This window comes from Nicotiana attenuata, unplaced genomic scaffold (genome assembly GCF_001879085.1).
Source record: "Nicotiana attenuata strain UT unplaced genomic scaffold, NIATTr2, whole genome shotgun sequence".
In the NCBI taxonomy this organism is placed as follows: domain Eukaryota; kingdom Viridiplantae; phylum Streptophyta; class Magnoliopsida; order Solanales; family Solanaceae; genus Nicotiana; species Nicotiana attenuata.
In genome coordinates, this window is record NW_017671274.1 from 164190 (window position 1) to 229967 (window position 65778).

General features: G+C 38.0%; 2 protein-coding genes and 1 long non-coding RNA gene across 4 annotated transcripts; 2 read left to right on the forward strand and 1 right to left on the reverse strand.

Moving 5' to 3' along the window:
* The first annotated feature begins 13643 nt into the window (after positions 1 to 13643).
* On the forward strand, positions 13644 to 14474 carry LOC109207215. The gene has a single exon (XM_019370099.1). The coding sequence runs from the start codon at positions 13644 to 13646 to the stop codon at positions 14472 to 14474; it is 831 nt and encodes a 276-aa protein (XP_019225644.1).
* A 25489-nt stretch (positions 14475 to 39963) lies between these two features.
* LOC109207218 lies at positions 39964 to 41051 on the forward strand. The gene is made up of 2 exons (XR_002064987.1): positions 39964 to 40175; positions 40561 to 41051. It is a non-coding gene; the product is annotated as an uncharacterized LOC109207218 (long non-coding RNA).
* Positions 41052 to 42196: 1145 nt separating this feature from the next.
* On the reverse strand, positions 42197 to 50241 carry LOC109207220 (5'-nucleotidase SurE-like). Of its 2 annotated transcripts, XM_019370102.1 has the most exons (10): positions 50025 to 50237; positions 47276 to 47370; positions 46617 to 46681; positions 46207 to 46250; positions 44647 to 44724; positions 44316 to 44469; positions 43410 to 43589; positions 43061 to 43120; positions 42870 to 42984; positions 42197 to 42455 (listed from the first exon to the last, which is right to left on the reverse strand). In XM_019370102.1, the coding sequence occupies exons 1-9, from the start codon at positions 50165 to 50167 to the stop codon at positions 42874 to 42876; spliced, it is 930 nt and encodes a 309-aa protein (XP_019225647.1). In that variant the 5' UTR covers positions 50168 to 50237; the 3' UTR covers positions 42197 to 42455; positions 42870 to 42873. The 2 variants fall into 2 exon arrangements, with proteins under 2 accessions (XP_019225647.1, XP_019225648.1); XM_019370103.1 differs by lacking the exon at positions 43410 to 43589 and having other exon boundaries at positions 50025 to 50241.
* Positions 50242 to 65778: the final 15537 nt, after the last annotated feature.

Consider the following 65778-nt stretch of genomic DNA (forward strand, 5'->3'; position numbering starts at 1 on the left):
GGGACAAGCAACAACAATTGAGGCGGGCAAATTTGATCAAGTTGAGGGCGACTTGACAAAGCGGGCAGCTGTGGTAATGGGCGTGTGCGGCCAAGTCAGTGGGCGGCAAGCTATGATCATGCATTGGGGCGGAGAAATGTCAAAGGGCAAGGCTGGGCGCAATGCCAGCCTTGGGCGTGCAGGAATTGGCTAAATCAAACACATGCAGTGCACATGACAGGGCGGTTGAGGGGTTACAACTGCCCATTTCAAGCATGGCTGATCATGGGCACGTTTTTAGATCATGGCTGACTTTGTGACTTAGTGCTACACGTTTTAAGCATGTTTCCTATGTTTGCTCATCAGTTGGGGCTTGTCAACTGATTGTCTTAAAAGCTGCCAAGTGTAACTGGGCAGCCTACACTATAAATAAGTGCATAAGCTGTCCCAAATGGGCAGAACTTAGCTTGTGGCATATATGTTAGCCAAATTTCGTCTAAGTATATTCCTAAGGTTGGGAAATCATTTTGGGGCAGGGAATTAGGGAATTCTTTGTCTTGGCCATAGGGTTAGCTTATTGTGTTCTTGTATTCACATATTAATACGAGTTGGGAAGAAATTTCTGTAAATTGTGTGTGCCTTTACTTACTGTTTTTGCTGCCTAAATCATTCTAAGTCCAAACGTCCCTAAAATAAAACTAAGTGTTGGAAAGGATGAAGTCAAGCCTGGGCTTGACTGCCGCACGGAGGTGAACCTCGGGCAGAATTCGAGTGACATAAATCACCCCTGTGATAACTGGTATCAGAACGTGGCTAGATCGGGGCGAAGACACAACGTTCAGTGGCTGAATTTTGTGAAAAATGGCTGGTGGCAACGCAGAACTGAGGGAAAAGGTTGCTGCATTAGAGGCACTCGTCGGAACTGTTGATGGTGATCAATTTCTGACTATCGTGACTCGTCTCGCCTATCTTGAGGCCGAGATGAACAAGCTGAGCTAGGAGTGCACAGATCTGAAAGCGGAAAATGGGTTGCTGCATCGGGTTGTTGGCAATGATGAAGCACAGCGTGGGGCAGATCGTACCAAGGTCAGAATTCGGAGCCTAAAGAGTTTAATGGTGCAAGGAGTGCCAAGAAACTCGAAAATTTCCTGTGGGATATGGAGAAGTACTTTTAGGCTGCCCATGTGCGAGATGAAGACAAGGTCACCATTATGACTATGTACTTGGTAGACGATGCAGAGCTCTGGTAGCGGACGCGCGTGGCAGATGATGTAAGTGCTGGTAGGTCGAAGATTGACTCTTGGGAAGGGCTGAAGAAAGAGTTGAAGGATCAATTCTTTCCTAGCAATGCGGGCTGGATTGCTAGAGATTGTTTGAAGAAGTTGAAACAAACTGGAACGGGGAATATGTCAAAGATTTCAGTTCTTTGATGCTGGATATAAGCAACATGTCTGAGGAAGAAAAGCTGCACAATTTCCTTTACGGATTGCAGTCGTGGGCGAAGATGGAACTCCGAAGGCAGAATGTGAAAGATCTTCCTAGTGCCATCGCTGTTGCGGATGCGTTGGGTGATTTCCGATTGGAGCAAGATGGTTCAGATTTCTCTACTACTTTAAAGTCCAAAACCGGGAACAAGGACAAGGCAAAAGAGTGGAGGAAAAACGGAAACGACAAGGGTAATGCTGTTGAGGGCAATGGCAATGGAAAGGAAAAGCAATGTGCTGGACCTTCGACAAACAAGGGACAAAACAACAAGTTTGATGGCTGTTTTATTTGCAAAGGATCACACATGGCGAGGGACTGTTCAAAAATTGAACGGCTTTCAACTTTGTTTGCTGAAGAAAAGAGAGAAGATGAGCCGAACGAGGAAGAACATGAGCAGGCAGCAGCATAGTTTACGGGCCTAGTGGTGGTGCGTAGAAAAAGTGCGGAAATTGCTTCGTCGAGGACGACAAATTCTTCGGGTGGGGGTGGTTTGTTAGCCCCTTGACAAAGGTCCTCGGCAGGTGTGGGTTGTGACAAGGATTTTCATGATGGCCTTGGCACACAACCTGAAAATTGGGGCAACATCATGACGGGCAGCTCAGCATGACGGACTATGCGGGATTGACAAACGCACCTTGAACGGAGGCAAGGCGCATTTCACTTAGACGTGCGGGTTGGCATAACAATGGCAAGGCAAAGCCATGTCAAGCAGCGGCAAAGACATGGAAAGACAGGACAAGGCAATGCGGGACAAGCAACAACAATTGATGCGGGCAGATTTGATCAAGTTGAGAGCGACTTGACAAAGCGGGCAGCTCTGGCAATGGGCGTGTGCGGCCAAGTCAGTGGGCGGCAAGCTATGATCATTGAATTGGGGCGGAGCAATGTTAAAGGGTAAGGCTGGGCGCAATGCCAGCCTTGGGCGTGCAGGAATTGGCTAAATCAAACACATGCAGTGCACATGACAGGGCGGTTGAGGGGTTACAACTGCCCATTTCAAGCATGGCTGATCATGGGCACGTTTTTAGATCATGGCTGACTTTGTGACTTAGTGCTACACTTTTTAGCATGTTTCCTATGTTTTGTCATCAGTTGGGGCTTGTTAACTGATTGTCTTAAAAGTTGCCATGTGTAATTGGGCAGCCTACACTATAAATAAGTGCATAGGCTGACCCAAATGGGCAGAACTTAGCTTGTGGCATATGTGTTAGCCAAATTTCGTCTAAGTATATTTCTAAAGTTGGGAAATCATTTTGGGGCAGGGAATTAGGGAATTCTTTGTCTTGGCCATAGGGTTGGCTTATTGTGTTTTTGTATTCACATATTAATACGAGTTAGGAAGAAATTCCTGTAAATTGTATGTGCCGTTACTTACTGTTTTTGCTGCCTAAATCATTCTAAGTCCAAACGTCCCTAAAATAAAACTCAGTGTTGGAAAGGCTGAAGTCAAGGCTGGGTTTAACTGCTGCGCGGAGGTGAACCTCGGGCAGAATTCGAGTGACATAAATCACCTCTGTGATACCTACCACGTCAGCTTTTGTCCACCGGAAAGCTTAAGAAATCCGGCTGAGTAATAATTATTAGAGTATAATAGGGATAATTGAGTGACTTTTCCATTACAAATGATAGAAAAGTGATTTAACTCCATAATGTTATAGTTAACTGACCATATGAGTAATAGACTCTAGAATTCTGGATTCTTAGTTCTAATAGGAAATTTTGAGTTCTAATAAGACTTTGAAATGGGATCTTGTCCAAATGAAATTAGGAGTCTATCACTCAAATGGTCACTCAACTATCCGAAATTATGTCCTAAAGTTACTTTTCTTTCGTTTGTGACAATAAAGTCACTTAATTATGCCTATAGTACTCAGAAGGTCACTCAACTAGATTTTTCGGATTGCCAAATACCTATTTTACCCTTTAAATTATCAATTTTGTTTTTTTAACTTTTTAAATATTATATTTTTTTCTCTTCTTAATCTACATTGTGGACTTACCTATAGAATAAATATATTTTATTTATAAAATAAAAAATAAAAATTTAGCTTTCAGCTCAAATAATGACGGAAGAATAATTATTGAGATTAATTTTCTAGAATAAATAATGTCTATTATAAAAATACCTTTATTTGAATAATTATTTTTATATTTCATGCATAGAATATATATTTTACAATCTTTATTTTCTTTCTCAATTGTGTAGATAAATTTTTAAATTTTTGTTGTTAATACTAAAATTATTATTACGAACAAATTATTCTAATTTGATATTTTTTACTATGCTCATTATTTTGTTATTCCAACATTATATATGCTTAATTACTTTTTATTTTTTTAATTTATAAATAAAATTTATTTATTCTATAGGTAAGTACATAATATAAATTAAAAAGGAAAAAAGTCATAATATTAAAAAATTAAAAGAAAAGATAAAAAGAAGATAAATTTTTATAATTTGGAGGGTAAATAGGTATTTGGCAATCCAAAATTTCGAAAATCTAGTTGTGTGACCTTCTGAGTGCAATAGACATAGTTAAGTGAATTTGTAGTTACAAACGAAAAAAAAGTGGCTTTAGAAGATAATTTGGGATAATTAAGTGATCATCTGAGTAATGGACTCATGAAATTGGTCAATGGATCCATGAATAATTTCAAACGACTCACTTTACAAATATAGATGCAGATTGTCAGTTCTATACTGTTTTAAAACGTCGATCCACTGTTTTCTCTCCTAGTACTAGTATAAAAAGATCTCCAACAATTAAAAAATCACAATTTAAATTGCAATATTACGAGTTCGAAATCACAAGTATTATCCAATTGAATTCACTTCTTTCCCATTTAAACAATACAAATATAATCTTAGTAAATTCAGGTCTTTTTCTCTGTGGTGCATATAGCAATCTCCCCTTTTTTTTTTTTTTAAGTGTGTGTGTGTAAATTCTTATCAACAACCTGAGACTTTATATGCATTAATAATTTAATATTTTATTATATTGGTGGGTAAAGATAAATCCACTAGCATTAAATATTAGAGACAAAAAAAAAAAAAAGTTAATCACCCACCCTAACTTTGCAGTTATATAACTCCAGTACACTATCTTTTTTGTAGCAATCGCGAAATAGCGAGTAAAAATAATCCAAAATGTACGTTCTGTTAATTCGATTTGCTCCTCTCTTTTTGAAAAGCAAAAAGTAAGATTTAATCATTATATCCTAAAGCAATATTCTTGGCTGAATATATTAGCAATAAGCTAGCTCGAAGTTTCTTTTCTGGAATAGAGGAATCTACTAGTCTTAGTACATATATAAGAAGTATAAATATTTTTATTCTTCTAATAAAGTGGTCCAAAAAATTCCGTGACTTCTTCTGGAAAAGTTTTCTTCTGAATGAATAAATCTCATTACATTAGTTGAATGCTCTCAATTAGATTGTAACGATACAATAGCATTTTTGAATTGACCATTTTCTGTTCTTTATTAATAACGATAATGGTCATATCATAAAATTTGACTTGCTATATATTAATAGAATAAAATAATTCAGCAACATAACATGCATAGTTTCTGATGAAAATTTTCACAAGAAGATCATTAGAGTATTAAAATCAGGGGCGGCTCGACAAATTTTGTGGCCTAAAGCCAAACTTTACGAAGGGCCTTAACTTTTAATTTTTTTATTATTTATTTGCAGTCTATTTTTTTTAGCTTTTCTTAGATACAAAATTATTAATAATTTTCTTATAATCAATAACTCCTAATAACTATTTCTCAATTGACAATATAGCTAACACATTTAACCTTCCTTGTGACATTATTTTTCTTAGGTAAGATTTTATCAATTTTAATTTGAAAACTTTTTTCCGCTGAAGCATCGGTAACATAAGTTATGAACATTACTCCATAAGATATTTATGTATTTGGAAAAAAAATTAATTTTTTTATTTTATTAAATGTATCAATTAAACTGTTATCTTATAATTGTGCTATTTTTCCTAATACTTTTAGTTCAGAAAATAAATCTAAACCATCAATATCGAATTGATTATTATGTTTTAAGGAACATTCAAGATTAAGGAAATATTTTTTCAAATTTTCAACATCTAGTGATCTTAGTTTTTACTGCCAAATAGAAAATCAAAAATATTTTCATATGCTTCGAATTGTTCAAATCTATTTTGAAGTGAAAAAATAGCCTTATCTATTATGTATAAAAGTAATCAGCACTAAAGGACTCTTCGAATGATTTTGAGATTTTATTATCAACATTCGCATCAAATTGTTACTTCCTATATATCACACGATTCTTACGAAATTTAGGTTCGATATTCATTTCAAATGCAATTTGCTTGGTAGAAATCATAGCAGTTGCAAATCCTTCTTGTCTATATTTGTTAAAGAAAGAAATCAAACTTTTTCACTTTACAGAACTCTTTTTTAAACTTATACATAATCTATTAGGTGTAACAAAAAATGGACCTCCCACAAATATGGGGCCTAAAGCGGTTGCTTTATGGAAGGGCCGCCCTAATTAAAATGTGTTTACAAAAGTAATTCAGTTGACCTAACATTACTGTCGAAATTTTCACGTGAATCATTAAAATCTTTTGAGATATTCAAAAATAATATTTGTGAAAGCACTTTGATACACGAATTCAAAACTGCGGACATCTTAACTTGAAAAGATTTTCCATTGTATTATTCTTTGATACATTTCTAAATTCATGTATTCATCCTCAAAGTCAAATAGTCCAATAATATTCAGCAGTTTATTTGAATCTGAGTTGAGTTTAGTTAGGATTTGGTTGACTGTCAAGCATTATTATTAGGAAAAACAGAAAGAAGAAAAGGAAGGTGAAGTGACATGATCTGTTAACGTTGGATAAAGCAACATCAACGTGTCGAAGGGCCAATACTCAATTATTTTGGATTAGACTTTTTGTGACAAAACTGAGAAACACAACTTTTATATTTGAAGAAGGCAACCGTTGGAAAAAGAACAAATAAAAGAAAAAAAAAAGGAATTGAACGCATGCAAACTTTACAGCATGTTGATAGATTTGTTCCTTTTACTCCTATATTTTTTGGCCCGATTTAGAGCGAATAAATTTATGAGTTAATTCAATTAGTTGATAAACACACTAGGTTAAAGTTAAAAAATATACATAAATTGTCCGTTTTTTACCTACCTATTGAATTACTATACCTCTAAGTATACTTGTTTTTTTAATGATGCCGCATATATATATATATATATATAAATTGGCCACCGAGAGATACCAAGTTATGCTTTTCTAAGACAATCTTCCTGATTATTCCATGTCAGCATAGATATGCCTTTTTGTTTTAGATATATAATTTCCGATGAGATTATCATGTTAAAGGTTATGGTCGCATGTGTTGTTTAAATTATGATGTAACATTAATGTATTCACTTATAGTCCAAAATATATAGATGCCTTTCATATTGGATAGTATATTAACATTTTTATAGGCAAAAATATATTAAATTGTTCCCGAAAAGCTATTTAGGCACTCCAACTATGCAGGTTTTTTTTTTTTTTTTTTTTTTTGCATAAGGTAATTTCCACGTGTATGTAATGTCCCTACATCTTAGATTTTGGTAATGGGTTGACCCTATACTACACGTAGTTTCTTTTTTTTGGGCTATCATGGTTCACATGCTGTACAGGACCCAAAATCCCTGTCAACATATGGGTCCATTTCATTCAGAAGGATAAAAGTCTTTTAATTTTCTGCCACCAATATTTTGCTATGTCTTGAATCATGATTTCGTCCTTCAAATCTTTGTACTCTCTCTTACAACTCGATGAAAAGTTAGTGTTCTTTTAAAACTTTGTAGAATTCAAATCCAATTTCATATTTTTACCTATAATATTCCAATGTCCTCCATACTATATACTTGTGTCGGGAAATGTTAGTTATCATCTCTGAATTCAGTAGAAATAATGTAAATACTTCTTTGCTTGACCAAAGTAAAAAAACCTTCCTCTTGCATTAATCGAATCTAACCAATACAAACAAATCTCTGTTCATCCTAAAAGAGATTGACAAAATTCGGATTATGATGCTGGGAATATCTAATTTTCATGGCAGGACTTGAAGATTCTAGAAGAAAAAGGAATGAGAGAAAAATGCAATCTCTGTTATTAGCTAACAAAGAAGAGGAATGAATAGCTATATAGTACTATCAACTAACTACTGTATTCATACAAAAAATACCAACTAACTAACTAACTAACTATTGGTAGTTATAACTAATTTTGTATAACTAATAAATAGTTGGGACCCACTACTCAACACTCCCCCTCAAGCTGAGGGATGAAATACATCTTTCATTCCCATCTTGCCTAGCAGATATTCATGTTGTGGCTTGCATAGACTCTTAGTCAACAGAGCTGCTAGCTGCTCAGTTGTTCTAATGTGTTGAGTCTTAATCTGACCTTGAACAAGCTTTTCTCTCACAAAATGACAATCAATGTCAATGTGTTTAGTTTGTTCATGAAAAATATGGTGAGCTGCAATTTGTATAGCAACCTTACTATCACAATGCAGCTGTATAGGCTGTACCAGTTCAACTCCTAGCTTCCTAAAAAGTCATGTTATCCATACCACTTCTGCTACAGTAGAGGCCATACTTTGAAATTCAGCTTCAACAGAGCTCCTGGACGCAGTTTTCTGTTTTTTACTTCCATGATAGCAGTGCTTCACCAAATTTCACTACATAGCCTGTCACTGATCTCCTTGACTCTACACAAACCCCCTAATCAGAATCACAGTCTGCAGAATTTGCTTGCTTTTGCATGCATAGACAGTCCAAGTCTAGGAGCAGTTTTTACGTACCTCACCACTATTTGGGAAGCTTCCATGTGAGAAACCTTAGGTGCATGCATATACTGGTTGAGCACTTGAACCACAAAGGCAATGTCAGGCCTTGTCATGGTTAAGTACAGCAACCTTCCAACTAGTCTATGATGGCCTCCCTTGTCTTCAAGTTCTTTATCAACTGTAAATCTAACATTTGGTATTTGCTTGTCAAACTCAATGGATGTGATCTTGTGATTGAACTCCAAAGGTGTTGTTGCTGGCTTTGCACCTGCTAGGCCTAGTTCAGAAACTAGTTCTAGAGCATACTTCCTTTGGCACATAACAATTCCTTCCTGAGATCTAAAGAACTCAATCCCTAGAAAGTATTTAAGGTCACCAAGTTCTTTCATCTTGAACCTCTCATGCAAATCCTTTCTGACTTGTTTGATCAGTCTTAGACTACTTCCAGTTACTAGAAGATCATCTACATAGACAAGAATGACTACTAACTCTGAATTCATCTTCTGAGTAAACAAAGAATAGTCATAGTGACTTTGAACAAATCCCATATCTATGAGAGCTTCAGTTAGTTTCAGGTTTCACTGCCTAGGTGCCTGTTTTAATCCATAGAGTGACTTATGCAATCTTCACACATGCTGACACTCCCCCTGGCTTGAAAAGCCATTAGGAACATGCATATACACTTCTTCGAGAAGATCTCCTTGAAGAAAAGCATTGTGAACATCCATTTGGAACACATACCATCCTGAAGCAGCAGCTAATGCAACTACAACCCTCACAGTAACCATTTTAGCTATAGGAGAGAAAGTTTCTGTGTAGTCCAATCCTTCTTGTTGACCGTAACCCTTGGCCACCGGCCTGTACTTATATCTCTCCACTTCACCAGATAACTTGTATTTGACTTTAAACACCCACTTGCAACCTATAGGAACCTTGCCAGAAGGAAGAGGAACAATAGACCAGGTGTTGTTTTCTATAAGAGCTGTGATTTCAGCTTGCATAGCCTCAACCCACTTGGGATCCCTACTGGCTTCTAAGAAGGATTTGGGTTCCACAATATCTGAGAATGCAGCAATAGATGCTGTATAAGCATAGGACAAGTGATCATAGGCCACATAGTTTGACATATGATATGCAGACTTATCTGGTGGAACCACATAATGAGCTAGCCACACAGGTGGCTTGGTGGTCCTAGATGACTTCCGGAGTGCTATGGAAGGAGCGATGGTTCACAAGCTAAGACATGATGGGGAATTGGTGAGGATGGAGTAGACTGACCATGATCTTAAGGAACTAAGATAGAAGGAGAGGAAGTCTCAACTTCATCAGTAGAGTTCTGGCTAGATGAGGCTGCAGGAAACTCATCATTAGTAGAAGAAGAATCATCAGAGGAAACAGCTGGTTGTGTAGGTTGTTTTACAAACACCAAGACAGGAAATAAGGGAGAAGCACCAGAAGACATATGCTTGAAAGGGAACACTTATTCTTTGAACACAGTGTCCCTGCTAACAAAGAATCTTTTTAAACACAAATCATAGAGGAAATAGTCCTTCTGAGAGGAGGAATACCCCATATGAATAGCTGGAATTGCTCTGGGCAAAACTTATCCCCTTTCTTCATGGTAGTGGCATAACAAAGGTTGCCAAATACTCTCAGATGATGTAATGAAGTATTTCTTTGAAACAACTTCTCAAAGGGAGATTTGCCTTGTAGTAGTACAGTAGGCAAACGATTTAGAAGATAGACTGCTGTAGAGACACATTATCCCCAAAATTTGAAGGGTAAGAAAGCTTGAAACCTGAGTGCTCTAGCCATGTCTAGGATAGACCTGTGCTTTTTCTCAACAAGCCCATTCTGTTGAGGGGTAAATGTACAAGAACTTTGATGTACTATACCTTGAGTCTTCAACAAGGTCTGCATCTGGTCATTAAAAAACTCTGTGCCATTGTCTGTTCTTAATTTGAGTTAGTGATCAAATTGTGTTGAGGTCATTGCTACAAAGTTTTTAATCACCTAACAGTATCTAATTTAGAATGCAATAAAAATAGCCAAGTATATGGAGTAATCATCTACCAAGGTCAAAAAATATCTCTTGCTATCATGCGTTGGCATCCTATAGGGTCCCCAAACATCACCATACACAATGTCAAAGATATATTTAGAGCAAGAAGAGGTAGTAGGAAAAGGTAGTCTTGATTGCTTGGCTATAGGACACACAGTACAATGATGTTCCTTCAGATGCATATTATGCAAAGCATCTACATATCTTAAGACCTTTAGGGGAGCATGACCTAATCTTTGATTCCACAAAGAAGATACATCACAAATCTTATTGTTTGCTAGATTACTACATTTATTGGTGTCACCTGGAATGGTATGTACAATTGAATATGAATGAGTGCCTTGGTGATTGAGTATTGCTCTGTCTTCTTCCTTGAGATTACCAATCCCCAACACCTTCCCACTTGAGAGTTCCTGAAAGATACAGAATTCAGGGTAAACTGCTACTGGACGTTGCAACTCCTTTTTGAGTTTGGATACTGAGAGGAGATTATATTTAAACTCTTGAATGTGGAGAATGTTCTTAACTTTTTTATCCTTGAAGAAAAAAACAAATACCAGTATGAGTAATAGACACCTATTCTCCAGTTGGTAAATGAACTTTACTCCTAACATTTTCTAGTATTTCATCATACTTCTCCAGCAAGTGCAAACTATGAACCATATGGTTTATTGTTCTTGTGTCTATAATCCAGTTACTATGCATCAAGCTTGTCATAACTTCATGTATACTACCTGTTGTCCCTGCAGTGACAACATTGGCAACGGGTTCAGCCTCCTTATCCTTGTTCGGCAAATGCAGAATCTGCTAGTACTGTTCCTGAGTAAAGACGTGAGCTGGAGAAGTCGGTGTCTGATGTCCTTGACCCTGTGACTCTGAAGTTGGAATACCATAACTTGTCGCACTGTTAGCCCGAGCATTTTGTGCCCTTCATTTTCTCTTTCTTTTGAAGTTAGAAGGATAGCCATGAAGCTTAAAACAGTTCTCTCTAGTGTGTCCCTTATATTTACATTAATCACACCAAACTGCACCTTTACCAAATGAATTTCTAGGTCTATAGCCTCCATTGGAATTACTAATAGTTTATCCTCTACCATTGTATCCACCTGTATAACCTCCATTAGAGTTATTGTTAGTCTGTCCTCCACCATTGTAACCTATAGTATACACCTTATTACTCATCATAGCAGCTTCATTACCCTCAACATATACACATTTTCCATTAATTCTCTGACTCTCCACATTAACTATCATAATATAAGCTTGGTCCAGATTAGGAAAGGGTCGAGTCATGAGGACCCGATTCTTTGCATTCTCATAGGATTCATTTAGCCTTATGATAAACTGATACAATTTCTGTATCTGATAGTGTTCTACATGTTTCCTTGATTGAGCATAACCACAAGTAGGTGGCGGAGTTAAAGTTTCATACTTGTCCCATAACTCTATCAGTTTAGTATAATACACAGACACAGAGGATATGCCTTGAGTTAATGTGGCAATTTCTTTATGCAAATAGCAAGCCCTAGATGTATTATCTTTATCAAATCTTTCCTTAAGATCATCCCACACTGTTTATGCATCGGAAGCATAGATCACTAAACTAAATAAACTTGGTGAAACTATGTTCATTATCCAAGTAAGTACAATAGCATTGCATCTATCCCACAGTTCATGCAAACTAGTATCATATCTGTTTTTCCTACAAGTGCCTAGAACAAAGCCTAATTTGTTTTTACCATGCAACACGATTTTCATAGATCTACTCCAAATAGAATAGTTTTCTGAACCTTGAAGCTGAATAGAAATGAGAACGGAACCTTGAGTATCGGAAGGATGAACGTAGAGAGGATGATTGCGGTCGACGAGTTCTGTAGACACTGAAGCAGCAACAGGAGAACCAACTACCTCTTCATTGATCGACAGTCACAGTAGCAAATGCTTCACCACAATTTTATCAAATTCACACAAATTCAAATACAATCTGACCGCGATTCAACCAGAAAATCAAAAATTCCCAAACCGTAGGTCGAGAGAGCTTTTTGTATTGAAAAATAGCTTGATCAAATCAATGAAAGGATGCTTCGATACAGTTGAATGATTCAAGTTTCCTCATGGCTGAGCTTAAGGAGATCGAGCACCAAACTTTGATACCATGTTAAGGAGCTTCAGCCATGGCAGGACTTGAAGATTCTAGAAGAAAAAGGAATGAGAGAAATGCAATCTCTATTATTAGCTAACAAAGAAGAGGAATGAATAGCTATATAGTACTATCAACTAACTACTGTATTTATACAAAAAATACCAACTAACTAACTAACTATTGTTAGTTATAACTAATTACTCCTAACTAATAAATAATTGGGATCCATTATACTCGACAAATAGTTTCTTAAATAAATTTTACATATTCAGAAACTATACAAAGAAACAATTGTATAAATCAAACTTTTAAGGGTCGTTAGGTTTGAAGAGAAGTTATGCGTGAATTAGTAATGTAAGAATTATGATGCAGAGATTCTATTTTAGTTGAATTTATTGAGTATAGTTGTTAATACACTCATTATTGTATTGTATAATGTAAGCTTTAGTTAGTGTTAGTTAAGTAGTTAGCTTAGTCAACATGTATATATACCGGTACAATTAGTGAAATCAACTAAGAGTTCTCATGTACAGAAATTATGTCATTCTCTTCACTCTCTCTTTCTCTTTCTCTTTCTCTCTTTCTTCTCCTCTCTCAGAACATTCTAGAAAACTCCATGGGAGCTTTGTTAATCTGAGCCTACATGCATAATTGATATGGTATCAGAGCTTGGACATCAGCTCGGATTCCTTCAGCATCTCCAACTCTCATTCTAAATTCATCTGATTTTGTCAATTTCTAGGGTTTTGTCCATTGCCACCCAATTCTGAAAATCATTCCAATAATTGAAGGTCTTAGACCTAATTGAAGACTTTATGCTCCTTAATTTTATTGAATCGGAACCTGCACATGGCTATCGACCAAAATGAAGAGACGACTTCTGGAACGCGCAGAAATGACCAATTGGTCATCGATATAGGTAATCCCCTCTACATTCGTCTTTCGGACAGTCCTTGAGTGACTTTAGTACCAGCTCCGTTTGACGGAACTGGATATTATTCCTGGAGAAGAAGCGTGTTGTGAGGCCTGTCAGTTAAGAACCAATTAGGGTTTATTAATGGGGAATGTAGAAGACCCAGCCCTAATTCGCCTTAATTCCGCCAATTGGAGAGGTGTGATGACATGGTAGCCTCATGGATTCTCAATTCCCTTGCTAAGGAAATCTCTGACAGTGTGGAGTATGTGAATGACTCAGTCGAGTTATGGAGGGAATTAGAGGATCGTTATGACAAAACAAATAGGGAAAAATTGTACCAGATTCAGAAAGAGATTAATGACCTTGCACAAGGATCCTTAGACATTACTACGTATTATACACGAATGAAGAGATTGTGGGAGGAACTGAACACCTTGAGTGCCAAATCTCAGTGCAGCTGCAATTGCACATGTGGAGCAAAAAAAACTATGCATAAGGCAGAACAGGATCGACAACTTATTCAATTTCTTATAGGATTGAATGAGGTCTACACAATAGTGCGAGGAATCATTCTTATGATGAAGCCTCTGCCTTCTATGGCACAGGCTTTCTCTCTATTGATACAAGAAGAAAAACAAAAGGAATTCAAATCTGCTAGTCAACTCAGTTTAGACTTTACTTCACTCCATGTAAATGCAAGTCCACAGCGTCAAAATCCATTTGGAGCCAGGAACTTCAAGACACATTACACAGCCAAAAACAATAATAAGGGTCATCCATTCAGTGACTATTGCAAAAGACCAGGACATACAAGGGAGAAGTGCTATAAGTTACATGGATACCCTCAAGGGAGTTCATACAATAACCAAAACTTCAATCGTGCCAATGCTCAGCCCTATAATCAGGGGATCAACCAGAACCACAAGTTCAATAGAGGAAAAGGATCTGTGGCAAATGTACATGGGACCCCAGCTGATATGATTCATGAGAATGGAGATGAGCAGGACCTGCAAGATGAAATCAGAATGTCAACTTGACAAAAGAGCAATATGGGCAGATAATGAACTTGCTGCAGCACTTTCAAGTAGGATATGCAGGAGGACCTTCCAGCAATGGCAATGTCACCAGTGGTAGTGCCAATTTTGCAAGTATTTTTGTCTGTACTTCTTCCATTGAATTTGACAAACCTTCATGCAAATGTTTTGAATCAAAGGCTGATCTTTGGATCATAGACTCAGGAGCATCTAACCATATGACCTTTAACAAACATGCACTCACTAACATCACTAAATTTCCTTATCCTCTACTAATAAGCCTACCAAATGGATATAGAGTAAAAGTTCTTGAATTTGGAGATGTGATACTTTCATCAGACATTGTCTTACATAGGGTCCTTCATGTTCCATCATTCAAGTATAATTTGATTTATGTTCACTCCCTTGTAGTACACCTTAGATGTATTGTATTCTTTAGTGATACACTCTGCCTGTTGCAGGCCCCTTCGGCGAAGAGGCCTTAGGTGATTGGTAGTAGCAAAGAAGGTCTGTACTATCTTTGTTCTAGATGTTTGAAGGGTAAAAAGACTGTTTTACCATCTACTATTTTAACTTCTTACTGCAATTGTATTCCTGCTCCTAATGTAAATCGTCATGAGTCTCTTAGTCATACTCATTCATGTCACAGTCCATAATCTTTAAATATTCCCATTTAAAATAATAAGAATGAGTCTTCATGTGTGTTTGATAAACATGATATAAATTCTCTGTGGCATAATAGGCTTGATCATGTTCCTTTTGTTAAAATGAGAGGAATATCCTCAATTCTTGCAAAGTTTGCACCAGGGAAACCATTTATTTTCCCTATATGCCCCATGGCAAGATAAACCAGACTTCCATTTCCTCAAAGAACAAGCACCACCTCCCAATTATTTGACCTAGTACACATAGATATATGGGGCCCTTACCATGTATCCACCCATGATAACTACAAATACTTTCCCACACTAGTGGATGACTTTAGCAGATCCACTTAGACTCACCTGTTGAGCTGCAAAAGCAATGCTCTTTAGGCTTTAAAGGCCTTTGTGGCCATGATTGAAAACCAATTCAATACATCTATAATAACCATTAGATCTGACAATGGCTTGGAGTTTACCAGCCATGAAGCCTCCTCATTCTACCAATATAAAGGGATCATACATCAGAAAGCTTGTCCCTATACACCACATCAGAATGGTGTAGTAGAGAGAAAACATAAATATCTTCTTGAAACTGCCAGAGCACTCATGTTCCAGTCCAAACTTCTAACCAAGTATTGGGGAGAGTGCATCCTAACATCCACCTATCTAATAAATAGGTTGCCAACCACTTACTTTAATAACAAATGTCCCTTTGAATTGTTATACCAAAAGAAACCCAATTACTCTCACTTGAGAAGCTTTGGCTGTCTTTGCTACCCCACTATACCAAAGACACACAGTGACAAATTTGAACCAAGAACTACCCCTCATATCTGTGTAGGATATCCATTTGGAACAAAAGGTTACAAGGTACTAAGCCTAGCCACCAAGAGAATACATATCTCCAGAGATGTAATCTTTCATGAAAATGTTTTCCCATTCTCCATAAGTTCTAAAAATGCTTCCTTTCCTGTTGTTCTTAAGACGGTCTCACTTCCTAATTATACTGAGGAAAGTAGTTAGCTTTCCCTTATGAACATTGGACAAAGTCCTGTTAGTGTCACATCTCCAGACATAGAACACCACTCTGAGGCACTTGCTAATGATACACCCTCTCCAAATACCTCTAATTCTTCATCTCCAAGTGATAACAATTTACAGACTTCATCTACACATGTACAGTCAGAAGCACCAGTTTAAGGAAATCCAATAGAAGTCATAAGGCTCCTATCTACCTAAAAGATTATGTTTGTCAATTGCCCAGTAGCGCTACTCAACTGTCCACTACTCCTCAATGCACCCCGTCACTAAATGCCTTATTCTCTAATCACCATCATATCACTCCTGATGCTCTATCTTGTGAAACTCACACTTGGTGCTAAATGTTTGCCATGATAGTGAGCCATCTTCATATGAAGAGGCATGCCTCGATCCTGCATGGCAAGCAGCCATGACACGGGAATTTGAGGCACTCCATGCTAACCATACTTGGGATTTGGTCCCCTTACCAGCTGGAAAACAAGCAATAGGTTGTAAATGGGTATACAAGGTTAAACATAGAGCAGATGGGCGCATTGAGAGGTTCAAAGATAGGTTTGTAGTAAAGGGCTATACTCAGCAGGCTGGGATTGATTATACAGAAACCTTCTCCCTTGTTGTGAAAATGACAACTGTTAGAGTTCTAGTTACAGTGGCTGTTAAGAAGGGCTGAGACATATTCCAATTAGATGTGAACAATGCCTTCCTCCATGGAGACCTACATTAGGGGGTATACATGGAGGCTCCTCCTGGTCTTGTAGTTGGTCAATGCAGTTCAGGCAGAGTGGTATGCAGGCTGAACAAGTCACTATATGGACTGAAACAAGCCAGCAGACAATGGTATGCCAAACTAACCGAGGCATTGTCTTCAAAAGGGTACCAACACTCTGAGAATGATCACTCCCTTTTCTGCAAGAAAACTTCCTCATCCATCATCTTTGTGGCTGTATATGTTGATGATATCATAATCACTGGGACTGACTCAGAAGAGATTGCAAGTTTGAAGGCTTTCCTGGATCAAAAGTTCAGAATAAAGGAATTTGGAAGGCTTCACTATTTCTTGGGTCTAGAGGTCTTATACAAACCAGATGGTATTCTTATTTCTCAAAGGAAATTTGCTTTGGACTTATTGAAGGAATACCAGTGTTTTGACTACAGCAATGTGTCCTCACCTCTTGATCTTGTTGTGAAGTTGAAAGCACAAGAGGGGAATCTTCTACCATATCCTACATACTACAGAAAATTAGTGGGAAAGCTCAACTTTCTCACCAATACTAGGCTAGATATAACATACAATGTGCAACTCTTAAGTTAGTTTAAGCAAGCTCCAAGGGACACCCATTTGACTGCAGCATTTCACCTTCTTAGATACCTCAAAAAGGACCCTACTTTGGGTATTTTCTTCTCTAACAATCCTGACTGTTCAATCAAGGCTTATTGTGACTCAGACTGGGTAGCTTGCCTAGACTTTAGGAGATATGTTTCTGGATACATTATTTTAGTAGGAGACAACTCTATTAGCTGGAAGTCCAAGAAGCAGGAGACTATTTCCTTATCTTCAGCTGAAGCAAAATACAGATCCCTCAAGAAAGTAGTTGGGGAGTTGGTGTGGTTGAGTAGGCTGTTTGCAGAACTTACTCTTGCCCAATCAAGTCCTATCAAGGTGTTTTGCGATGCCAATCTGCCATACATATTGCCCATAATCCAGTGTTTCACAAAAGGACTAAGCACATTGAAGTCGATTGCCACTTTGTAAGGAATAAGCTGCAAGAAGGCTTAATCTCTCTTCATCATGTGAATTCTCACAATCAGTTGGCTGTATTCTTACTAAGGCCCTCACAGGGGTCAAACGTTCAGTTGTTCTAGGCAAGTTTGCTGTAAGAACCTCACTTCCAACTTGATGGGGGGGGGGGGGGGGTAAGGGGGGAGTGTCGCGCCCCCTTTTTCCTCGCGGAGTCCAGGCTTCGACATTTTAGGAAACCTCATTTTCCTTTTAGGAATTAGGTATGAGATTTGAAGAGTCGCCACCTAACGGATTAACGTGCGTTAGGGCACCTAGAACAAATAACTCGTGTACTAGTTTACGTTACTAGAGATTGGGTAAAGGCTCGAAATTATCTTAAGGGGAAGGTGTTAGGCACCCCTCAAGGTCCACAACGTGGGTCCCGGCCAAACACAAATTAAGTGAATTAGACATAAGCAATTTAAACAAATAGAGATTATTTAAACGGGAATAAAGGGGGTCCTAGGTTTATTAGCCTATAGGATCAGTTCTGTGCAATACTCGGTAAACTTTCCTCAAATAGAGGTGTTACGCGTAGCATTAGCGCACAGATCATCATATCCTTTACTACCCCATTACCCTCCCCTTAATTATTATCTAAGCGTTCTAATAGCATTGAATACGTACCCTATGCGTGCATTACCCGTCCCTTTCCTAGGGCCTTGGAGGTGCTTAGGACCTCTAGTTAAGGTGGTTCTAGACTTACATATGGTGCTTAAAAGGAGAAAACTAGGCATCAAACAAAACAGGTAGGACTGTCACATAAGGAGCAGTTAAAGGGGCTCACATTTACCTCCACAAATAAGCAAACAATTGCACGCCTCAAACAAATAGTTTTAAACGATTTAAAGTCCTAGAGCAGGATATCAGATGAGCACAAAATATGCAGCAATTTCATTAAGGCGAGGCAGTAAATACCTAATCAGTTTGCCCACTGATTTTATTACTTCCTGAACCTGGGCAGTTTATAAGCAGTCAAACAAACACAATTTTTGGCAACTTCAGGGTTTTAATTATCCTACAGGCTTGCCTAGGCGATAACCGGCAGGATCCTATAGGTCTGATATCTAAACGTATTATAAACCAGTGACTAGTTTAAACAGGCAGATTTTATCCGTTTAGACCCTGTAGGCATGCTGTCTACGTGCTGAAAATGATCACAAGCATTACAGAAATGATTTTACATGTTTATCTCTATGAGCGTGATATCTAAGTGTTGGAATTGTTTTTATACTAATTCCTTATAAGCATGACGGTTAAGCGATGAAACTGATTTTATATATATTTTCCTATAGGCATGATATCTAGGCGAATAAAGGTGTCAATTAATTGCCAAGTGAGTGCAACAAAATATCCCAGAAACATGATTTCTGATGCACACCTAGAGGTTTTGAAAACATGATTATCGCAAAATGGGTAAACGACCTAGAAGCAAAATTTCTAGGATGAGAATTCAACATATTGAGATAAACCCTATGAACATGGTTTTTAATGCAAATAAATATCATCACAATAGTCCTATAGACATGGTTTCTACCCGATCCCCCACAAAGTTATATATAAAAGTCCCTTACCGGTTTTACTAATAACCTCAATATCTGTTTTACAGGAATTATTATTACAGACCAGATATAAATGAATTACAGAATGAAATTGCTATACTATAGGGAGCCTGGATAGGCCCAAAAGTAAACCTGGAAACCAGGCCTTCAACCAAGTCTGAAATATGCCAGTATCTCATGGCCTTCTGGTGCGTCAAAGTTCCCAAGGACCTCAGGGACCCCGGGCAATGCTCACACCAGAAACCCTTTTAAAGAAATATTTTTGTGAACAAGTTTGGAAAAGCCAGCCCTAGTATGTCAGAGTTCGGAGGAGTCTCATGGACTCCTAGGCAGTGCTCACACTGGAGGGGCAGGACCCTAGATATTCTAAGAGTAAGAGTTGAAAATAGTACATAAAAATAGGAGATAGTTTTAAGAAAATAGTTTGGATATTAGGAGTAAATAAGAACAAACAGAGTCATTTCAACACTTAGAATTCAAACAAAGATTGTAGCAATCAAACAGTAGACAGAAACAGGATCACAACCACTTCAAGCAAAGTTTCACATTGCCTAGATTTGACTTAGTTCATTAATCATCACTAGGTGGTCAGATAGTATGCTGGAACAGAAAAATAAATATACAACTACACAGAGAAAGGTAGCAGGGGTTGGGAACATAGAAGTCAGGAACACATAAAACAAGACAAGTATGCTAGTTGAGAAAACAAGTAGATAAACATCCTGTATCAAATAAGAACATGCTAAAGTGTGTGAACCATATTGACATATTGAACAAGACAATTTCATGAGAGTTAAGGGCATGCTAGTTATCAGAAACATAACACAGGCAAAGACAGGTTGACATCTTATTGTCACGACCCCAGTTCGCCCTTCGTGAACATGTCGTGACGGCACCTAGTCCCTACGACTAGGTAAGCCTAACAATGCGGAAGATAAACCATAATTGCGGAAGAAAATAAATAAAACTGAACTAGTAAAATAAAACGGTGTTTAAGGTACCGCTCGGCACATACCACAACAATTCTCGAAGCTAACAACATTCCCAAAACCCGAAAACTCACAAATCACAAGCTAAGGGATACAAAAGAGGCTCTGACTCAAGAATATCTATACAAAGGAGAAATACTGAAAGAGCTATACTTATTACAGAAAGCTGGAAAGGGACTCCTCGGTCTGCGGACGTAGCAGATATACCTCGAAGTCTCTACCGGTACGCCTCCTTCCAAGGCTGACAGAACTGAGTGGGAGTACATGTATCTGCACAACAAAAATGTGCAGAAGAGTAGCATGAGCACACTACGGCGGTGCCCAGTAAGTATCAAGACTAACCTCGGTGGAGTAGTGACGAGTAACAGTCAAGGCACCTACCGGTCAATAAACAGTATAATCATAGGAATAATGGAAACGATATAAATATGTAAAGACTGCATGAATGACCAAGAATGCTACAATTCACAATAAGGGAAAAATACAACAAGTAACAATGAGAATATAATAAATGAGGATACGAAATGACGGCAGAATCACAATCCAAATCCTGAGGTCACAACACAGCAAGGGGAAAACAAGTCAATAACTCATATCCTACTATGATGTTCACAAAGGTCTTATCCAACTNGGGGTTTCAAACCCTCAGGTCATCATCTACATCTATTACTCACCTCAAGCCGGCCACAAGTCTAGCTCGCTATGCCTTTGCCTTTCGAATCAACCTCTTCGCACGCCGAATCTGATTAAGACCACAACGAATACATTACAATAGGCTAAAGAAACATAACCCAATTGAAAAGACTCGAAAAACACCAAAATTCACGAAGTTGGCAAAACCCGAGCCCCGGGCCCACTTCTCGAAAAATTACGAAATTTACATCACCGGATTCCTCGTCTCGCCACGAGTCCGTGCATATAAAATTTACCAAAATCAGAGTTCGTTTGACCCTCCAAATTCTATTTTTACATCCTAATTTCTCAAGCCCTAACTTGCCCCATTTTGACGAATTTCCACTGATTTCTATGATAGATTTACCATAAACTCGAGTAATTAAGCCAAGGAACTTACCTCCACTCGATTCTCAGTCAAAACCCTCGAAAATCCTCGCCCAAAGCTCTCCAAGTCGCTTAAAATGGTAGAAACCACCTCTTGCTCGCGGAGGAAATAAAATATTAAAACCCCTCTGCCAACAGTCCTTTTCGCTTCTGCGGTCCCGCTACCGCTTATGCGGTCAAATTTCCGCTTATGCGGTCTTTCACTTAAGAACCTGGACTTCGCTTACGCGATTCCAACTCCGCTTCTGCGGTTCCCTCAAATCCGCTTCTGCGGTACAGTGTCCGCTTATGCGGACCCGCTGGTGCGAGCCACCTTCCGCTTCTGCGGAATTTCCCTAGCCGGCCAACGATCGCTTCTGCGACCCCATACCCGCTTCTGCGGTACGCTTCTGCGGTCCATTTCCGCAGAAGCGGGAACACCAGATGACGCAAAAATCTGACCTGCAATACACCTCGAAACTCCCGTTTAACCACCCGAATTCATCCCGAGGCCCCCGGGACCTCAACCAAAGGCACCAACATATCCCAAAATATCATACGAACTTGTTCCCATCATCAAACCACATCAAACAACGCTAAAACCATCAAATCACATCGAATTCAAGCCTAAGTTTCTTAAAAACTTCCGAATTACGCATTCGATCAAAAACCCGACCAAACGACGTCCGAATGACCTGAAAATTTGCAGACATATGCAAAATCACCTAATGGAGCTACTGCAACTCCCGGAATTCCATTCCGACCCTCGGATCAAAATCTCACCTATCCACCGGAATTCGCCAAAATGTCACTTTGCCAATTCAAGCCTAATTCTACTCCGAACCTCCAAAATCACTTCCGATCGCACTCCTAATCACAAATTACCTCCCGAAGCTAACCGAATTACCGGAATTCACATCCGAGCCTTCTAACTAATAAGTCAACATTCGGTTGACTTTTCCAAACCAAACCTTCCTTAAAGAGACTAAGTGTCTCATTTCCTATCCCAATCAATTCAATTTAACTCTAACTCACCCGTTGCTGATAATAAAACATGAAAGAGCAATAAATGGGGGAAACGGGGCTATAATACACGAGACGACGGGTTGGGTCGTCACAGATGAATTTAACATTTTCAGAACCCTCATACTCCCACGAGTCTAACCATATAAAAATCTCCCAAATCGGAGGTTAAACACCCCCTCAAAACTCAAAATAATTCGGTCTATGAAGTTCTACCCATTTTTCATTAAAAATCTGAAATTAAAGGATGAAATTAAGAGGAGATTCATGGAAATTGGTCTAAATCGAGTGAGAAGTACTTACCCAAGTTGCCCAGGTGAAAATCCCTTCAAAAATCGCCAAGGATCGAGCTCTAGAAGTCAAAATGTGATAAAATGATGAAACCCTCGAATTTGGGATTAAATTGTGTCTGCACAGTTAATTGTTCATCGCGATCGCGGAGCAAGGGTCGCGATCGCGTAGAGGAAAAAAAATGGGTTGGCCCAGAAATGTGCATCACGAACGCGATGAAGGGAACGCGAACGCGGAGAAGGGACCAGCAGTGCTTCGCGATCGCGGAAGCACGAGTGCGAACGCGTTGAAGGAAAATATGAGGTTCCAGAAATTGCTCTATGCGAACGCGGGGTTGCCTATGTAAACGCAAAGTAGAATTGCACTGGGCATCGCGAACGCGGGATGTGTTATGCGAACGCGAAGAAGGAAATTCCCGGTGGCCAAGATAAGCCTTCGCGATCGCGAAGGCCTGATCGCGAACGCATAGAAGGAGTACCAGAAGCAGCAACAGCAGTGCAAAAGTGGAAGAAAAAGACTCGTAGCCCATCCGAAACACACCCGAGGCTCCCGAGACCCCGTCAAATCACACACACGAGTCATATAACCTAACACGGACTCGCTCGAAGTTTCAAATCACATAAAACAACATTGAAATGACGGATCGAACCAAAAACCAAGCTTATGAACTTCCAAATCCTCAAAATACGCTTTCGATCAAAAACCTAACCAAACCACGTCCGAATGACCTGAAATTTTGCACACACATCCCAAATGACATGATGGAGCTACTGCAACTTCCAGAATTCCATTCCGACCCTCGGATCAAAATCCCACTATCGGACCGGAACTTCAAAAATTCAAACTTCGGCATTTCTAGCCTAAACTAGCTACAGACCTCCAAAACACATTCCGAACACGCTCCCATCCCCTTAATCACCTAACGGAGCTAACGGAACCATCGGATTTTCATTCCGAGGTCGTCTTCACACTGTTCCGACTACGGACCACTTTCCAACACTTAAGCTCTCATTTAGGGGCTAAGTGTCCCAAAACTCTCCGAAACTCAAAACCGAACGTCCCGGCAAACCAAAATAGCAGAAAAGAACTTAGGGGAAGCAGTTGCTAGGGGATCGGAGCGTAAATTCCAAAAACGATCGGTCGGGTCGTTACATCCTCCCACACTTAAACATTCGTTCGTCCTCAAACGAGCATAGAGAACACACCTGAAATCTTCAAGTCACTGAGTGCGCACTTCCAACATACACCCGCGGGTGATCCCACGTCACCCCAATCCTCTTAAGACTGACGACACCATCTCAACTGAAATTTAGCCTTTCTAGCAATAGCAATAGGCCTTCAAGCCAGAATTCTCACCTTCCATCCGTTTTCAAAAGACCCGATCCTAAATCCATGCCCGGTATCAGTCTCAACCAGCTATTTCAATACAAGCCAACACACACAGGGTACAACCACACAACATGACACATCACACATAGGCCCACAATAACATTTCTGATAGCAATACTTGCCTGAGATCAATCTGTAGCGGCCATAAGCCTCATATTCAACAGGAACTCTTTTCAAACCTCCACAACACTTGCGATGATACAATAACCACGAAATCCGCATAACAAACACCCGAATAACCAAGTCTCAGCCAACACCAACGGGTACACACCCCACAAGCTAAAACTCAAGAAGCATAGAACGGAAATGACTGAATATGAGAAAGGAAACACATAAAGGGAACTAACANCCCTCGAATTTGGGATTAAATTGTGTCTGCCCAGTTAATTGTTCATCGTGATCGCGGAGCAAGGGTCGCGATCGCGTAGAGGAAAAAAAATGGGTTGGCCCAGAAATGTGCATCACGAACGCGATGAAGGGAACGCGAACGCGGAGAAGGGACCAGCAGTGCTTCGCGATCGCGGAAGCACGAGTGCGAACGCGTTGAAGGAAAATATGAGGTTCCAAAAATTGCTCTATGCGAACGCGGGGTTGCCTATGCGAACGCGAAGTAGATATGTGCACTGGGCATCACGAACGTGGGATGTGTTATGCGAACGCGAAGAAGGAATTTCCCGGTGGCCATGATAAGCCTTCGCGATCACGAAGGCCTGATCGCGAACGCATAGAAGGAGTACCAGAAGCAGCAATAGCAGTGCAAAAGTGGAAGAAAAAGACCCGTAGCCCATCCGAATCACACCCGAGGCTCTCGAGACCTCGTCAAATCACACACACGAGTCATATAACCTAACACAAACTCGCTCGAACTTTCAAATCACATAAAACAACATCGAAACGACGGATTAAAACCAAAAATCAAGCTTATGAACTTCCAAATCCTCAAAATACGCTTTCGATCAAAAACCTAACCAAACCACGTCCGAATGACCTGAAATTTTGCACACGCATCCCAAATGACATGACGGAGCTACTGCAACTTCCGTAAATCCATTCTGACCCACTATCGGACCGGAACTTCAAAAATTCGAACTTCGGCATTTCTAGCCTAAACTAGCTACGGACCTCCAAAACACATTCTGAACACGCTCCCAACCCCGAAATCACCTAACGGAGCTAACGGAACCATCGGATTTCCATTCCGAGGTTGTCTTCACACTGTTCCGACTACGGACCACTTTCCAACACTTAAGCTCTCATTAGGGACCAAGTGTCCCAAAACTCTCCTAAAACCCAACACCGAACGACCCGGCAAACCAGAATAGCAGAAATGAGCTTAGGGGAAGCAGAAAATAGGGGATCGGGGCGTGAATTCTAAAAACGATCGGTCGGGTCGTTACACTTATAATAGTTAGATTCCACAACATGCTGAATAGGACATAGCAACAGGAGTAGTCTTGCTAATTTAAAGCAATGAACAGGAAAGACATGTACGGTAGTAATCATGCTAATTGTGAGCAATAAACATGAAAGACAGGAGTGAACTACACAGAAGTGGTCATTCTGATTGAGAGCAATAAACAGGAAAGCACATAGGTTCCATAGCATTTTGAATGATAATAGGAATGGAGACATACCAGTTAAGAGATAGCAACAAGAAAGTGAAGCAAATAGGATCCAAAGGTCTAGCCTTGGCTTTCCGCCGACTGGACAGTGCAACAAACACAAGTAACAGGAAGATTTGCAATGGAGAGTGTGTATGAATAAAAGCAAGGATTTGTGTGTGTTTCTGTGTTTCTCTATATATGTGTGTTCGTTTTCAAAAACAAAGTGGGGTTTATATAGCATCGAGTAGAGTGAAGCAAATAAGGTAAAGGAAATCAAGAGTTCACAAATAAGGCAAAGAGACCAATCAATCAATCAATTAGGGCTTAACAGGACCGATTAACAAGCAGGATTCTGGGACAGACCCTTCAAATTAGGGAGAAATCAATTATCATCCAAATTAGGGTTTGAATAAGGCATGAAACAAGTCATAGGCCTTTTTATAAGTCGATTAGAGTAAATCAACACCTAGAAATCAGGCCAATAGACTAATTAAGGCAAGTAGTATCAATTAGGAGTCACAAATAAGGAAAGTAGGTAAAAATTACAGGGAGTAGCCATCTCAGCGAAACACACTAATTTCGAACCCTAAATAGTCAAATAATCATCAATAATCTATGCTAATTGACGAACAAGGAATAACGGGCAAATATTGAAGCGAACAATTAAACAAACAAAGGACTAGAACATAGGCATGAAAGAATCAGTAGAACTAGTAAAGATAACCAGATTCAAACACATAGAAACTTTAGAAAAGTTTTGCAGAAACAAAACGAAGTGAAACCCTAGTTTTAGAAAATATTGAAATCGATTAATAGTAAGAAAAACAGAAGATTTTTTTTAAAGAAAACTATCGGATAAATTCAAAGTCGTTTCAGTTCTACAAGGATCTGAACAGATTCAAGTAGAAAGAGATGAGGGTTTTGAGAAAATGGGACGAGGTGAGGAAAAATCTAGCCCAGAATCGGAGTTTCAAAACATAGACACAAAGATAACAATACTCACGAACAGCGATGAACACAAAGCACGTTCATAAATAAACGAAGAGTCTAGGTCGACTCTGGGTTGAGTCTCCTCGAGATTCCTTCAGATAACAGCAAAATCGAACAACCAGTAGAGGTATGAGGCCAGGTAAGGTCGTAAATCACCAGATGACCCCATATCGGGTCAGGTTTCGAAGGGGTTTGGGAAATTTTAGAGTGACGGCGCCCTAGGGTTTTAGAGTGTCCCAGAGAGAAGAGATGAGGAGAGTATTTGGGGGCGGCGGGGTTAGAGAAATGAGTAGGATTTTGGGGTGTTAGGTTAATTAAAAAAGGAAAGAGGGTTTTGGACAGTTGATCTTTGAGATCAATGGCCAAGATCAGTTCCGGGCTGGGGCGGGTTAGATCTAAGTGGGCTATGGTAGATGAATTGGGCTGGGGTTTTAATTTGAATTGGGCTGGGGGTCCGAATTTAAACATAATTAAAGAGGCTATTTGTTAAATACCAAATTTATTAATAAAATAATTTGTAAAAATAGCTAACTAAATGATAAAAATAATTTTTATGCATGAAGATGATTTAAAATAATTACTTAGCATTATAAAAATATAAAAGGTTATTTTCTTGTGAAATAAGGTAATAATGCACACATGGGCTATTATTGCAAAGTTATTGCAATTATAATCCTAACATGTGCATATGGCTATTTGTGAAATAACCAAAGCTCAGTATAAATATAAATGATAAAATTAAGCAAATAAAATTATCTTAAAATCGTTTGTAATGCAAGTAATTATTTATATACTAAAATGCTAGAATAAATTAATTAAAATCCTTTTAAAATTACAGGAAAATTATGGAAAATACTGGTTGATGCTCATGCACTATTTTAAAAGTATATATGCATTTTAAAATATATGAGGAAAAAATTGGGTATCAACAGGGGGTATTGAGTATATTTATTAATACATTCATTATTGTATTATATAATGTAAGCTTTAGTTAGTGTTAGACTGTTAGTTAAGTAGTTAGCTTAGTCAATAAATAGTTAACTTAGTCAATGTGTATATATACATGTACAACTAGTGAAATCAACTAAGAGTTCTCATTTACAGAAAGTATATCGGTCTTTCACTCTCTCTTTCTCTTGCTCTCTTTCTTCTCCTCTCTCAAAATATTCTAGAAGATTCCATGGGAGCTCTGTTAATCTGAGCCTACATGCATAATTGATAGAATTCTTGGTTCATTACATTATAAATTAGATATACATGAATCATGATATAACTTAAACAAGTGTTTATTTTTAAAGTTAAAAAAAATGTTTACCTTTTGATACTTCGTAACAAAAAAGCCTTTTCACTCTGCTTTCTTCTTTTGTCTATTATCATACCTCAAAAAACAAGCTGATAGTAATGGTATGGGAAGCGAAAGACACAATCCTAATTAGTTGTCTCAAATTAGTAAAGAAACAAAATTAACAAAATAGTGAGTGTTGCTCATAAGTTTTAGACAATTTAAAGAAATTAAACAGTCGAATGTCTTAATGATAATGTAATTTGAATGAAGTTCGAAATGAGACAAGGGTCTTGATAATGTTATTACTTAAAAGTTAAAAGTAAGCCTTTTAACATGGTAATTGAGAGATTTTTGGGTGCGATTGGACACCACAATTTGTAGACAATCTAAGTGATTAGACACCAATAAGTGAAACTATATTTTAACTGAGAAATTTTACAGTTGATGACTTGTGATTTTTTTCGTTGTGTCTTTTTACAATCATAGTGCAGATCTTGTGGAGATTGGTCTAACTTTCGACTGTAAATTTTCAAAAAAGGCCTTAAGTTATTGTTCTGAATCTCATGTTTAACTTCCATCAAAGTGTCACTTCTATCTTAATAATAAATCTTGCATTCGTCCTTGAAAAAAAAAATCCCTAGTAAGGAAAGCTTCCCACTTTATTGGATCATGCTCGAAATGAATCTAAATTAGTCGGGTCATTGATACAAAATATTAGATTATCGTACCAAAAAATACCTTGGCCCTAAAATTTGCCCTGTTAGGGGGGGGCAAGTTCCATGGGTTAATTATACGAAGACGAAGAAGAAGATGATCCAATAGTAGCTGTTGGACTGCAAATATGTATAGCCTCAATACTGTCATCATTATTATTGATTTATTACTAGAGAAAATTAGATTTCTGCTCCCTCATCTATGCTTCAACATGGATACTCGTGATATTAAAATAAGTACATTCAACTTTTGATTAGTTGAGTTGTGTGGTTTACTCCTTTTTAACAAGTTCAACTGATTTCAACTTAAAAGGGTATGAAAGCACTAAATTAAATTTCAATTAGCAGAATTTTTTTCCATTAGTAATTTTTATAACAAGGTAAAACTAGCACGGGCTAGCTAGTTTTCGGATTGGTAATTAAAAATCAGCCACCATTTGGAAAGTCATTGAAAAATAACTACTATTTTGCTGAAATACGAAAAGATCCAGCATAATATGGAGCTCTTGTTATAAACTTCCAGCATATTATGTTGGAACTCCAGCACATTATGAAATTCCAGCACATTATACTCGAAAAAAATTTGATATGTTGGAATTTTTCTGGATTTTTAAGGGTGTTTTTGTTTAGATTTTATCTTTAAATAAAAAGTGGCTAGATTTCGATTACTTTTGAAACTGTGGCTATTTTTCAATTACTAGTTGTAAATCTTACTGTGTGTGATTTTTTTTCACGAGAAATACGGTATGCTAGAGGTCCCGGTGATGTTGGACCTTAGCGAATATAAGAGGGAGGAATTCAAAAATAGCCAAATTTATAAGTGGTAATTGAAAAATAGCCACATTTTCAAAAGTAATCAAAATTTAGCCACTTTTTATGTAAAAGATAAATCCGAACAAAAACACTGTTCAAAATCCGAAAATATTCCAGCATAATATGCTTTAGTTCAAATGTTTTACTTGTAAATTTCCAGCATTTTATGCTGGAAGTCCAAACAGGTGCATATTATGGAAGTCCATACACAGGTGCTCCAATCTCCAGTATATTATGCTGAAACTTTTCGTGTGCTGGAGTTCCAACATAATATCCTGGAGATTGGAGCTTAATATGCTAAAAGTTCATACACAAGCGCTCCAATCTTCAGTATATTATGCTAGAACTTTTCGTGTTGCAGCAAAATAGTTGCTATTTTTCAATGACTTTCCAAATGGTGGCTATTTTTTAATTACCAGTCTGAAAACTGGCTAGCCCGTGCTATTTTAACAATATAAGAGGGTGGAAACCAATATTAGGCCTAGGGGTGGGCATTTGGTACTTCGGTTCGGTATTTAAGAATTTCGGTTCGGTATTCGATTTATCAATTGTGTATAACAAATACCGCACCAAAGTATTTCGGTACGGTTCGATATTTTTTATTTTGGTTCGGTACGATTTCGGTTTAAACTAAATCTTCACTGTCTAGAGCTCCCAGCTGAAACATAGTAGAGGATCATTCTGAACCATAATCAAAAGTAAAAGGATAAATTTTAATATTTTTCCTGATATATTTTGACATTAACAATTCACTAAGTTCACGTTGGAACTCCATTATAATCAAAGGCAAATATAGAACTATTTGCTAACAACAATATGAATAATCCTAATAATACTCTTTTTGAAATTCTTCCGATAGTTGGAACATTTCAAAATTACAAATAGTAATCATTACATGCAACAAGGACTCCATCAGTTTGGTCCTATCAAAGCATGTGTGCGACAGCATAATGGAATATTAAGACTTAAAAAGTTTCGGAATGTCAAAAAAAAAAAAATTAGCAGACCATAAAACAACGAGTCGTATTTTTAGAATTAGTCCCTTGAAAAACAACCAAATTTTGACTATAGTTCCTTCTGTTCGTGAAGAAAAATAACCACCGAAAACTTACTTAAACGTCAATCTTTTGTATATGGAAAGATTGACCATTGGGCCTTTCCAATGAGCAGACAAATAGGTGACAACTTGAGAACTACAGATTCTATTGACTTTGAAAAATTCGAAGTGTATACCTTGATTGAGCTCTGGAAATTCGTATTAGAATTTAGACTTTGGGGTGTGGGCTTAAGGTTATTGGGCTAAAAAACAAAAATAAAGTTGGTCTGGACTAAACTATTTCGGTATTTCGGTATACCGAAATACCGAAATATCAAAAACTCAAATACCGTATATCGGACCGAATTACCGAAATAGAAATCATGTACCGAAATAAACCGAAATACTGAAAAACCGAAACCGACATATCAAATTAATTCGGTTCAGTTCGGTTCAAAATCCGGTTTTTCGAATTTTATGCCCACCCCTAATTAGGCCTAGTAATTCAGCCCAACACAAGTTCACCCATAATGATTATTGGGCTTCCTCGCCCAAATGAAATTTGGGAATGCATATGTAACGACCCGGCCGGTCGTTTTTAGAATTTACGCCCTGATCCCCTATTAACTGTTTCCCCTAAGTTCCTTTCTGCTATTTTGGTTTGCCGGGACGTTCGGTGTTGGATTTCGGAGAATTTTTGGACACTTAGTCCCTAAATGAGAGCTTAAGTCTTGGAAAATGGTCCGTAGTTGGAACAGTGTGAAGACGGCCTCGGAATGGAAATCTGATTGTTCTGTTAGCTCCGTTAGGTGATTTCGGGGTTGGAAGCTTGTTCGGAATGTATTTTGGAAGTCCGTAGCTAATTTAGGCTTGAATTGGCGAAGTTAGTATTTTGGCGATTTCCGGTTGATAGGTGAGATTTTGATCTGGGAGTCAGAATGGAATTCCGAGAGTTGCTGTAGCTTCGTTAGGTGATTTGGGATGTGTGTGCAAAATTTCAGGTCATTCGGACATGGTTTGATTGGGTTTTTGATCGAATGCGTGTTTTGAAAGTTTTAGAAGAACTTAGGCTTGAATTCGATGTATTTGATGGTTTTGCTGTTGTTTGAGGTGTTTTGAGGATTGGAACAAGTTTGAATAATGTATCAAGATGCCTTGGTGCTTTTGGTTGAGGTCCTGAGGGCCTCGGGTGTGTTTCGGGTTGTATCGCGCTCTTATTTGATGTTTCAACGCCGTATATTTGGACATAAAGGGGTACCACAATGAGTAAATGAGCTCCAAATTAAGTTTTTATTGAACCATTAGATCCGTATCATAATTTCGGAGCCATAGCAAAAAGAATCGGCGAATTTGGACATCGTATGAGGGAGTTATGCTCATTTCCGTGTCGAGAAAGTGCTGGTTGCTGTCATAACCGCAAAAGCGGAAATAGTGCCGCGGAAGCGGTACCGCAGAAGCGGAAAATATCCGCGGAAGCGAAAATTTCCGCGGAAGCGGAAAATTTTCCGCAGAAGCGGAAAATAGGCCCGGGCAGAGATCTTAAGTTCCGAAAATGGGACTTTGTTCCCATTTTCTTTCATTTTTGACTTCTAGAGCTCGATTTTGGGAGAAATTTCGAGGGGTTTTCGCGAGAAATGATTGAGTAACGATTCTCTACTCTCTTATGCTTAATACTTACTAATCTAATCATGATTTCATTCGTATTTTCTGATTTTTGAATGAAAAATGGGTCAAAATCCTTAGACTAAATTGTTGAGTTTTGAGTGGGTATTTGACCTTTGATTTGAGAGATTTTTATATCGGAAGACTCGTGAGAGTATGAGGGTTCTGAAAATGTAAAAATTATCCGATTCCGAGACGTGGGCCCGAGGGGCATTTTGGTCATTTTACAAAATTTCGCGTATTAGCTTAGAATTTAATTGTTGAATCAATTACTTGAATTATTATTTACATTATGCAATTTAATTGAATAGATTTGAGCCATTTGGAGTCAAATACTCGTGGCAAGAACGTGATTTTGGATTGAATTTTGAGCCGGTTCGAGGTAAGTGGCTTGTCTAATCATGTGTGGGGGACTTTGTCCCTTAGGATGTGATATTTGGTAATTGAATGCCTTGTGCGTGAGGTGACGAGCGCGTACTTGAGCTAATTGTTGAAAACCCGAATTTTTACTTAAAATACTTGAACTGAATTTCTTTCGTATTTACTTTATTCTACTTGCTATTATAGCCTGTGCTAGTATGGAAAAGCATGTTTAATTGATCCAAATTGCCTATTTGCTTAAATTGCCTTAATTGTAATTACGTGGAGCATGTTAGGCCAGAATTATTTGTTGCCTTGTATTGTTGTACTTCAATTTCTGAATATTTCTCTGATTTTGGTTGCGCATTTACATTGGGACTACGAATGTGGGATTCCGGTAGCTCTCCCCTTGTTTGTTTACTTTGGGACTACGGGTTCGATTCCCCGGAGATCCCCCTGTACATTTATATTTGGGACTACGGGTTAGATTCCCGGGAGATCCCCCACCACATTTACTTTGGGACTACGGGTTAGATTCCCGGGAGATCCCCCTGCACATTTACTTTGGGACTACGGGTTAGATTCCCGGGAGATCCCCCTGCACATTGATAATTGGACTACGGGACGGTATCCCGGGAGATCCTTCAGATATATTCATACGGTGGACTACGGGACGGTATCCCGGGAGCTCCCCGTTCAGATTGATAAAATGGACTACAGGACGGTATCCTGGGAGATCCTCATTATTGGCATTTAAATTGAGCTGTTTACTCTGTGTTATCTTATTTTCTGTGTGCTAATTGTTGTTGTGTAATCTGATTTATCTCGTAGTTAATTCGATTTATTTCATAGTTGTATATCATTATTTCTTCTTATTTCATACTATTGACAGCCTTATTATTTTAATTAATCTCAGTAGGGCCCTGACCTTCCTCGTCACTACCCAACCGAGGTTAGGCTTGGCACTTACTGAGTACCGCTGTGGTGTACTCATACCTCTTCTGCGCATGTTTTTCATGTGCAGCTCCAGGTACCTCCACCCAGGCGCACTATCCTCACGGCGGAGAGATCTAGCAGAGACTTTGAGGTATATCTGCCACGTCCGCAGACCAGAAGTCTCTATCTTATTCCAGCTTTAGTATATGACTTCTTTTCTTTCGGTTGTGTAGACATTCTGGAGTTAGAGCAGTGTATTTCATTTCTAATAGCCTGTGTTTCCTGTGAGTTTCCGGGTTTTGGGAGTTTGTTTGGATTTCGTGATATGGGTTGTATTATGCCAAGTGGCACTTATACACAGTTTTCTTTTGACAGTAAAATTTTCAATTGTTTGCTTCCGCAATTTAGTTTGTTTTTACGCAAGTTGTATAAATTACGCATTGTTAGGCTTACCTAGTTGTAGGGACTAGGTGCCATCACGACATGTTCACGGAGGGCGAACTGGGGTCGTGACAGCATAGGACGTCTGTTTTTCTTTTTTTAAGAATAAAATAGGGAAGCTACCAGCTATGTCCATTTATAAGCAGTTCATTATAAAAATTGGTCAATTCATAAGATATTACTAATATTAGCTAATTAGCTATTTGTATAAAAAAAAGGTCAAATTTTTTGCTTTCTTTTGAGTGGGTGTTATTAGAATAGATTGAATACATCTTAAGGAGCTTGAATCTCAGTTTTGGGATGATTTGGTAAAATTTTGAGGTGGTTTGAATTGAAAATTCGAAGTAAAAATTGAACATAAAAAAAATGATATGTGTATCACACCGTGTATCATTTGTGTATCACATATGTATCATATTTGTATCAATTGTGTATCACATGTATATCCATGTATACCTAATCTATATGTGAGATACATGCGTGATACATGTGTTGTAGAAGAATTTTTTGGACTCGATTTAATTACGAATTTTGATACAAAACCAGCCCAAATCACCTCAAATCTTCCTCAAATTTTGTATATTGACTTATCTATATGTTTTCAATGAATTTCAACTTTACCTATTGAAAAAGTTCCTTTTTTGCTTAGAAATTTTTGAATATTGAATATTTTTTTTTGGTATTTCATCACCATATTTGCTACCTCATCCATAAAATTTTCTTTCCGTCTTGCATCTTATGTTGCTAATCACACTTAAAAATACGGAAGGGGATTTTTGCATGTGATTCTTTGAGAGAAAGACCTTATTTATTTACTTTTTCAATTTTTATATGTGCTTGGCTAGTTTTAGTAAGTCCAAGACCAATGGCTAGAGGTTGGTAAGTTGAGACTTATTTGGGGGCATTTGCATCTATACCCGCTTTTTGGGTCACGTTTTAACTTGTTCCCGCTTTGCAAAAAAAATTGCAAGCGTACCCACTTTTTCGCGTAACTTCAGCATACGACCCTGAAGTAGCAAAGGCAATCACGCAAACTTCAGCATTCTAGTAGACAGGCTTGAAGTAGCAAAAATTGTTGAACCAAGTGTGCTGAAGTTTTTGTTTGTAATTGCTGAACTTAAGCATTCTAGTGCTGAAGTTTTGTTCTCTGTTTGCTGAAGTTTTTATTTGTAATTGCTGAACTTAAGCATTCTAGGAGCTGAAGTTTTGTGATGCTGAAGTTATTTAGTTCATTTGTAAAAACTTCAGCACTGAATAAGCTGAAGTTTTTTTGTCCTGGACTCATTAGTTTTGTCATTAAGCTTTTTCAAAAACTTCAGCAGAAGATGCAGAAGTTATTTAGTTCATTTGTAAAAACTTCAGCACTAAATAAGCTGAATTTTTTTTGTCTTTGATTCATTAGTTTTGGTCATAAAGCTTTTTCAAAAACTTCAGCAGAAGATGCTGAAGTTATTTAGTTCATTTGTCAGCACTAAATAAGCTGAAGTTTTTTTGTCCTGGATTTAATAGTTTTGTCATAAAGCTTTTTCAAAAACTTCAGCAGAAGATGCTGAAGTTATTTAGTTCATTTGTAAAAACTTCAGCACTATATAAGCTGAAGTTTTTGAAAAAGCTTTCTAACATACTAGATAAATAATCACCTTATTCTTTCATAGTGTATTACTACTATAAAATAATCAGATTGCCAACAGTATCTAAATCATAAATTTTGGAAACAATAAACGTGAAAAGAACAGAATTATCATGAAAAGAATCACTAAGTGTGACCTTAAACTTCTCGTAAGTGAAAATATTCACAAATTATTGTCTACTAACTTACGTAATTATTTATAATTTGTTTTTAAATAATCTGATAAATATACTTATGGCAATCATCCCATGAACTGAAGTTTCATAGCAGCACCAACAACAGCAGAAGAAAGAAGAAGAAGAAAACGAAGGAGGAGAAGAAAGAGGGCTGAAGTTCTTTAAAAAGTGGGTACAAGTTAAAACTTTAAAAAAAAAATAGGTATAGATTAAATGGGGGCGACTAAATAGTGCGCCCCGTGCAATTTTTACTCTTATTTGGGACATTTGTGTAAGTTTCCCAATAAAATATAGGATGTCTACTATAAGAAAATTTCATGAAAAGAAAACTCAGGATTGATAATTGGTAGATGACTTTCGGAGGCTATAGGAACCTTTCCTTTGGATATTGTGAAGTAAGGATAGGAAGCCAGATTACCAACAAAATCAACCACCTGAACAGAACCTGGCTAATTTGCACACCCAAAAACCTTGTTAGCTATTAGACGCTTAACAGATAGGAAATCGCACGTTAGGATGCAATGCACCTAAGTAGTTAAACACTTCTACCATGTCTTTGAAGGGTTGCATGTTTCATCTCAGCCTTAACTAACCTTTTTCACTCTATACCTCTTTTCTTTCATTTCTGCCTCTCTTTAATTACTCATGATTTTTTTTTTGTCGCTCTTTTATTTTTGGCACTCTGTTTTTCTCTTTTTTTTTGTTACTCTTTTATTTTATTTTTGTCACTCTTTTCATTCTTTTCACTCAATTTTTTCTTTCTCTTTTTTTAGTTTATTTTTCACTCAATAAATTTTATGGCTATGATCGAATCCCACGAGGATTGCCTACGTATCATGACGCCACATGAATCAGATCATTACGTAGTTCAAAAAAATCAAGAATGGAGTAAATAAACTAACTCTCTCTTCTTCTTTTTTAACTTTTATATAACACTCGGACAATGAAAACGTTTAGAAAAAAAGAAAATATATATTTTTTGAATTTCTCTTTTTTTTCTTTTTTTTTGAATGAAAAGCTTCTAAGAAAGAAAATATTTTTTGATTTTTTGTTTTGATTGATTTTTTTCGAAATTTTCGAAAGAAAGACTTCGTAAGAAGAAAGAAAATATTTTGGATTTTTGGTTTTGATTTATTTTTTTTTTTAATTTTCGAAAGGAAGGCTTCTAAACAAGAAAGAAAATACTTTTTACTTTTTTCTGGATTTTGATTTTCATTTTTTGAAATGTCGAAAGAAAGACTTCTAGAGAAAATATTTTTGAATTTTTGGTTTTGATTTTGATTTTTTTTTTGAATGAAAGACTTCTAAAGAAAGAAAATATTTTTGGATTTTGGATGTTGCCTCTTAATTTTCGAAAGAGGGACTTTTAAGAAAATATTTTGGATTTCTGAGTTTTTTGTTTTTAAATTTACAAAAGTACTTCTAAAGAAAAATAAAAATATTTTTGGACTTCAATTTTTTAATTTTTTTATGACATTTACGAAAGAAAGGCTTTTAAAAAAGGAAAGGAACTTTTTTTTGGATTCTTTTTTCCTGATTTTTTTTCGAATTTTTGGGAAAAATACTTCAAAATAAAGGAAACCATATTTTGGATTTTGATTTTTGATTGATTAATATTTCTTTTTTTCTGTATGAAAGACTTCAGAAAAAAGGAAACTATTTTTTGAGTTTAAAAATCTTTTTTTTTTTGAATTTTCTAAGGAAGTGCTTCTAAAGAAGGAATTAAAGAAAAAAATTTGCCGGAACCGATGAGGTTTGCCTACATATGTCACATCCGGTGAAAATCAGACCCGCGTAGTTCGGTTAGTTTTGACGGAACAGAGGAAACATGAATTTTTTTCTTAAATGACTTCTTTTTTTTAAAAAAAAAAAATCGGTACAGTTTCGGAATATTTTAAATACCGGGGTATTCAGAAACGGATAATTTTCTCTCTCCTACCTCAATCTTGATTTTTCTTGATTTTTCTTCCCTATTCTAGAAGCCAGTCAACATGCAAGCCGAAGCAAATAAATGCACAAGTAGCACGTAAAATGCATTAGGATTGTCTTTTTATTTCGGGTACACCTGTCCTACACGGACCCAACCCGTGTGTTGAGTCCCCAAAGTCAAATGCATGTGATGCAAACAAGCGTTCCTACTAGGGATCCGGAGGAGGCTATGTTATTCTAGGTTTAAAAACCTGGGTGTATTGTTCTAGACCTGGCTTATCCGAGCGGACAACTCGAGCCGAGGGGGGCAATGTACCGATAACCGAAAGGTCATCCGGCTTTGTAACTAATCCGATCCTCGTTCTAAATTTGGGTATGACACTAACATAAAAGAAGTCACGCCAGCAAGCACTTCCCAGAAGATTTAGAAGACTCGGAGAGAAGAAGAGTTTTGTAACAATTTATATACAGTTCAAACAATATCAAAGCGATAAAAAGCGGCATTTAGCACATTAGGCTCACACGTAAAAAATCAGATTAGAAATAAAAGTGAAGTATAACAGTTATTCTAAGCTCGAATTCTTGAACCTTGAACCAGAGATTCTGGGTTCTGTCGCCCCAGTAGAGCCGCCAGAGCGGTCACACCTCCTTTTTCCCGGGGGAGTATGGAGTTTTTCCAATTAAAGTGACATTAATCGAAATGGGATTATTTATTTATTCAGAGTCACCACTTGGGATAATTTATGGTGTCCCAAGTCACCAGTTTAGTTTAAATCTCAAGTCGAGGAAATTTGACTCTGTTTAAAAGTCTGCGAAACCAAAAGACCGGGTAAGGAATTCTGTTAACCTGGAAGAAGGTGTAGGCACTCCCGAGTTCCGTGGTTTTAACACGGTCACTCAACTATTAATAATTAACCTAATTATCTGAACTTTTACAAGTTTAGAACCTATTGTACATTTTGAACTTTTTAACCACTTTTAATTATTCAATCAACTGCTTTTAGCATTTATGGAATTTATTTGAACAAGTAGTGATATCGCGCACTTGTTTATTTTCGTACATTTTGTGAATCGCGTCACATGAAACGCACCCACGATTTATAACATGTTAATTTTATTATTATTCCAAGTTATGGTCGAGCCACATGAAATACACACTTGAATTTGGATTTATGTATCATGACTATGCCACGGAAATCGTATCCATAGTCACAATAATTTATTAATCGCACCTAAAGCAAGCTACGATGTTCAAGAGTTGTTTGAGATTGTTGTAAGGCCGTAGAACTTATGGAGTTCATCTATGGATATTGTTGTAAATGATTTGGCCGCTGCTCGTTAATTGTGGCCCGAATAATTCCAGCATTCCCATGACCCATACAAGATTAAACGCAGTAGTTCAACATCTAACATCTATTTTAAGGCAATGATAGAGACACCGAACAAAATACTCACCATAACTGACTAAGCATAAAACTAAGTAAATTCGCGTCAGATTGTAGCAAATAGTGTCCAAAATTATTAAGTAATTACATATTCCATGGCATAGAACACAAACAAGATTATTTCATGTGGTAGTTTTTATTTTTTCTTATTTTTATTTTTTGTTGATATTTAAATACAAAAATAATAATTAATTATTAGCTAAATAACTAATTAATAACTAATTATGCCATGTGACTTTTTTAGCCTGCCACTTGGCTTAAGGAGAGGGCTTTGGCCTCTCCTTTTAATATATACTAGTATCCGTACCCGCACGATGCGCGGGGAAGATATAGATTCTTTCTATTTTTGGATTACCAATTGAGAATCTTTCTAAAAATATTTTGTTAAACTGTAGCCATCGAATTGTACCATGTTCTAAGAGGAGTTCGTAGTATAAATCATTTCATTAAGGGTAATATGAGTATTTTAAAATTAAAAGGTATCATTCTTTTGGGAACGGATTATAAAGGACGGAGGGAGTATTAACTACATGAGTAGCTTGAAGAATAAGGGATGTCAATGAAGGGAGAAAGCAGAGGGGTCATAGAAAGTGTAAAAACTACAAGTGATTGGTAGTGGCAATAACTTCTGCTACAAGGGGAGAGGTATGATAGAGACATAACACCAAGTTCTAAAATAGTGAAAGAAATGAAATGAATGCATGATTTGTCTGTAAGGCAAATGCAAATGTTTATAAGGACAGTGACCCAAACTTCACCCTTTGTCTAAGCAAACTAGCACCCCTCCTTTCTCCTATAGTCTCTCTTATTTCCATTTTACCTACCATGAACTTCATCTACACCTTCTTTTCCTCATGGGGTGGCTGCAATCCCTCTTCTCTCCATTGAAGAAGCTTTTGGTTCGTCTTCACTCTGCTCCCAAGAAGAGTATGTCCGATCCTCCATTACTTCTTATACTGTTTCAATTTTATGTACACTTAGATAATTAGCTCTCATTTACAAAATTTAGACGTTGTGGATTCTGAAATGTCTTTAACTCCATCCATACTTATTTCTTGCACATCCATATAGAATTAGAACCCGAAACACTGAGTTCTGCCCAATCCGTTAGCCTATTGTTGAATCAAACATTAAGAAGTTCGATTGACTTGATCTTTCTACAGCCCTATACACATGCTTATATATATTTCATCTAGAAATTGGCAACTCTGCATTTGCATATTCTTCCGTTCTCTTTTACAAAACTCTAATGTTGCTCAAGAAATATGTGTATATACTTTTGTACAAAAATTTCTCATTCTTGGTTTTTCAGGAAGAGGGATATATATCCTGTACGAGGATGTTAAGTCTTGCCCTTGTGAAGATGTTCAAGTGCTTTGGTCCATACTAGTGGAGTCGCATCCACGACCAAAATGAGGGTCTTTACATAAAAGCACAAAAAAAGAAGGGGAGATTTACAGTCACATGTACATAGATTACAACACTTTTGTCCCACATAGGTTTTTTTTCCCCTCCCTTCATTCATGTTTGCATCTTCAATCTTTTGTGAGTGAGGTTCACCTTAAAGTCTTTATATTATTGAAATTATTATGTCTTTCACTTATTGTGAGTGTGTTGTTCTTCGCAATTTGGTAAATACTTGTAAATAAGTGTGATGCGAGTGAGTTCAGGAATAGTGGAGGACAAGAAGGTAGAAGAAAAGAGGATCTTTCTGAAATTCAAACACCAGACTTCTGCAGTATAGGATGGAATCTTTAAATGTTTTGTTTGCAAATTGATGACAATTTTAAGAGGTTCTGCATAGCCGGTGCTTCGTTTCCCATTTGTTGCCTTGTCAGTTTCAACCGTCAATGAGTCATAATTGATAAGGTCTTCAAAACTTATTGTGACTAAGATAAAGTTGACTTGGGGGCAGCTTAATAGCCCGTTTGGCCAAGCTGCAAAAATTAGCTTATTTTGCAAAGTACTTTTTTTCAAAAGTACTTTTCTCAAAAGTACTTTTGGTGAGAAGCAGTTGTTTTTGGCTAATTAGCTTGAAAAGCACTTTTGAGCAGTAATTAGTGTTTGACCAAACTTTAAAAAACTGCTTCTAAGTGTATTTTTCTTAAAAGTACTTCTCAAAAAAGTACTTTTTGAGAGAAGCTACTTTTTTCTGCTTCTCCAAAACTGCTTCTGCTTCTCCTCAAAAGTACTTTTTTTCCTTCCAAAAGCTTGGCCAAACACCTCAATTTTTGGCCAAAAGTGCTTTTGACCAAAAAAAAAAATAGCTTTTGGCCAAAAAAAAGCTTGGCCAAACCGGCTATAAGGACGTTAGATTGAGCTGTGGTTTTCATTTCGACATACTTCCTGATTCTTGTGAAGTTACAATTATACATCAATCTAGATGATGAGATCTACCCTTTCTTTTTCTCCCGCTATCCCACATTGAAATTTATACTCTATTGACTAAGGACACGTCTGCAACCACCTAACTTTTTTATCACTTAAGAATAAACACATGTGAAACCACCATTTATTTTTTTTTATTATTTAAGAATAAAATAAAGAAAACGTGGTAAGATTCGAGATTAGATCTCCCTCAAAAGCAGGGCAACTTATATTTACTTCTCCCCTACGTGTTGCAATTTTGCTAAGTCTGCAGACCGTTTAAATGCGTGCGGGATGCAGTGTTTGACAATGATTCAGAAATCCTCTAAAGATAATACATGTGAAACTGCTAAAGAAAGAACATAACTCATGGAAATTTGCAACACAAACAACGAAACTAAAACTGTTAACAGTACATATATTCTGCAAATCATCAAAGATAAAATAAGACAATGGGATTTTAGTCGATCATATGCAATCACATGGAGAATATAGCAGTAAAAATTTATCCCTTTTCTGGAAATGAGAATAATCGCTTGGTTTAAGTTTAAAGCTATAACTAGGAGAACAGACAAAACGGGTTGTAGAAAAACTTTAAGCTTGAACATACACCAAATCTGTTACATCACAAATTCTATGATCTCAGTAAATGCCTAAGAAACATTAGAGAGAATATCTTGCAGAAAATGAAACAAAGATGCATCTGAATTTTAACCAGGGAGAGGATACCCACATCTGGAATGACATGTAAATGCATTAACTTTTTCCATTCTGTGTGGACTCATCAGCTTTAGCTCTTTCAACTCCACTTATCTCGTCTCATCTCTACAAACTTTTCATCTGGCAAATTGATCATTATAACCCACATTGTATCAGAGCAAACTTAGACAGAGATTAACCACAATGAAGAATATCATTATCAGAAATGAAGACATGAACAATAATCAAATCGATGAAACCAGTTTCTTTTTACTTCTGTGGAATGTAAAAGTAAACTTAGTAGTACAATGATCATAACTTTTTCACATTTAGTCAAAATTTACTGGGGAAGAGAAAATTCAAGCCCATTATATCCCCAAACAAAATTAAGCACCTTGGTAGCAAAAATGCAAAATCAATGTCAAACACAAAAACAGAAAACAGAAACATGGCATCAGTAGCCAATCAATGTCATTATCACACTAAACAAAGATGATATAACAAGTAGTGTAAGGGTCTCATCAGAATTGGGTTTGACTTGGGGGACCAACTTACAGCACTATAAAGCAGAGGAAGGGTAAAGATCAACAACACTGGGCAGCCAATTCTGAAAGAATGAAACAGCATCTAGCTCTGCCGGAGACAAGCCGCCAAGGGGTGTGACAGTTATCTGTGATAAATGACAATACCAATCATTGGTCGTTCTCATCAAATGACTGACAACCATATAAATCAATAGTACATACGTATCCTTCTCGGAGAGAACAGTAGTCTGTATCACCATCCTCCACTAGAATTCTTGTAACCTAGAAAGGAAAGAGTAAAATCAACAGAGATTACTCCATTGACACCTCTATAAATTTCTTTTCTTTTTCTTTTTACCTTAACTTTCAAAAGAATCAGGAATAAATAAATATCTGGTGTGTAATACAATAAAAGAGTAGCGTCTTTCAAAAGGCTAATTTAATTCCAATTGCCAGGTTTTCATAAAACATTAGTTCTCAATTTCTTGTAAGGTGCCCGCGTGAGGGGGAAAGATCTGGGAGACAAGGATGACAGCAATGGAGCAAGCAACAATAGAGAAAGGTATCACACTTGTTTCTTAAACAGTAGATGATCTTGTGGTGCATTTTTTAAAGCTCTAGCTTCTGTACTTTCTGATGGATTCGTCTCCATAGTCATTGTGGACAATACTTTTCCTCCTTCTCGCTCAGAATTAACTTGCCTCCATCCCATTTTGACAAAACTTTTCCCTTGTCTAGTCAGACGGTATCCCTAGAAAGACCAAGATAAATCTTTTGAAGAAATGGTTAAAGAGAAAAAACAACACTTATCCTATCAGATGTAGCTGAAACAGACGCAATGATAACAGTTCGTAAAACAAAGTATTCAAGTTTTAAGATACAGCTCCTCGGGAGAAACTCAGGTTGAAATAGACAAACATTCAAATTTACTATTGGCAAAATAGTGGTTGAACCAGCCTCATTATGATGGCTTGAGTAAAGCTTGTCTTACAACTTGTACAGGGAACAAGGAAAATCACAATCTAGGAAAAGCTTTATTCCATTTGTATATAAGTATAATCTAACAAAATTTTATAGTACAGAAAGATGAAGAGACTATTGATTCGTTCATACAGAGTAGATGACCAGTGCAGTGTGTTCATAACCACCTTGTCCATTCTTAACTATTTAATTAATAAAGAGACATGCTTCAGTTGGGCTGAAATGACTCATTTGGCCAAACTTCAGCTGTTAATAGAAATCAAAATAAAACATGAGACCAACAGTGAATAAACGAAGTAAAGCAAATCTGACTGTTGACAGGGCCAATAGGAGGCGATCACACACAAGAAAGTGCATCAAAGCGAAGAGCAACTTTTACATGATATTTTCACCAATGATGAAAGACGAGTGAATCCCAACATTTGTATCTACTTTATTTCTTCTCTAGGTGATTCTCTATCATAAACAACAAAAACAAAGCTAGCATAAAGTTTACCTTGTGATTGATGACATCTGTTGGCACATCAATATTCAGAAAGCAATTTAGAGGATAGTTGTTTCTTTTGATTTCAGCCAATATAGCGCTGATGATGGGTAAGCAAGCTTTAGCAGCCAGTATGAAGTCATTAACATTGCTTTTTCCACGAACCCTGTAGTTAGCAATCCCAAGGAAATAAAGAACAGCGACTGATGAAGAAAACAAACCACTGGGGCACGAAAAATGTAAAATATCTGGAGTGCACGAGGGCCCTCAAAACCAAAACACAAGGTAATGATGCTGCTCTCTGCATGAAACACAATAACTCGAAAAGTTCACTGATGAATACCAATTATATGATACAGACACAGCAGGAATACCATTGAAGAAAGCCTCCCTAGCGCCAGCCACTGTACCCGAGTATACTCTGACAATTTCAGCAAAAGGTACAAAATTAATTCTCACAGAAGCAACTACAAAATTACGAATGTCAATAATTTTTTTGTTTAACATTTCATTTTGCTTGAGTTTCAATCATAGTAAACCAAATTAACTTGACAAAACACTATGCTTCAATTTTATGTTCAAGGATCATTTAAAAGAAAGTACAAAGTCAAGAAGATAATGCCAGTTGACTGTATGGATTCCCTTTGACCCAGATATACAATGTGCTCATTTTTATAATTAAAATCCATCATTGGGAAATGCAAAGTTAAAATTCCTGTGGATAATTTAGGGATGAGAAGAGCCATTTGACTAAAGGTGACAAGAGCAAACTTGGAGAAGACAGGATGAGAAGAGTCATTTGAATTAAGGTTAAAGAAACCTTGGGTTTTTGGATATCATAGAGTCAAATAAATTCTATAATAGATGAACCAAAAACTGCTACATGCCCAGTATATTAGCACAAATGGTAAGCATGCTTAATCATCACTAGCTGAATCTAGAAACTGAACTGAGTACTTGTACCATTCGGCGAACCAAGAACAGTTTGCAACACAATCGCCATGAATTAAGCAAAGCATAAAGAACTTATATGAGATTTCAACACATGTGATAGGGCTGGGCATAGTTTGTGGTCTTTGGGGAAAACCGAAATCCAAATTTCTCGGATATTAGATTTAATTTTTGGATTACATTTGGTGTTTGGTTTTAATTTTTGAAAAGATTGGATTTTGGATTCGAGACGAAAAAATTTGGATGTTCGAAAATCCGACAATTCTTATACCTTATTTTTGCCCTTAGGTCGTAACCACCAAACCAAACATGCCCATTAGACATTAGCCCGATCAGTAAAGGCCAACAGCCTACTTATGAATAGGGTTTCAACATTCATGTTTAACTTTGATACTAAAAAGAAGTAAACTTATCATTCTTTTCTACTTACCACCATCATCGCTTTTTACTCTTTGCATTCGTACACACAATTACCAAATTTCCTGGTGGGAATGAGGAATAATTAAAGCAAGTTCACATGAATACTTTATTTGGAGGTTCATTTTTTATTTTTATCTGTGAGAAGAAGAAGCCCAACGTATATGTTCAAACCAAAAACCGAAATAACCAAACCGATCAATTGGAAACCAAACTCTAAAAAATTAACCCAAACTGTGATTATCTGGTTTGGATTTGGATTGTAATTTCTTAAATTCAAAAATTGAAAATCAAAACCGAATTTCGTGACACCTATCCTTACACATTACACAATGCTGAGTGAATGTTCTTTACATTTTCATTAGATAGTTGAAATTAATAGAAAGAGGTATAAATGGGTTGGTGTTGCAACGACGAATTATAACATAAATAGCCCAATGCACCCAGACAATGGAATTGAGAACAATGGTATAGCAGCAAGATACTTCACCATCACCACAAAGAAACTGAATGCTAGTGAAGAAAATCTACTAACATATGATAGCCACAGTTGTCACCCATATTAACACCACTGATCACCTGAAAGAATAGATTAAGATTATTGCAAGTGTTCTAGCCAACGAGTTTTTAATTATGCAAAGTCCCAAGGCATTGATACCTAAAGCCTGGCATGGGATAAATTAGTAATCAAGTGATAAAGGAGACAGAAAACTAAGTATTTGCAATATGGAAAATCAAACTGCATAGTGCCAATACAAAATTCTTAGATGACATGATGAGGAAGAGGGGAGCAATAATTTAAAAAGGCAACTTAAACATATAAACGAGGGGAAAGAGAGAGCTTTTGTGTGCATGTCATGCATATTAATGATGTTTTTTTTTCTTTTTCTTTTATATTCTTTTCTTTTCCAAACAGAAGTGTGAATAACAAAATACTTGTACTACCAGATCAGGTACTGAAGGGAAAAGAGCTCTGGAGATTCCCAAGGAAGTACAATCTGCTGGAGTTCCTGTTAGAAAGAAGAAATAGAAAAGGCAAAGCAAAGTCATCATTCTCATCTTCTTCTATTACTTCAAATCCGAGATCTTGAAGCATGAAAGCTTGGATAATATCAATATATCATGTTCTTGGTTGTACTTGATTGATTTCTGGACCAGTATCCCCCATGACATATGCTAGCTGCTAGTAAAATTTGAAAAGAACTTTCCAAGAAAAGATCCACAGTTCTAAATTACAACTTATCTTTAACTAGATTGCTCTTAGTTTTAAGTTAAAAGCTTATGTTCATCTGTATTCATCTATTCAAATAGAAAATCATTAGAATGCTAAATTATGTGGCACAATCTCACAAAACTCAGGTTCTCAAGAAAGGAGAGACTTCCTCCTTTATTTGTCCGTTCAATTTCCAGAATAGTTTGGTATTGAGGTGGAGTTGATTACTTGTCTGTTTAATTATGTGTCAAGAATATGATCTCGCATATTAATATAACAAAGGGCTGTGAGGCATTGATATTAGAGATAGTAATCCAATAAACTTAAAAGTCAAGTACCAAAGTTCGGTCCAGATATCTAAATTATTTATTTGTTGAAGATCGCAACAGACCTGAAACTGAAAAGGCTGTTGCTCCGCTAATGTCCACTTGCTTAACAGAAAGGGCATGACGCCATGTAATGCTATGACTAACAGCTGACTTTTCTCTGAAAGTAGTAATAAGCACATAGCCAATAGCAAATGTCTTAATCGATTACGTAACTTTGCAAGTGATAGATTTGGAAAAAATTGCAATATATAAGAGCATAAGTAATCAACCAAAACTCTAGTTAATTCCTAACTTTAACATTATTCAACAGTAAAGCTGGACATCAAGGACCCGTTTGGCCATAGATTTTGCCAAATTTTTTCCAAAATTTTGGCACATACATGTTTGTTCATAAATTTTATCCATATTTTGGCAAATTCCCAAAACCCAAATCCCAAACCAGCTCAAGAGTTGGTTTTGGACCAAAATATTACTATTACATTTTTTAAAAATTTTCCCAAACTTTATATTTTATAACAGCGCCCACCATTTATTATTTTGTAACAATGTTGCTTCGTCTTCTCGGTCATCTGATAGTGTATTATGTAGTTCATTATAAAAATGTAATTTTGTACCAAATTTGTATATGTTCAGGACTATGTTGTGATAATGATAATGAATGTTATTGATGAAGGTACTGCTGGGTATTTGTGATAGTTTTTAGAACTTGTGGGTATAAGTCATGTTTCATGTTTTTTCAAAAAAAAAAAAAGTGAAATATGTTTTGAAAACTGATGTCCAAACACATTTTCATCTTCAAACCAAACTTCACCAAATCAAATTTTTCAAAACAAATTTGGGAATCTATGGCCAAACACTAGCCAAGAATTTTTGCAAGCTTCATCTCTGAACTTAACAATATAATAACTTAAACAATAAACAATGCAATCTAACAAATATTGGGACAACTAGAAAAATGGCATACATAGGGAAAACAAATATCTTAGGTTCATGATTGCATCATTGAGCAATGATAGAGAGACTGCCTTTCGCAGAAATGGCAGGTGAAAATCAAAAGGTAAACATGTTATCAATGACCAAAACATAAACAGTCAAAAAAATCGCTCAAAGTTTCATTCTTCTCTGATTAATGGTGTAGTGCATAGCAAGTCATTCAGTAGACTTGGGTCACTTGCAGTCTGCCAATGCAGTAAAGGGCTACTTTTTCCCCCCACTCCCACCCCCATTTTTTAATTCAAAATTGGAGGAGATCCTCAAAATAGAGTGAGAAAGACAAGCAAATATTCCTTATCGCTTGTGAAGCACAGGAAGAAGCAAAGAAAATGAAAAATTTATAGTTAACGTAGTGATTATGAACAATTGACTTACCGTTTTAAAAGGGAAAAAAAGGAAGAAGATGTTCATAAACAAATCCATAAGGAGACAAATAGGTTCATGGAATGAGCCAACCATGTAAAGAACAACAAGCAGATCTTACTCCAAACTTTTAATTGCCAGAAATAATATTTATTAGCTAATTAGCAAATTTAAGTTCACCAATACTGCTGAAGTGAAACAATACATGTTCAACTCCAACCTTCCTTTGAAAAATCATAAAAGATTCACATTATGCTAGACTCCGACATGTAAGATGTACATTATATCAGTCTCAGCTATATAAAGTGTTAATATCATGCAACATGTTCAAATAAAAAGTAACAGCAACATGAAAATTTTGTCAAGCTATACAAAAAGCCAAAGCATTGAGTAAAAACTGATTTCCTAAAGAAAGACATGACTAAAGTAGTAAACGAGAGCAGTCAAACGATTCAAACTCAAATAACCGAGAGATCATCGATCATACGAATTTGTTACCTGCCTGTCTCATAAAATCCCTTTTTCATTCAGGGATGTTGCAAAACAATGTTCACTTTAATCATTAAGTAGCATAATTTCATATAGACCCCAATTTTAGACTATTAAAAACTAATACATGCTCTGCAATCGCCCCCCCGGGCTTTGATCCAATGGTAAGAGTGTTGCATGATGCATGGGTTAGGCGCATGCCACGGATTAACCCTACCGCAAACAAAAGCCTGGTATTTAAATGGAGAAGGCTAGAGGGACGGGAACATTATTCACTGAGCTCCAAACAATGCACCACTGGCCGTGGGGGATTTCTCGATTATAGATATATTTTCTTTGCATTCTTCACTACTTAACCATAAAAAAGCAAGTACCACCGCCATTTATCATTAGATCAATATTTACACACCTACTTCTAAAACCACCTTTAATCAATTATGCCATGGCATGTTTAGAGACGAATCTAGGATTTAGAGTCAGTATGTTCAAAATATGTATGATCTTATTATACTACATGTATACATTATAATTTGTTGCATATGTATGCATAATTCGAGCTGAAAGCAGGTTCAGTTGAACCTGCAAAACACGACCTAGTCCACTCCTGCGTTGAAAACACTAAATTTCGGATTATTGGAGTGGTAGAACTCCCTACACGCCAGTAAAAGTTTGTATTTCCAATAAAAGTTAAAAAGTCATTTTTTTTCTCAACACATTTAAGAACAAAATATACTTTTTCCATTTACCTAGTTTAACCACCCATTGCCCAAAATAAGGAAAGTTAACCTCAAGCATTATTCAACAAATCATTGTAATATATACAAGCAACCGAACTAAGTAAACCTAAGAAGTCGCTACATTTAAATACTTGCAGAAATTTAACTAAAAATAGTTGTAAATATTAACATAAAACGTACAAATTCACAATGAATTTTGTAAGGAGAGTGCTTGAGTGAGTGATCATACGAGTCAGGAGCACAAACAAGGACGTGAAAGCGATTGGTAGAAACAAGTACATTAACTAGAGCTCTTAATCCCGGCGCGTCGATTCCGTCGTCGTTCGTCACCATCACCGTCGCCCGATCGCCGTCGACGAAGTTATCCTCCATTTCGCTTCTCGAAGTTTTCCGTTCAGCGAAAATATTTTCTTCCCCGTTTGGCAATGGATTTTATTTCATTTTTAAACTTTAATTTGAAACACTATTTACAATTGAATATTTATTTTACAGTTTAGTCCTTTTTCTAATATTAAGTGGGCGTTTGGACATAAGAATTGTAAAATTCCAAACAAAAATAAAATAAAATAAAAATTCAAAAGAAAATTGTATTTGACAATCAGAGTTGTGTTTCGATATTAATATAATTTTGGATTGTTTTTGAATTTTTATGAGTGATCTAAGCTTGTTTGGATGGTTGTTACCTATTGTATTGTATCGTATTGTTACTTTAAATACGATGTTTGTTTTGATTGTTACTTAAGTTTTATTGTATCGTATCGTTAAATCTGTCGTTACATAACGACGAAATGTGCCACCTTATGTAGCAACCGACGTGGTATGGTCGCGTCGTTACCTTATCCTTTTCTCTCATCTCACCCTTTATTATTATTAAATTATTTTATTTTATCATTTACCCTACTTTTTATACAATAATTTATCCCGTATTATAATTTTTCTTTATAATATTGCAAGTTTATTGCTGGTGTGTGATTTTCATGAAATAACGGCAAACGATACAATCTATCCAAACATTATATTCATCAAACGATAAAGTACAGTACAATACAATACACTATGATACATTATAAAACAATATGTAACAACCATCCAAACAAGCTAAGTGAAATTTTGAAACAATGCTTTTTGGAGTTTTCAAATATTTGAAAATTTTCAAAATTCATCTTCAAGTGAAAATAAAAAATTTTATGCCCAAACAGTGATTTAAAAAAAAAGTGTAAACTTTTCGAAAAAAAAGCGAAAAAAATTTCATGGCCAAACGGGCTCTAACTTAATAGAGGATTTGAAATTTGAAAAAATAATTAAAATAGTATTACAAGTAAAATAAAAAAATTTATTAGTAAAACTTTCAACTTTTTTCAAAATAAAAATATAACCAAATTCATATATATATATATGAATTAGTTCCCTTTTTAGTCCGTTTAGGGAAAAAAAATAATTTTCAAAAGAATTTTTAGCTTTTACTTCTTATTTTAACGTTAATAACAAGTTTAGAACATGGACTATACAAAATCTCACCACGCATGGCACATGATACACTAAGAACAATCTCATTCTAACTCTCAAACCAAAGTAAGTATTCACGGAGCCAAGAAATATTATGTCACGACCCAATTTATCCTATAGGCTGTGATGGCGTCCGACGTTACTGCTAGGCAAGCCAACAGTGAACTAACCACATGATTGTTTCTTTTAACAATTTAGAAAATAGATGATTTTTAATTAGTACCTAAGTAAGAAGTGAAAATTTAACAAAATGAGAGATAAATAATTTTTTAAGAGCAAATGAGATAAATAAATAACCAAAAATCATCATGTGTCTAGTAGCTTAATTACCAAGATCTGATGTTACAAGTGTATGAGCTACTAGTAGAATATACAAAAGAATACTACACTAATATCTGAAGTGAAATAGACAGATAATAAAAGCAAAAGAAAGACTTTGGCTACTGCAGAACGGGCTCGAAAGGCAGCTCACCGCTAAGTCTCGTAGTAATCAAGGGTGCGCGGCGGACTGATATCCAGATGCACCTGCCTTAGATCCTGCACGATTAGTGCAGAAGTGTAGTGTGAGTACATAAACAACATGTACCCAGTAAGTATCTAGTCTAACCTCGAAGAAGTAGTGACGAGGGGTCAACTTCGACATTTACTATGGGCTAACAATAAAATACTGAAATTCTAAATAAGCATGGGGTATGCATATGATAATAGAACTCTATAACAAGAAATAAATAAACAATCCTTTCACCGATAGTAGGTCACAAATAAATTTCCATCACTTAACTATTTAATCATTTAACCTCTCGAGCCAACAAAACAATATCAATTACAATTGAGCTCCAAATTTTTTTTTTTCGCACGAATTATGCTGAGAACGTACGGCCCAATCCAAAATACATATACATAAACTGTATGCACTGCCGAGGGTCAAACGGCACGAACCATACATGTATCTATTAACCTGTCGAGGCGAACCGCCCGCTCCCATGAGAGTAGTGGAATTTACCTCGCTCGCGGAATATACTTGCGACGCCATGAGAGTAGTGGAATTTACCTCGCTCGTGGAATATACTTGCGATGCAAGTAATAAATTCAAACTTGAAACTTTTAAATCTTGAAATCTTCATTCTCAACTCTATTCAAGGCAAATGATAAGCATAATCAAATAACAGTGTCAACAAGGCATGCTGTAAACCTAAGACTACCCACATAAGCATAATTAGTAGCTATGTGCGGACTCTCGTCAACTTATGCGTACGTAGCCCCCCACAAATAGAAGCACATATTAAATCAACTCACCTATGGAATAAATCCCTCTTACAAGGTTAGAAAAGAGACTTACCTCGTCTCAAGCTTACTTTCTAGTCCAAAATCGTGCTTAAAACCTCAATTCGGTGCCAAACGACTCGAAACTAGCCAAATGTTATATAAAATAGTCAATACACGTTCAAAAGTTCAATCCTAACTATTAAAGTAATTACCCAACCCCAATTGAAGAATTCCTAAAATTCACCCCCGGGCCCACGTGCCCGGATTCTGAAAATTTTCGAAGAAAGTTGTTACCATAACCTCATGAACTCAAATATATGATTTTCACCCCATTCCATAAATATTTTCGTGGTTAAATCCCATTTTTATCAAAACCCTAGGTTTTACTCAAACATCCTATAAATCTCACCCTTTTCCATGTTAAATCTAATTATGATTCGTGTATTTAGCTAAAGGATCGATAGGGATCACTTACCTCTTAATGTTGATGGAACCCCTCTCAAAAATGCTCTCAAAATCATCCAAGACCAAGTGGGAAATAAGGGAAATAAAGCTAAGTCTCGCATTAAAAGTTGTTGCACAGGTCGCAGATATGTCACATTTGCGACCTAGTTCGTAAATGCAAAGGTCGCAAATGCGACAAGATCTTCGCAAAAGCGAAGCTGAGCTCCCCACTATCAAGGTCGCAAATGCGACCGAAAATTCGCAAATGCGAAGGCATGCTGGTCGCAAATGCGACTAGAAATCTCGAAAATGCGAGTCCTGCCCAGATCATGCTTCTTCGCAATTGCGAAGCATTTCTCACAAATGTGAACAAATTCTTGCATTTGCGATACCTGAGACACCAGCAAAGAAAAACTAGAAAACTAAAGCCCTTCACATCCATCCGAACACGTCCGAAACTCACCGGAGCCCTCGGGGCTCCACACCAAATGTCTACACAAGTCTAACAACATAATACAAACTCGCTCGCGCGATCGAAACACCGAAATAACATCAAAAATCACGAATCGGATGCCAAAATGCATGAATTAACTCATGAAACTCAAAACTTCTAAAAACACATCCGCATGTCCGATTCCTATTAAATCATGTCCGATTGACCTCAAATTTTGCACACAAGTCCTAAATGAACCTACGGACCTACTCCAACTTCCGGAATCAAAATCCGAACCCGATATCAAAAAGTCCACACTCGGTCAAGCTTCCCAAAAACATCAAATTTGCAGCTTTCGCCAAATGACCCCGAAACGAACTACGGACCTCCAAATCCACATCCGAACGCGCTCCTAAGTCCAGAATCACCATACCGAGCTATTCCAAGGCTCGGTATCCCAAGCGGACGTCTATAATGTAAAAATACACTTCAACCCAAACTTGTGAAATTCACCCAAAATGCCAACTTTCACTATTAGGCGCCGAAACGCTCCCGGGTCATTCAAAACCCAATCCGAACCTACGTCCAAGTCCGAAATCATCATACAAACCTATTGGAACCGTCAAATACCAATTCTGAGGTCGTTTACTCAAATCATTGACCGAAGTCAAACTTAGCCTTTTAAGGCCAACTTAAGGAACCAAGTGTTCCGATTTCAACTCGAACTTTTCTAAATCCCGAATTAACCATCCCTGCAAGTCATAAAACAGTAAAATCACATAAGGGGAGTCTTATTTAGGGGAATGGGGTTCTAAAAACTAAAATGACCGGTTGGGTCGTTACATTCTCTACCTCCTAAACAAACATTCGTCCTCGAACGAGTCTAGAATCATACATGGAGTGCTGAATAAGTTTGGATATCTACTCCGTATGTCCTCCTCGGACTCCCAAGTCGCCTCCTCGACTAGTTGGCCCCTCCACTGAACCTTTACTGTGAAAATCCTCTTGGACCTCAACTGGCGAACCTGCCTATCAACAATGGCAACTGGCTCCTCCTCATAACCCAGGCTCTCATCTAACTGAATCGTGCTGAAGTCTAACACATGTGACCTGTCGGCATGATACCAGATGAACTCCCGAGAGACTGAGAGTCAAAGCAAGCTCATAAGTAACCTCCCCAACTCGTCTCAACACCTCAAATGGACGTATAAACTTTGGTCTTAACTTGACCTTCTTCCCGAACCTCATGATCCCCTTCATCGGCAAGACTTTCAAGAGAACCTTCTCGCCCCACCATAATGATAAATCATGTGCCTTCTGATCCGCGTAACTCTTTTGTCTGGACTGTGCAATGTTGGCTAACCATGTCGGGTATTCTACTACCCTGAGGACCTTGGCTTTGACTTGCTTAGTGACTTCTTCTTTGATTTTTAAACTCATATCAGGCTTGAACTTCCTAAGCTTCTGCTTTACCGGGGGACGTGTCGGATCGGTTGGCAATTTATGGGCCACAATAGTCGTACTTAGACCAGTCATGTCATCGTATGACCAGGCGACTATGTCCTCATATTCCTTTAGAAATTCTGTGTATTCCCTCTTTTCTGACGGCGACAAGTGAACACAGGTTCGCGTTTCCTTGACATTTTCTGCATCTCCCAGGCTAACAATTTTTGTCTCGTCCAGGTTGGACTTAGGTCTGTTCTCAAAGTTCTTTACTTCTTTGACAATTTCCTCTGGTATATCATCTTCCCTAAATCAATGTCCGTTTGTTGCGTTGTCTCATTGAATGTCACAGTCATTGGTTCATCAAGATAAGTAATAGTAATGTTGTATAAATGAGGTAAATAAGAGAAAAATAGTAATAAGTTTCGGAGTCATAAGGAAAAAGTCAAAATTCTTTTGATAAATTTCGTAATTGTTTTGAACATTGAAGATCTTATTGCGAAAACAAAAATGCGAAAAGAAAATCATCTAGTAGTAAAAAAAAACAGTGCATGACGCTTGTTTAGCCTTGTTACCCCGAGGCTCGCCGGACTCTGGTGGTTCTGATGGTCCAGTTATTGAGGCGTGCTCCTCTGCTTACAGCCTGTATGGAAGTGCCTTCCTCCCGCTCCTCCTCTAGAACGACACAACAATCCATATCATCATCTTCTAGGAACAAATTCTTCACCGCTGCCAGTGCTTCCTCTTCTTCTGACCCATAAATAACATTGGCCGGTTGGAAAGTCTGTTCCAAGCGTGGTATTGGCTGCTCCTGCGGATAGTAAGGACCGCGCCATGGTGGTGACCAGTTGTTGAATTCTTTCCAGGTATTCTCATATCCCAAACCGAAAGTAGTGTCATACTTCTTGAGCTTTATGGGTTTAGCAATCTCCTGGAGATTCTTGCCAAGCCCCTTTCCAGGTTCGTATCCACTCCAGTTCAATATACTCTCGATCTTGTTGTCCCACCATTTATCTTTATTAACAGCATTGACTCGCTCGATATGGTGGTAGGTTTCCCCTCCTAGCTTTCTTCTTCCCCCTATTGCCGGAATGGTCTGACTGTGCGAAGTCGCTCCTGAATCAACTTTACCTTTTCTAAGGCATCCTTCACCAAATCAGTACCATATAACTTAGCCTCGCCGGGCTCAAACCATCTGATGGGAGAACGACATCGCCGACCATATAAAGCCTCAAATGGAACCATCTCGATACTGGATTGATAACTGTTGTTGTAAGAAAACTCGGCCAAAGGTAAGAATCGATCCCACTGCCCTCCAAAGTCAATCACACATACTCTGAGCATGTCCTCCAAGACCTGAACTGTCTGCTCCGACTGCCTGTCAGTATGTGGATGAAATACTTGTCGCGCCCCCTTTTTTCCCTCCTCGCGGGGAGAAGTTTGGGTTCCGACATTTCATGGGGGTAATAACTCATTTTCTTTTGGGAATTTGGGTTTTTGAAGAGTCGCTACCTAACGGATTATGGTGCGTTAGGTCACCTGGAGTAATTAAATCATGAAACTAGTTTGCGTTACCAGAGATTAGGGTAAGGGCTTGAAATAACCTTGAGAGGAAGGTGATAGGCACCCCTCTCGGTCCACAATGGTGGGTCCCGTCCGAACTTATACTTATGAATTAGTCTTTTAACAGTTTAAACACGTTCTTGCAAATAAAGGCATATTTTGGACATTGAGTGGCTCAAGTAATGAGACAAGAAAAGATTTGAACAAATTACATGTATAGGAAAAAAGTAAAGTTCAAACACCGGAAGAAGGGTCCTAGGTTGGTTAGCCTACAGGATTACCCCACGAAATGCCCGGTAATCACTCCTCACTGAGGGGCTACACGTGACATTTGCGCGTAGTCATCATACCCTTACAACCCAATTCCTCCCCTTGGTCATAGCCTAAAGCGTTCTAGCAACTTTGAAAATGTCCTATGCGTGCACTACCCATCCCTTCCCCGTGGCCCTGGAGGTATTAAGGACCTCTATTTTTGGACAGTTCTAGACCTTCCTAAGGTTTTAAAGGATAAAAGTCTAGGCATCAATCAAGAACAATTAGGACTGTATTTAAAGAGAACAAATTACAGGCCCACAGTTACCTCCACAAATATAACAAGTAAATGCATGTCTTCAGACAACAGTCAAGTACTTTAAGAGAAAATCCTAGAACATGATATCTAGGTGAGTAGGGGTTATACAGTATTGAATTAGGACGAAGTGTAAGAATCATGTTTAGCTTGCCTACTGATTTAGACCTATTAAATCTGAACAGTTTTAAGTAACAAAATACAACTTCATAGTTGCAGAATTTAAATCGCTCTAGAGGCTTGCCTAAGCGCATAACAGTGATGTCCTAAGAGCATGATATCTACATTGATGCAGTAAAACAGTGAACAATTTTGAACGGACACTTGAGATCTTATAGACATGCTTTCTAGCGGTAGTAAATTAAGGCAGTGCTTGAAAACTCATTTAAAGAAGCGGACAGTTGACTAAACCAATTCAGAATGAACTAACATGAACTAAACTGATTTGTTTAACTAAACTGATTTTAAGTTCTATAGGCAGGATTTCTACTAGAACTGATTTTAATTCCGATAGGCACAATATCTAAAAGTTAAGAACTGATTTTCGAACTTATAGGCATGATTTCTAGTGAGACGAATGTAAGTATATGTTGTAACAGAAACTGAACTCAATCACTTTACACTCTATAGGCATGATATCTAATAGTAAGGTTAATTTTAACCCTATAAGCATGATTTCTATTATTAGAGCCATTTAGATCTTATAAGCATGGTTTCTAATGTTGTGGAAATAAAGCAAAACATAGCAAATGCATTAACACAATCCTATAGGCATGGTATCTACCCGAGTTACCCAACAGATATATAACTACCCAGCCCATTTCACTAATCACCCCAATGTTGTTTACAAATAATTATTACAGACCAGCTGAATAAATTACATAAACAAATAAAAAAAAAGAAGAAGTTAACTATAGGGAGCCTGAAGCAGGCCCAAATGACTTCCCAAGCCTCCAATAGCCTCAAATGCCAAAGTCCATAGACAATATCATGTCTAGGTGTGTCAGAGTTCCCTAAGGACTTTAAGGATCCCGGGCAGTGCTCACACCTAGACCTTTTCTCAAACAATAACTGATTTAGGTGCAGTGTGGAAAGGCGCGCTCTAACATGCCAGAGTTCAGAGAGATCTCAAGGATCTCAAGGCAGTACACATGCCAGAGGGGCAGAGCCTAATATTCTAGAAGTAATGTGAGAGTGTATGATGACTTTGAAAGAGTTTGGTAAACAATAGAAAGAAGGTTTTAGTAGTTAGAAGGAACTTTGTGAAAGTCAGAACATAGTTAGAGTAGAAATAGTTTGAGAAAACATGAAGAACATCTTTTTATTAAAAATCAGAGAGCAAGTCATAGAACACATAGACTTCATCCAAGGGAAAGGGTAGGGGGAACACCTAGAACATATTAATGTAACAACAAGAGCATAGAAGTTTAGGAGCCAATCACACAGCTATAGTACAGATATAGAACAAACAGTTGAGAACATAGTTATACTAGGCAGAGTTGAACATAGAGTCAGAAGTACTTGGGGGGTAGTAAATAACCTAGCAAAGTAAATTACTATCAGGAACTGGGTAAACAAACAGACAGACAATCAAACATACATACATGGAGTGGAGTCAGATTGAGACATGCTAGAGAAAGCAATAGATAAGTCATCAGACATGGTAATCATAAGTTGAACGGGTAGAACTCATATATGCTAAGTGAAACCAGGATCTAAGCATGCTAGTTACATATCGAAAAGCCAAGTGATAGACAGGAATAAGACTGGAAATCAGTAAACTAATGCGGTAAGAGAACACATAGAGTTTTGAACTTGTAATTAAATCAGGACATACCAGTTAAGGAGAGCAGACACAAAGTATAGAACAATGTAGTGCAATAACTAGCCTTGGCTTACAGCCGGCTAGTTCAATGGAAGTAGCCAGTAACAGAAAAGAGCAGAAAGCTTTAAGTATAAGAGAGAGTTTTTGAACTAGTGTTCGTTGTCTGTCCAGAACTTAAAGTGAGAGAGGGGTTTATATAGCAATCAAAAGCTTGACAAATAAGGTAAGAGATCAATTAAGTAGTAAATCAGGGAAGTCACGCGTAAATCAGCAAGATCTTCCCTTAATCAAGGGACAGTTCAATCAACGGTAAAACATACTAAGTATTTAAGGAAAAGAATAAAGTAAAGTTTAGCATAGAGTAAGTAATTAGGGATAAATGCAAATCAGTTTAATTAAGGAAACAAATCAATAATAATCAGCGGAATACAAACAAGGCAAGGAAAAATAATTAAGGCAGGCAAATTCAATCAAATTGAGTAAAGGGGTAAGAATGAAACGCTAAATGGAAAGAGTTCAAATTAAACCAGAAAATAAAGGATTCAGAGTAATCAACGGTTCAGAAAGTCATGAAAGAGGCAGCATGCTTAGCATATAAAAATGAGGTAGAGCATGAGTTGTCAGGAATCGATACATAATTTTAACAAAACAAAAGTTAAACAACACTTATTCAAGGAGAAGTATACAAGTCTTGCATGATTGGTCAGTGTGAACACAAGAACATAATATCAGTGAAAGGTCGAACTAGGAAAATTCAGTAGAAGCATATTAGGACAAGAAAATCACGAGAAGTCACAAGAACCCAAGGCAAGAACACAATTAGATGTACCAATATCCAGAAACCAAACGAAGAACCCCAAAAATTAGGGTTTTTAGTACAAACGGGCTAGGGTTGTAGCAGGTTCATAAAATTAATCAAAATGTATGAGAAGCAGAAGTTTAAACACAAAGAATCATCAAACAAATTTTAAGAAGAAATTCTGGAAACCCTAATTTTAGAAAAAGATGAAAATCACTTGAAATCACACGATTATTGTAAAGAAACTCAAGGCTATTGTAAAATTCACAGGAAACAAACTCAAATCACCTTAGATCTGTACAAATCTAGGAGGTTTTAGAAAAGAAATTAGGGTGTCGAACAGAATCATACAGAGATGAAGAAACCTATTTAGAAAACCATAGATCGTAGCTAATATAGGACGATCTCACTCAAAATCACACCGGAATGGCCTGGAACAAGCGAGAGATGAACCCTAGATGCAAGTCGACATAGCCCTGGTCCCTTGAGGGCTTTAGAGATGGCAAGAATGGCATGAGAGAGGCCATTGGAGGCCTGAGAGGTGGTGAGAGGTCGCCGGAGATAGCCATAGATGGGGGTCAGTGAGATTGGATTAGGGTTAGGTTGAGAGCGTTTGAGAGCAGAGGGGTTTTCAGGGCGGCGGGTGTATAGGAAATGATAGGTTTGGGGGGTCTTTTGGGTTTATTTTAGGAAGGGTTGATGGTGGTTGTTGATCTATATGATCAACGGTCGGGATTAAAGGGTGTGGGGGACCGGATCGGCTATTTAGGGTGTGGGCCGGGTAATTTAATTGAGTACTGGCTGGTAATTGGGTTAGGTTGGGGTTGGATTGGGGCTAAAATTGAAATAAAATTAGGCCATATTTTAAATAGCCATTTTAAACACTATATAATTTATAAGAAATAATAAATGATTTCTGGAAAATAATTTCGTGTACTGAAAAAGATTTAAAATAGTTATTTAACATTTTAAAAATATAAAAGACCATTTTGTGCATCAACAATGTAATTATGCATTAGTAGGGCTATTATTGCAAAGATGTGCAATTTAGCCTAAAAAATGCAAATATAATTACAAAATGCACTGAAAATGTTCAAACACTATTTTGGCATAAATAAATATCACCACAAAAATAATTTGAAGGATAATTACTGGATATTTTATAAATAAAAGAGAAGAAATAAGTTGATTTTTGGAGCTCTTACAACTATAGAAAAATTATTATATATAAAAAAAATGCTTATGCATGCTTATAAATGCATATATGCTATTTTGAAAGTACTTGTATGTATAAAAAAATATATAGGGAAAAATTGGGTATCAACATTCAATTCGTCTTCACTATCGTGAAGCACTCGACACACCTGCTCGGCCATCCCGGCATGCTCACTCCGAGCCGCTTCTAACTCGGCTTGAAGCTTCTCACTCAGAATCTTTCAAGTATCCCTCTTCTCGGTGAGCTCCCGAACCTCAACCTCGTGCTGGGTTAGCTCCTCCCGAATTCGGATGAAAGCCTCATGATGCAATATCGAGGCCTGCAAGTACAAAGAAAGGTGTTAGGATTATTTACAACTTCAAATTTAAAATAAGTAATGAAGTGACACTCGAAGTTACCCGATTGAAAGCATGTTGGACCTCATTGAATAGGCAAGGCACTTCCACCGCGTCCATCATGGCATGGTCCTCCTCGATCACCAAGCAACTGAGGTAGCTAGTAACCCCCACGGCGGCAGAGAAAATCCGGACATCCTCCAGGACAGGAAAAAATATCGACCGCCTGCGATCAGGTTAACACTTGGGGTCTGGAATTGATCCACCATTTATTAGCTCGATGAAAACCAGTGGCACCCGATGACGGTACCTTTCTTGGCATCGGCAAGTCACCAAGGCTAGTGACATCTTTCGAAGTAGTGGACTCAAATCCGTCTAAGAAGTGGTGGTTATCAGTCGCCCCTTGAGGCCCCTCATAGGAATGTCTTTCTAACATACCGGCCTCGCGAATCATGGCGTGTGAAATCTGAGGGGACCCGGTAATGTCGATCGCCCCAAGCTCGTATCTCGGGGCACCTTCCTCTGTTCGAGAAGCGTCACCCCCGGTCTCTCTCTCGACACCCTAGATTTGGGCGGAGTGGCCTCAACCCCTTCTGGTCGGGAGATTCGGCTAAGACCCCCTCATCTACCTCCTTATGGCGGGACGGTCCGATTTTTTCATCCGCCGGTTTAGAGGTCCCTTGAATTACACACCTGCCCACACACAGGACAACAACTTGGATTTCTCTTCTTCTTCTTCTTACTCGTCCCTTAATCGCCAGATTGAATCCGAGGATAGAGCGTCGACACTTCCCTTGGGCTTGCGCGACCTATTCTTTGGTTTTTTCTTTTCCGAGTTCGGGGAACTCGGGGCCCTTATTCTGTTCTTTTCATCACCCTGCTCGGAGAAGGGGACTCAGAAGGCACATCCTCCTCACCAGATGGATGCCTCATGGCAACATCTTTGAGGAGACCTACAAAAGAAAATAGAATGATAAGGATTTGACTACACGAGGAGGGAATTAAACGTTATTACATCAAAAGAGAAAACTTACCATGATTGCGGGCCTCACATCAACCCTTCGATAATTCCANGGCTGGGGGGAGAGGTCAGTTTGTGAGGGTCAGCCTAGTAAGCCCACATATCCAGCATCGCCGCCTCCTCAGGGTGCTCCAATGTGGCCCTATTTCAACGCCATGCCAGAGATTTCATACCACCCACCATCTATTCAGGTTTCCTCCGTGGGTATTCAAGCCACCAGGGTCAGACTTCAGGTCAGTAGCCGCCCGTACCGAAAGGTTGTTTTGAGTGCGGGGATCTTAGTCATGCGAGGAGGTTCTGCCCTAGGCTTCGGGGCAAGGCAGTACAGTAGGGTCAACAACCTATGATTATAACACCAGCCGCTACACTAGCCGTCCGGCTGCCCAGAGGCAGAGGGTAGGTGGATAGGGGTCCTCCTAGAGGTGGAGGCTAGTCAGGTGACGCTCCAGCTAGGTTCTATGCTTTTCCGGTCAGACCAGATGCAGTAGCATCAGATGTTGTGATCACATGTATTATTTCTGTCTACGGTAAGGATGCTTCAGTACTATTTGATCTAGGGTCTACATATTCATATATTTCATCTCTGTTTGCTCATTTCCTGGGTGTTCCTCGTGATTCCTTGGGTACTCATGTTTGTGTGTCCACTCCTGTGGGCGATTCTGTTATTGTGGATCAGATCTACCGGTCCTGCATTGTTACTTTCTGTGGCTATTAGACTAGAGAGGATCTTCTGTTGCTCGATATGACCGACTTTGAGATCATCTTGGGCATGGACTGGTTATCTCCATATCACGTCATCCTTGATTGCCATGCCAAGACTGTTACATTGGCAATGCCACAGCTGCCTACATTGGAGTGGAATGGTTCGTCTATCAGTGCATCTAGCCGGGTTATCTCTTTCCTGAAGGCTCGACACATGGTCGAGAAGGGTTGTTTGGCTTATCTACTTATGTTCAGGATACTACTACAGAGACTCCAACAATTGATCCAGTGCCCGTGGTCCTGGAGTTCTCCGATGTGTTTCCTTCTGATCTTCCAGACATGCCACCAGATCGTTATATTGATTTCTGCATTGATTTGGCTCCAGGTACCCAACCTATCTCTATTCCACCGTATCGTATGGTTCCGAAAGAGTTGAAAGATTTGAAGGAATAACTTGAGGAGTTTCTACGAAAGGGGTTCATCGTACCGAGTGTATCACCTTGGGGTGCACCGATGTTGTTTGTGAAGAAGAAAGATGGGACTATGCATATGTGCATTGATTGCCGCTAGTTGAACAAAGTTACCATTAAGAACAAGTACTTATTGCCGCGTATTGATGATTTGTTTGACCACTTGCAGGGTGACAGGATGTTCTATAAGATCGACTTGAGATCGGGGTTCCATCAGTTGAAGATTCGGGATTCGGACATTCCGAAGACTGCTTTCCAAACTAGATATGGCCATTATGAGTTTCTAGTGATGTCCTTCACTTCGACTATTGCCCCAGCGTCATTTATGGATTTGATGAACCAGGTGTTCAGGCCATATATTGATTTATTTGTCTTTGTCTTCATTGATAACATTTTGATCTACTCGCGTAGCATGGAGGAGCACGAGCAACACTTGAGAGTGGTGCTTCAGACCTTGCGGGAATAGAGGCTATATGCTAAGTCTCCAAGTATGAGTTTAGGTTAGATTCTGTGGCATTATTGGGATATGTTGTATCAGGCGAGGGGATTAAGGTAGATTCCAAGAAGATCGAGGCAGTTCAGAGTTGGCCTCGTCCTACCACGACGACTGAGATTAGGAGGTTTTTGGGATTAACAGGTTATTATTGCAGGTTTGTGGAGGACTTCTCATCTATTGCAGCACCTTTGACTAGATTGACCCAGAAGGGTGCCCCGTTCTGATGGTCTGATGATCGTGAGGCGAGCTTTTACAAGCTCAAGACCGCATTGACTTCAGCACAAGTGTTAGTGTTGCCTTCCAATTCAGGGATGTATACTGTGTATTGGGATGCTTCACGCGTTGGTTTGGATTGTGTATTGATGCAGGAGGGGCAAGTTATTGCATATGTTTCACGTCAGCTGAAGCCCCATGAGAAGAATTACCCTGTACATGATTTGAAGTTGGCCGCGATTGTTCATTCTCTTAAGATTTGGAGGCATTATCTTTATGGGGTATCCTATAAGGTTTACACCGATCATCGCAGCTTGCATCATTTGTTCAAGAAGAGGGATCTCAATTTGTGGCAGCACGGGTGTCTTGAGTTACTAAGGTTACGGTATTACAATCCTTTATAATCCGGGCAAGGCGGATGTGGTTGCGGATGCCTTGAGCAGAAAGGCGAAGAGTATGGGTAGTTTGGCATTGATTTCAGCAGAGGAGAGGCCACTATATTTCGTCATTCAGTCCTTGGCTAACATTTGTGAGGTTCGATATTTCAGAGCTCAGCTGAGTTCTTGCATGCGTTATCGCCCGATCATCACTATTCGAGCAGATCAAGGCTCGTCAATTTGATGATCCGCACTTATTGGTTCTTAGAGAGATGGTACTACAGGATGGTGCCAAGGAGGTTTGAGGATGGTGTTCTGCGACTCCAGGGTCATCTATGTGTCCCTATTATTGACGGATTGAGGGAAAAGATTCTAGAGGAGGCACACAGTTCTCAGTATTCTATTCATCCAGGTGCTACGAAGACGTATCGCGACCTGAGGCAGCATTAATGGTGGCAGCGGATGAAGAAGGACATAGTTGAGTATGTAGTGAGGTGCCTAAAATGCCAGCAGGTTAAGTATAAGCATCATAGGCCAGGTTGCCTACTCCAGCAGATGGTTATACCTGAGTGTAAATGGGAGCGCATTACTATGGACTTCGTAGTTGGGTTGCTGCAGACTTTACGGAAGTTTGATGCAGTTTGGGTCATTATGGATAGGTTGACCAAGTCGGCACACTTCATTCCGGTTGTGAGCATGTATTCTTCAGAGAGATTAGCCTAGATTTACATTCAACAGACTGTTCGGTTGCATGGTATGCCTGTTTCCATCATATAAGATAGAGGCCCTCAGTTTACTTCGCATTTCTGGAGGGCAGCAAAGAGTGAGTTGGGGACCCGGGTGGAGCTCAGCACAGCCTTTCATCCGCAGACCGACGGGCAGTCGGGCGGACGGTTCAGATCTTGGAGGACATGATTAGAGCATGTGTGATTGACTTCGGAGGGTAGTGGGATCCATTCTTGCCTTTGGCCGAGTTTGCTTGCAACAACAGTCATCAGTCCAGCATTCAGATGGCTCCATTTGAGGCTTTATATGGTCGGCGATATTGTTCGCCCATCGGATGGTTTGAGCCCGGTGAGGCTAAGCTATATGGTACTGATTTGGTGAAGGAAGCCTTGGAGAAGGTAAAGTTGATTCAGGAGCAGCTTCGCACAACACAGTCCAGACAGAAGAGTTACGCGAATCAGAAGGCGCGTGATTTGTCATTTACGGTGGGCGAGAAGGTTCTCTTGAAGTCTCGCCGATGAAGGGAATCATGAGGCTTGGGAAGAAGGGCAAGCTGAGCCCAAGGTTTATAGGTCCATTT

Coding starts and splice junctions, on each gene's coding strand:
- LOC109207215 (XM_019370099.1), top strand. CDS start 13,644: ATGGTAGCCTCATGGATTCTCAATTCCCTTGCTAAGGAAATCTCTGAC.
- LOC109207220 (XM_019370102.1), bottom strand. CDS start 50,167: ATGGAGGATAACTTCGTCGACGGCGATCGGGCGACGGTGATGGTGACG. Junction 44,470..44,646: donor GTGTCTGTATCATATAATTG/GTATTCATCAGT, acceptor TGCTAACTACAG/GGTTCGTGGAAAAAGCAATG. Junction 43,590..44,315: donor CAGATGTCATCAATCACAAG/GTAAACTTTATG, acceptor TGGTCTTTCTAG/GGATACCGTCTGACTAGACA.